Genomic DNA, 72,089 nt, shown 5'->3' with positions numbered 1-72,089 from the left:
TAGAGTGAATCAGTCTCTAGGAATCTCCCATCACAAGTTGGTGGACAGAAGATCCAGCCAGAATCTTAAAGAGAGCAGTGACTTCACTAAGCCGTCACATCACAACCTGCTTTGGCAAGGAATGCGCGTTGGATTCTTAGATCAGACATCATCAGTATTCAAATGTTTCTGATTGGAAGCTGCATAGAGGAGGCCAGAAGAGAAAGAGAATGTCATTTCAGAAACTGTCATCTGCCACCCAGCCAACCCTTAAACATCTTATCCTGCCCAGGCACACAAACTCCAGGGAGCCTGACAGTTGGAGTGCTAGTTAGCTAATTCAAAGGAAAGGCTTTCCTAGGTTCTGCTTAAATATCCAAAATCTTAACTTGCAATGATTTCCCCAGCATCCCACCTGAAAAACAGGTTATTTGCCACACACACAAAAAAAACAACAAAAAAACTGTAGCTATAAAATATGAAGATACTCAAAGAAATAATTGTCAGTGTTTTCACTGATTGTTTTGTTCTTACAACATCTTAAAAAGTTCCCAGATAATGTAAAGTTAACTATGACTTTTTTTTTTGAGCCCCAAATGAGTTTCTGAATGTCAGGCTAAATCAGGCTGACAAAGCAAGGGGGTGGAGAAGAGCATATTGTTATGGGCTCTATAACATTTTTTTTAATTTATTTATTTTAATTGGAGGCTAATTACAATATTGTAGTGGTTTTTGCCATACATTCACATGAGTCAGCCATGGGTGTACATGTGTTCCCCATCCTGAAACCCCCTCCCACCTCCCTCCCCATCCCATCCTTCAGGGTCATCCCAGTGCACCAGCCCTGAGCACCCAGTCTCATGCATCAAACCTGGACTGGCGATCTATTTCATATATGATAATATACATGTTTCAATGCTATTCTCTCAAATCATCCCACCCTTGCCCTCTCCCACAGAGTCCAAAAGTCTGTTCTATACATCTGTGTCTCTTTTGCTGTCTCGCATATAGGGTCATCATTACCATCTTTCTAAATTCCATACATATGCATTAATATACTGTATTGGTGTTTTTCTTTCTGACTTACTTCACTCTGTATAATAGGCTCCAGTTTCATCCAAAAATATGGAACACTTCATGAATTTCATGTCATCCTTGTGCAGGGGCCATACTAATCCTCTCTGTATCATTCCAATTTTAGTATATGTGCTGCCGAAGCGAGCACTCTACAGCATATTTTTGTAATACATCTTATTTTGGGTTGATCTTGATACCAACTGGAGTCTGAGGAATGGCAAATTTCTCCATAAGCCTGGTGGAAGATGTTTCTAATGGGTCCTAAAATATTTACTGTGAGTTTCAGCACTTGAATCAGCTTCTGGGATTAAAACCTAAACCCACTATTTCTTCCTAACTGTACAGTTTTGTACAAATCAGTGAACCTGCCAAAACTTCTATTTCCTCATCTGTGAACTGGTGATAATATCAGTACCTGGCTCATGGGCTTGTTACGAAAACTATATTTTTATAAACTGCTTTGTACCCAGCCTAGCACAGACTAAGGTCCTAATAATTTATTGATTAATATTGTTTCTGTTATTTCTATGAAATCAATGGAGGTTATGAGGAGGTGCCATTGGTACTTGAGGCGAGGGCCATTTAGTAGCTACTTGCCCAGAAATGAGACTTTGAATCTCCTTCTGACGGATGCAGCTTTATTTTATTTCTTTAGCAGAAGGGAACTTATTATTTTTTTTACATTTATTTTTATATATTTATTTGACTGTGCCAGGTCTTAGTTGCAATACATGAACCCTTAGTTGCAGCATGCAGGATGTAGTTCCCTAACCAGGGATGGGTTCTGGGCCCCCTGCATTGGGAGCATGGAATCTTAGCCATTGGACCACCAACAAGAAGTGCCCAGATTCAGCTTTAATGGCCTTGCCAGGCATCCACAGCTGGCCATTCTGGAGGGCACTCGACCTTCACCAAGGTCACCTGGCAACCTAATGCCACAGTGCCAAAGCCTGTGTTAGCAGGAGACACTGAGCAAGCTGGCTGCCACCTGGAACAGTGATGGGACTTAAAAGCCTCTCTCAGAGACGACTCTCACCCTGCCAATATAAGGGAAACAAATTGGTCCTTGGTGGCTGTGGCTCCCCCAGGTCCTTCCTCCTCAGGGGCTTCATGGTTGCAGAAACTGCGGAAAGCTCAGCCTCTTGATCCATTATCTGTCACCATTCTAATGATCTGGCAGGAAAAGATACCTGCCCTCAGTCCCCCTGGGACAGACTCACATTCATTTATGAGCCAGCAGAGCACCCCTTCCTCACAACTTAATATGTTTAACAGCTAATTGAATCTCTGTAGGGATTACACTTTACATTGTGCAGCTTTATGGAAACAAACCCCGGGCTTCCTCAGATTCCCCTAAACAGCTCCTTATCTTGGAGAGTGAGATCCTTATCAGGGCCATATGTTAGAGGGCCTGGGCTGCTTCCAAATGACCCCAAGAGAGTCTGGGGCCTCATCAGGCTGCAAGGGCCTGAATAGAGTCACAACCTGAACCAGCTCAGCGCCCCAAGCCAAAGGAGGCTCCTTCTTCCCTGCCTTCTGCCCTCCATAAACCTGTCGAAGGCCACTCAGGGCCGGGGTGGCCCACATCAGCTCCTCTCCCCAGGTGATTTCCTGTGCTGTCAAAGCCTGGGGGATTCCTGAGCACCTCATGCAAAATCACAGTGAAGCCTCTGCCTGTTCCTGGGGTGCTGTGGAAGCACTAACACATGGCTTTTTAACTCACTTAGGAGCTAATCCCTCTAACCTGTGAGGAAACCAGTTAACGCTAACGGCTTCCTTTTGCCAAGATGGCAAGGTGGGCTCCAGCCAGAGAACCAGCTTGTTTCACACACAGTTATCACAAGTCTCGGGAGATTCCTGGCCTTGGCAGACACTAAAAACACTCCTTCCCCTGGGTTATAACAGTTCAGTGAGAGACCTTGTCTTAAGGAACTCCTGGGGGAGGGAGGTCGGCAGAACGCAAAGAGCAGGAAATGTCTCCCAGTGAGAGGAGCCTGGAGCCAGAGGGGCCCTGCTGGAGTTTTCCAGCCTGTGACTCATGTGGCTACTTCCCTACTTGACCTGGCCTGGACTCCTGCTCCTCGGCCACTGTGTCTCAGCGCCTCTTCCTGTCTCCATTCCGCCCAGGCCCCTGAACAAAGCAGAAGTCTGGAATCCACAGCAAGGACTGAAGTGTTGTGTATATAGTTGGGCGTCAACTGTGGAAGCAGCTCTTTTGAAAACAGAAAATAACTTCCCTACCCTGAGAAGAACTTGGTGAGCTCTTAGAAGTGTCTACTTTAACAATTGGAGACTGAAACTTTGATTATCATCTCTTGAAAAAGGAAGAGCTAGTACATTCGTTTTCATGGATTCATAGTAATAAGTAAGGCACTTGTCGAGCACTTAGGTGCCAGGCACTGTACTAAACGCTTTACATCTATTACTTTATTTAATACACACCACAACCTTTTGAGGTCTGTACTGTTGTTATCTCCATTGCATGATTGAGGAAACGGAGGCTCAGAGAGCCTTGTTCATGTACCTTGTACATGATCACTTAGCTACTACATGGTGGAGCTGGGATTCAAACATGGGTCTGTCTTATTCAAGCACTCAACTTCTTTGTCTCTAATTTTCTGGGCAGAAAGGGAACTTGGAGACCAGCTGAGTCAATGGGTACTCTGATCCTCAACTCTTATAACTCCTTAACTCCTTTCCAACAACTTCACAGAACAGTCTCTGCTTACTACCAGGAAGGCAGACCCTGGGAGGCACAAAGGAAAGAGCATTAGGCATCAGATGACCCAGGGTCTGCCGTTCTCATGGTTTTTATCCATTGATCTAATCGCCATTTGGGAACACAGAAGAAAGTCAGAATACTCTCCATGGACACCTCTTCATATATGAAAAGAGAGTCCTTGCTTAGTCCCTTACATCTTCTCCAGTCCAACTAGTTCCAGTTTGCCAACCATTCTGTAAGTAAGGCCGACGCAGGCACCATCCTCTGGGTGTGAGGCAACCTGTTAACTTTTAAGTGTGGTTGCAAGAATGGAGAGTTAGAATTAAGTTGGTCTGATCAGCTTGGAGACAGTGGGAACCCTCCCTTCGTTATCTCCCCATACTCACTGAGTTATACAACTTAAAATTTCCTCACCTCTTTGGAAACCCCAACATACCCTGAAAATGCAGTCAACGAAAGTCCTTAAGGTGTTTTGGTCTTGCTGATGCCTAGGAAAGCAAGCTAAAATGCCAAAAATCAATTTGCAGAGAGCCAATTGGCTAAAGTTCTATCTACCAAATGATAGATTTTATCATTGCATTCCACAGATATTGAGTACCTACCACTCTCTGGACATCGTTCTAAACACTGGAGATGAAGCAATGAACAAAATAGACAGAAATTCTTGTCTTGATGAAGCTAATATTCTTAATATAATGGAATTGCTCCAGCCACTTTTAAGTTCTTCTGATTGCTTTGAATGTCACTTCACAATGCCTCAATGGGCATATGAGCATTCATCTAGTATTTCTAGCAGTCAGAAAGAAAAATTCAGCATTTCACATCAGTGTGATTAGTTTGGATCCCTTTATAGAATTTACATATAAATGGCAAATAAATATTATAATTTTATGCTAAAATTGATGAACTTGAATGAATCATTGAAAATGATTAAATGTATTCATGGGAAATGTAAGCCTATGTCCATCAATTTCTGAAAAATTGAAGTTTCCATAAAATTCTTTTATGAAGACAGAGTGAAAACCAATCCATTACAACTTCACAGAAATTGTCAGTACAAATGGATGTAAACTTTGTAGATAATTTTTTAAATTTTGGGGCTTATTGATAATTTCTTTTCACTTTTTCAAGATTTTATTTTTTAGAACAGCTTTAGATTTACAGGAACACTGCATAGAAAGAACAGAGTTCTTCTATACCCCATCCCCCAGTGCTGTTTCTTCCATTATTTTTTAATAATTTTTTAACTTTTTATTTTTTACTGTGGTATAGCTGGTTAACAAACAATGTTGTGATAGTTTCAAGTGAAGAGTGAAGGGACTCAGTCATACATATATCTAGTACCTGATGAGTTCACTATTAGGCAAACCAAGTATCTGACAAACTGATTCTTAGCAAATTGGTTACTGGCTAGCAGATTTGGGGCAAACTGATATTTGTAAACCAATGTAAAGTTATTGCTAAACTGTGGTGCCCCATCCCAAAATATGTGCAGAAAAATCAAATTAATTTATTTGAGTCTCTGACCAGTGAGTTTTTCCGAATCCTGACTCTGTCACACTTCCGTCTTCCCAGGCACTTGTCATCCAGCAATTTGTTCCTCATGCTGAGTCCTTATGCCAGTCTTCAAATCCAAGGGATCAGGGACGGCAGAAAATTCCACTGGAGGCTTCCATCCAGTTTGTCAATGGTAAGTTAGTTAGCAATCTTTGAATCATTCAACACGCTATAAACTTAACTTCCCTATCCCCAGCATCATCATAGGAAAATAATTACCTTTATTGAATACTTTCCACTTATCAGGCAGTATGGTAGATGTCTTATATACATACATCATTTAATCCTCATCAGGCTGAGGGAAGGAAGACTCAAAGCAGTTAAGTAATTTTCTTGAGACCATATAGCTAGTAACACACTTTCTTCCCTCTGGCAATCAGATGTTTATTGTTACACTAAGCTTTTACATTTAGTCAAAATGGTTTTAATTTATAGATAAAGGTGCCTGAAAGATGGGACTCCTGAAGGCAACCATATATTAACTAAGACAGTCTTCTCCTGGTGGCTCAGTGGTAACAAACCCGTCTGCCGATACGGCAGACACAGGTTCAATCCCTGGTCTAGGAAGATTCCACATGCTGCGGAGTAACTAAGCCTGTGAGCCAGAACCATTGAGCCGTGCTCTAGGGCTGGGAAGTGCAACTACTGAGCCCAGGTGCTGCAACTATTGGAGCCCACATGCCCAAGAGCCTGTGCTCCACAACAGAAGAAGCCACTACAACGAGAAGCCCAAGCACCTTAACTAGAGAAAAGCTCATGCAGCAACAAAGACCCAGCACAGCCAAAAATAAATAAAATTATATTAAAAAAACTAAGACACTTAAAGGTACCAGACTACCTTCACATGTATCTTTTCTTTGGTTTTGATTTATCAGAAGACAAGTCAGTGCATTGCCTTCCATTAGGATTCCATCCTGATTCCCATCCCAAATATGAGCATGTCCTCAAGATATAAGTAGACAAGATCTAATCCTGGCGTGACCTTGCCTCCTTAGACAAGATCTAATCCTGGCATGACCTTGCCTCCTGGGGCTTCAAATTTTAACTGCCAGTCTTCACTTGTAACCTGGTGATGATCGCACCTAACATAAGGGGTATGACAAGGATTTAATGAGATAGTATATGTGGAGTGAATAGTTCAATGCTTGGCATATGGTAGACAATCAACGGTCAAGGTTATTTCTGTCTTTCAGGCTACTCGGGTCTGAGTGACTGCAGAGCTAATTGAAATGTTTATCACCATGAAACAGAGAAACATAATGAATGTGCAATCCATAATATATGTTTATCTAAAAACACTATTAAACTTGCTCTAATATATATATCATCCGAAATTAAAACCTATTGGTACTTTCTTTTAAAGTGAACATTGCCAATTCTGTAAGTAAGTTCTGACTCAGGAATGGTTCCTGGCATGACATTTTCTTGTCTTGTTCATCAATCAGAGAAGCAATAAGCTCTCCTGCAGTTCAGAAGCCTACAAGAGTGAAAGCTGGGCAGAACACTGAAATTTACTGATAAATGAGGTGATAAGGGAAGAATGAGGATCTTTTTTTCTGTCTTCATGACAGGTCCTCAAGGCAATTTGCCAACCATATTAGACAGCAGAGATGGGGGGGGGGGAAGGTACAGAAATGTATCATGATCTATTCACAGTGACTGAACTAAAAGAAAATTCTATTTCTATTGACTTCAGGTATATGCTGCTTAAAAGATTCTCAAGTTGGTTTATACAGGAGCACACTTTGATTTGTAAAACAGATGTATTTATGAAATGTTGCACCTTACCTGATAGTATTTTGAAATACCCAAAGGGAAGTCATTGTATACAGCAATCCCTACTGAAGAATTCCTAGTAAAACTAATGGCAGTGATGGAATTTACTCTTTCTCTACTTCGAATGTTCACTAACTGGAAAAGTTTAAAATGTGGACGAGTACTATAAAGGTCAAACAATGTTACTTATGACAAAACAAAAGATTCCTTCTGTGTTGCCATACAATGCCTGCCAACATGGAATTCTTTCGAATGCATTATCAGAATCTCCTTTTGCTATATAAGTGAAATGCAAATTTTTCAACATGAGGTGAACCAGACCAAGAAAAGCCTCATTCCCCCAACCTGCTGTCAAAGAGCTTCTTACCTGATTTTTGCCATGAGCATTCTGACCCAGGTTAAGTTCCCCCTCGGTAGAATCTATGTATTGTAATACCTAGAAATGTCCTTGAACTCAGATCTTTGTTCAAAAATGACTGAAAGAAGAATGAGCCAATAATGAGAAATATGCTCAGTTGGTTAAAGGGATATCCCAAGAATATGTAGAGAATTCTGGGATAAGATTGAAATTCCTCCTTTCCAGGGTTCTGCTAACTTTTAACCCAAGCAGCTAAGAAGACAGTTCTGACCACTAACTGTTAAGGTGCCTGGCACATAGTAAGTGCTTAACAAACATTTGTAGAAACCATCAATGAGCTCCTTTAATGTCTCCTACATGGGCTTGCCGCCGGATCTACACTATGATGCCTCTATCTTGCTTTAGAGTCTCTATTAATTAAATGGGTTAATATTAATAAACTCTTTTCAAAAGAGTGTCTGGCACAATGTAGCATATTTAAAGTACAGTTAAATACAAACAAACCAATATTACTTGCTTATAATTGAGTATTAAAGGCTGAGTCTTTGGTCCTGATTTCTCCGGAAGGCCTGCTCTCCCACTACAGGCTGCCGGTTTCCTCGTTAGCTTAGGCAATGCATGTGGAATGCTGTCGCCCACTGTGCATCCAGCCTGAATTCTCAACATTGGGTCTGGGCTTTCATAAGTCCATTTCTGCTCTTTCTGTGGCAATGAACGGAATGTTTTCAATCCCCTTTGTCATGATAAGTCATTTTGGCTTAACGAGATTCCCTATGCAAAGCACCAGGCTCCCATGAAATCTCTCTCCCTAACAATGGCTCAGAGGGTTCTTGATGAGTCATTTCTTGCCCCACATCCTGTGAAAGGCACATGGGATCCAAGTCAGTCAGTGCCACTATCCTTCCCACTGAAGAACTCAACCCCCTTTCCTGGATTTATTCCCCCCAAATATTACTACTTGAAGAAGGGAGAGGACAAAGAATGGGACAAAACTGGAGCAGAGGTCAGCTTCTCATTCCCTGCCTTTTTCTTTTTGTAGCGCATCTAAAAGTCGAGACCTTCAAACAATTCAAGTATGGGGGTATGCTGTTGCCAGTTACTAGTAAGTATGCTGTCATAGGTTCTAAAGTATTTAGTATAAACAAAACATGAGACTAACATAAAAAAAAATCAAACCATGTGTTTTCATTCTTTTATTTTTAAACCGAAAACTATGAGTGAAACTGCTGAATGTAATGCTGTTCTACAGGAATCAAGACATTACAGAAAGGTCATATACTGTGTTGTGTAAAAAAAAAAACCTAAGATCCAATTTGATGCCTTCTCATTAACATTCACTCGTCACATATCTGTCACAGTTTACTGTAATCCTGCTCTTATCAATAGTCTTCCTTAGAATAAGTCTTCCCTAACTCAGAGCTCTTTCTTATCTCTGAGTCAGACCTCAGCTGAGTCTGTTATGTCCTACCACCTTAGCTCCAGAACTTCAAGCTAACTTGACTGTTATATTTCTCTCCAAGTTGCTACTTCAGATTTCCCTTCTTCTTTCCCTTCTGATCAAAACCAGAGTAAATGTCTTTAGTTTACCTTTTTAACCTCTATTACGTAGAAGCATTCTGTAACTTTACCCCCAAAACATCAGGCCTAAAATTCCTTTCACAAAGACTGCCCAGATTTTCACTTATGTCTAAACGCTTTTGTGGGAGAGACTCATATAGAAAACACAATTTTATAAAAACAGAGTGGAAGCCCCTTTAATCTGTGCTCACTCCTTACCTGAAAGCCTGGGCATGATATGCCTACTGCCCCTATGGGACAAGGGCACACAAATGTGAAAAGTTGTATATTAAGAGCTACTCTCTGATTATACGCCAATTAAAAAAAAATAGAGAAATTTGTTTTTAAAAAAGAGCTACTCTCTGAAAGGCATTCACTTTCTGGGTTTGCTACATTTTACAATCAGGGTGATAAATATCTGAGTGAGACTTCTAAGGCGTACTAGGGGAGACAGGAAAACTGGGCTAACTACAAAGTGGTGGGTTTTAGATTTTTACTTTTTTTCTTTCATTGAAACAAAGGAATATGCATTGATAAGAAAAGCTACTCTATGGGTAATGAACTTAAACCTCCCACCACTCTCCTCTCTCTTGTGGTGTGTGGGGGGAGAACGGCTGCTGGTGGAGGGGGAGGTGGGAGGCTGAGAGGAGAGGAAGTTTAACTGAAAGAGAGAAACAGGAGGTGAAAGGACAGGGGGTTTGAGAGGAGGGAGAAGAACAAAGCACATCAAGGGAGAAAAGGAGAGCGGCCAGGAGCCAAGGGGAGACAGCGTGGCCTCACCTAAAACACACCAAACGTCTCCAGTGAAAATTATGAAAATAAGGCCCTGCAGGAAGCACATTTAAAAGCTACAAGGTTCTTTTCAATACAGGGGCAAATGAGGAGAGAAAAGGAGCTAAGAACAAGGGGCATGGGAAACAGAAGAAGGAAGGGGAGGGCTAAACCTCCCCTCTGAATTATTCTGTCTGAGTTGCTGAAAGCATTTCTTTATGAAGTGCGAAGTTTCAACTGAATCCAAACCCCTGGCATTGGAAACAGTGCCAGGGGCCGCTTATGAGAAACAAAATCTCTTTTTCTTAAAATGAAGAAAATTCTGTTTTTCTGTGAGGTCTTCTCCATCTTGAATAGCCTAGACTCTCCTTCCATTCATTTACTGGACAACATTGTAACAATAGGAAAGACAAGACCAGGCCTGACCTACAGTTTCACATCTCTCAGAAGACCCTGCCTCACTAACTCCAGCCAATGGCTCAACCTGTAAGTGCAGTGCCCAGGAGCCACACAAACCTGGAACTGCCCTCTTTTCCATCATAAAGTTGTACAGAACGTCTAAGTGAAATGATAGGGTATGAAAAATGGTACAATGTGTATTTCCCCAACCACAGGGGAAAAGAGGTATATTTCATAAATGACGCTGCTACAACTGCTTGAAGAAAACAAAGCTAGATCCCTACCTCAGTCCATCGTTGTTGCTGTTCAGTAGCTAAGTCAGGTCCAACTCTTTGTGATCCCATGGATGGCAGCATGCTAGGCTCCCCTGTCCTTCATGTCTCCTGGAGCTTGCTCAAATTCATGTTCATTGAGTCCATGATGCTACCTAACCATCTCATCCTCACTCCCAAATCCCCAAAGGATTTCAATGTAATAAAAGAAAAAAGACAATTTAGAATTGTGCATTATTTTAGAATTGGGAAGATCTTCCTCAATATGATTTTAAAAACTTAGCAAACATTTAAAAATATACACAGGCATATTTTTTGACTATATAAACATTTAAAAATCTTTTATGAAAAAAATCCCACGAAGAATAGGACTACTCTTCAGTGCCAATAATCTTTAGATAACTCTACTCACTGAATTCAAGCAAAAGTAATCACTCGAATGGACGTGAGTCTCAGTGAACTCCGGGAGTTGGTGATGGACAGGGAGGCCCGGCGTGCTGTGATTCATGGGGTCGCAAAGAGTCGGACACGACTGAGAGACTGATCTGATCTGATCTGATCTGAATCACTCAAAATGGCAATGTTGGATCAGAGGTTCTGACACTGTAAGGATGGTGTGTGTTAGTCACTCTGTAGTGTCCGACTCTTTGTGACCCCATGGACTGTAGTCCACCAGTCTTCTCTGTCCATGGAATTTCCAGGCAAGAATACTGGAGAGGGTTGCCATTCCCTTCTCCAGGGGATCTTCCCGACCCAGGGATCAAACCCATGTCTCCTGCATTGCAGGCAGATTTTTACTGTCTAAGCCACCAGGGAAGCCCCATAAGGATAGAGTAAAGTGTTATTGAAAACTATAAATATGCTCCATGCTTCCCTGCACTGCTGGGTGTGGTCACCTTTCTCAGATATCTTGGTCCCTGATTTTCATGGTTGGCTGTTCTGAGAGGCATGGGGATTACTAGAGAGCCAGAAATACTGTTAGAGTACTTGTCACATATCTCTCAATCCATGTTTTAAGAATCTCAAAAGTGCTCGGAATTTAACAAGAGTATGTGTGTGTGTGAATTATTTGTGCTATGAAGAAGAGGGGGAGAAGCAATTATACCTCAAGCCAGAAATATTCACCCTCAAGACAGCTGTGATAGTATTATACCATTGTATTTTTTAAAACTAATAATACATTTGTTTATAAAGTATATAAGCATTTTATGAAAATATCCTTTATAAGAATAAGAGAACAAGCGAAAATAAAAAACAGCCACAGGAAACGCTGTCAGAATCTCCCTCCTCCATTTCAGAAGTGAGAGAAATGATGGGTATAGCGATGCAACCTTGCAAACGATTCCTTCAAGTTTTTCGCTTTTTTTTTTTTTAATAAAATGGCATCAATTGCTAAAAGCATTATGACCTTTGTTATGCTACATAATACTGATACAAAATGTGAATAGTACAAAGTTCATTATATATAATATAAGGTTTTAATATATTACATTTGTTTCTACATAAACAGACTATAAATATATGTGCCATAGCATGTTTTATAGTCATTGCTCCCAGCCTCTCATACTATGGCACCAAACAGAAAATACATCTTTTTTAAAAAGAAAAGAATAAGGGCAGAACCAGTAGAAAGAGCTTTACATGTTAAAAGTCTAAATAATACAATAGGTATTGTTATAACTTGAGCTACAAGGTAATTTCGAAATCTGGCTAAGAATTACTCAGAGAGTGAACAAACCAAATCATATTTTACTAGGGCGTACAGGTCAGATGACTAGAATACTGACTGGCTGGGAGTGGGGAGGTGGGGAAGGGACAGTCAGGAAAATACTGAAGGGAAGGGGGAAGACACGGAGAGGGGAGAAGGAATACGAGTAAAATCCTTCCTGAAGCTTTGACACCACAGCTCCACACCGAATCTACTGCGTTCAGGCTCAGACATATCACATCAGGACAGATAGGTAGGTGTCCATCCAGAAGAAACCAGAAGCTGGTTCACACAGTCAGAAATCCTCAACGTGACAGGGAGCCTCCGTCTGAGTGTCCTTTTCTGTGGCATCCTGAGCAAAGGATCAGTCTCGAGACAAGAAGCCAGAGCTGCATCATTTCCTTCCTGGGGCTTGGCCAGGAGACACGTAAGAGAACGGAAGGAACTCTCATTAGGAGTCGGAAACAGCACAAGGAACTCTCATTTAGCCCAAATGAGAAGAGCACGCAACCTTCTAAAACCAGTCACCTTGTCTGAAGCCTTTATATTTCCTCACAAACGCTACGGCCACCACCTCCATGCCAGAGCCAACACAACGCATGCGCAGGTTCCAGGGCGCTCCCAAAGCAAGTCAGCGTCTTCCTTTCCATCAATCCAAACCTCACAGGTAAGACGTGGCTCCAACAAGCAAAGCTTCCTAGATGGATTTAGCTCTAAAGGTCTTTCCCATCTTCAACACCTAAAGCACTTCCATTGCCTGGTTTATCTTCTAGTTTTACGAGGTGTCCGCTCCCCGGGCACTGCTACTTCTCTGAGGGTGAAGTCATTTCTTGAACTTCTTTTGCTGCAACCCTTGGGGCAACCCAGGGTAGGGTACATCCACCATGCTTTTTAAATGAATGAAAAAAAGAATAAGGTCAACACGGGGAGAAGACACAAACACATTCTTGGGTCACAAGCATCTCAGGAAATGCCTAGGGGACTGGCTCCCTGCAGTCTGAGGTCCTTTTTTTGAAATGAAAATCAAATGTGGCTACTTCCTGGTGGTGGAAAGAACAACACTTGAAAATCGGAGCAGCACCTCTCGTGTGATTTCCAGGACTGGGGGACGCAGGTGCCTCCTTTTAAATCGGAGGAGAGCTCAGTGTGGTCCCAGAGTCAGGCTGGAGAATCGGAGCTACACTGCCGACCTGCGGCCCAATCTCCATCAGCTTTAAAAGTTCAGCCTCCTCGCTGGAGTACACAGTGGTGTCCGTGTCGTCAGAATGGTATCCCGACTGGTAGCCGCTTGTCTGGTTTGAACCTTCGGATGCCACAGACTCCTTGCTTTTGCTGGGCATCAGTCCACTGCAGAAGAGATGGCAACCAAATAAGTTGGCAGAGAGAAGGCAGTTCTTGTGCATTTTATCCTAACCCCATCCCCTACCCCGTGTGGGCTGTCAGTTTCCTGGAGACACAGCCCATCCCTCCCACTTGTTAATCAACATAGCAGGTTTACTCAGACAATGTCTATTTTCAGGTACTAGGATGAAATCTGAGTTTCAGATAAGTCCTCTTATTCGGGTCCAAGTCTTTCAAGCCTGAGATGAGATGAAAGGCAGTTCTTTTGGATTATGCAAAGGCTCCAACCAATGGAACCTTTTTATGGCCTTGCAGACTGACAAGTTTGTGTACAAGAATAGGAGCCAAAGGGACTCTTTCATGACGTGGAAGGAAACTGGGATGTTCTGAAAGTCCAATGGTACTTGTCACACACTGCCAAGTAGGGGATCACAAGGCCCGTGTATGGTGTTAATAAAATTCTTGAGCAACTTTAAACTTTAGTAAGCTGAAGTGTGTGTGTACAATCAAGCTAGACATGTCAAAAACTGCTTTTTACTCATCAAAACCACATTCTTTGGAAGCATGGAGGACGGGATCACTCAGCAGCAACCAGAAAATGTTTTCAATGGCGTGAAACTATGACAGACGGTAATCATGTCAAAGCTTAGAAAAAAGCTTAAAAAGGCCTTTTGTAGCTGGGTGTAGGCTGTGTGGAGCTTAAGTCATTCTGAAGTACAGTGATTTCCCACCTTACTAGGTGTTTTACCAATCTATGCATGTTACAAACCAAAAAGAAAAAAGGATTTTATTAACTCTGAGTTCATATATGGTTTAAAAGTTATTTCAAATAACTAGAAATGCATCTTTTTTTTTCAATCTAACCTCAATACAATGGACTTAGTGTCTCAGACAATGGCATGGTACATAGTCATTGCTAAGCAAATAAAATACTTTGAATCGGTGAATAAAACATATAATTGGCTCTCACAATTTCTCATCACGGGCCTAGGGCAAATGATAAAATTGCACAATGGCACATTTTAATTTTTTTTTTCTTAACATGAGCATCACTCAATAATGCAAGGGGGCTCCCATTTTATCCAACAGTTAGATTATAGGTAGATCAAAATCTTCTCAATTCATACCTTGAGTGAAACTGCCAGCAAATAAATAACCATTCTACATCCCACTATTGTTATAAATACAGAGTTTCTTATTTATTAAGTTAAAAGCAGGTGGTGGTGGTTTAGTCGTTAAGTCATGTCCAGCTCTTGCAATCCCAAAGACTATAGCCTGCCAGGCTCTTCTGTCCATGAGATTTTCTAGGCAAGAATACTGGAGTGGATTGCCATTTCCTTCTCCAGGGTATCTTCCTGACCCAGGGATCAAACCCAGGTCTCCTGCACTGTAAGCAAATTCTTTACTGATTGAACTACCAGAGAAGCTACAGGAAGCCAACTGTAAAGGCAGGTACATCTATTCAAAACAACTACAAATTCCTATAGAACCATGTGGAAGATATTATATTCAAAACCAAATTCACTGTTTTCCCCACAATTAAATACTCAATAATTCAGCCAATAGTATTTAAAGCAAGTAGACAATGGTTTACTTAAAGACAGGTGCACCCATTTCTGTTCAGGTTTGAAAATTCTTCACTGTAGAGTCCACAAAGATTTTAACCATCTCAAGAGTTTTATTAAAGATCAAGCCAGTGACCTCTTTGTCACTTAGCCAATATCACACAAACCATTGACCAAAGCAAATATTCTCAGAAATTCCTTAGTATACATAAAATCTGGTAAAAACCAACCAAATCCTCTTATTTCAGATTCTTTTTAGACTTGCCAGGTAATGTGTTTGTTTCTGTTCTTTATTAGTTAGGTTGATGCAAATATGCCTAACTGATAAAGATACAAAAAAAAGAAAACTCTGCACTTATGCTCAAAGTCCTAAGTTCCTTCCAAAAATTCCCCTTGAAATTTGTCTTTTCTAGTTGGCTGAACCTTACCTAAAAGATGGGGCTAACTTGGTTCTGTCTTCCAGGGTTTTCAGCTCTTCAGATGCAAGAACCATACCACTGTCCGTCTGGCTGTCCTTTTTAAGAGACAATGAGATGGCACAGTTGATTGAGTGTATATACTGACCAATCACTTAATCAAACTGATTTCCTAACCCATCTCTGAGACAGCATTTTCATGTTCTGCAGAGAGAGGTAAAGGTATTATAGCCAGAAACTGTACTGGCTATGAGAGGAAGCAACTGCTTCCACAATAGACCCAGGCCTGGAAGAAGAGAGGAATTTAGGAAGAAGCTAAGGAGACCCATTTCTATCCCTCTTTCCACAATAATATTATTTACACTTCAATGGAATTGGGCATGAAGCTCAATTGTCTTGAACCTTAACTAGGGGCTTCACTTATGGAAAAAACAAGGCAGCCCAATAAGTTCCATCGCTATAATGACCCCAAGACACATACCCACAAGGGCAGCCTCATAATGAGGCTCCAAGACTCCAATGCTTAGGCTAATATTTATCTAGCTAATGTTTCATCTTTGGTATTATTTCTAAGACTATTTTTAAAAGATGTACTTACATCTGGGATGACTTTTACTTCTGGTTCTTCCAACGGGATATCTTCAAATGTTTTTACACTGACGGGCCGGCTCTTTCGCTTACTGTTCTGCAGATACTGACTGCAAAAGAACAAATATTTATATTTTAGTAGTGGTATATAGTTGACTGCAGATTCCACAAGTGATACCTAAGTTCATTATCTTTGAACCACAAGTTTAATAGCGACCTTCAAAACATCCTCTGGAAAAAGAAAAACAAAACAAAAATCTCTGCTAGCACACACCGAAGGCTTAATTTCCTGTGAAAGTCCATTTAAAAGTATAATATAACGGAGGGGCCTAGATGAGCCCCCTTTCCTTTGAATCTTACTTCTGCGGTCCAGGGCTGGACTGAAGACAATAACAGCAGACTCAGCGGTCTGCCTACTACTTGGCTTCCTGATAACCTGCGATTCCTCCACTAAGCTCTCAGCATATCGCCGAGTGTTTCACATCTTTCTGGCCATCTCCTAGGCAAGTTATCTAGACAACGTCCACAGAGCAACCATTCCACGAAAGATGGGCAGAGGAAACACTCCCAGATTTCACTGGGTTCAGTAAAAGATGCTGAACCCAGCAGACTCTGGAAAGCACCTTCTCCTGCTATATGTAATAGAGGCTTAACGGGTAGAGGTGGGCTGAACCTCACAATCTCCTATTTTTGGCCCACAGAGCTGGGGCTGTAGTTTGAGAATCATGAGATATTCCATCTATTTCCAAGTTTACCATGGATTAAACAGACTTGGGAAAGCCACGAATATATTTCTATGTCCCTGTTTCCCCATCTTTAAGATGTACAGGCCAAAGCTTTCCTTCCCTCACTCACAAAGATATCTGGAGGATGAATGAGGTGATCAGTGGTGGGTGGTAAAGGATCTTAGAAACAGTGATGATCCATCAACCAAAGCTCGTTTTCCTCCTTTGAATTCCAAAGACTACCAGTTTCTTTCAAGAGTCCAGAGGACAGGACATGTCAGATAGCACATCACCTGTTCCTTAGGGGTGCTTTTTCCCTGCCATGTGACTTTGGGTGAGTGGGAGTGGTTTTGTGAAAATCAGCCCAAGTGGAGAGAAGCAAAGTTGTTTTCATAGGAAGGGACAGCAAATTCACTCTTCACTTGAACCCCACTGTACTTCCCGCCCGAGGAGCCTTCCAGATATATTGCATATTCCTTGTGTTTTCTGTGACCAAGTGAAGAGAGGACTCATTTGGGCAAAGGAGGATAATGGAAACCAAGTCTTCCTCCTCTGCCCGAGGAGGCTGGTTTTTCCTCTATAAAGAGAGAATGAGGCTCACCAGTGACATCCTCACTCAGGAAACCCCACGGGAAAGAGGACACAATGTATTAAAAATAAGGAGATTGAAAACCCTACTTCTCCTAAATCCAGTCCCCAAAAGTGATAGTTCTACCAAATTACTGGTACCATAGTCAATCATTCATTCATTCACTCATTCAGGAACCCTCCCATGTGCCAGGCACTGTGTCAAATGATCCTCAACCACTGTCTCATGGCATCTCCATGGTACCTCTCTAGGTGGGTATCCTTAGCCCAACTACAGATGTGGAACTAAGACATAGAAAGGTTAAGGAACTTGTCCAAAATCACATAACTAGACTACCTGGATTATCATCCTGAGGGCAATGAGCAGCCACTGAAGAATTTTAAGCATGAGACTGACAAAGTCAGATACACCTTTTAGAAAGATGACTCTGGGTTCAGGAAGGTAAGACCAAAAATCATGAGATCAATTAGGGAGCTGTTCCACTTATCTAGGAGAAGGAAGGGCAGCTTGACCAAAAGGTGATGCCTCCAGGTCTGAAGAAGCAGACAGATTCCAGAGGTATTTGGGTTGTAGCCTCAAGTAGAGTTGGTGAGCTTCCTTAGAAAGGCCACTTTCTTGGTTTCTGAGCCCAATAATTCCAAACATTGTTCAGCCAGTCTCAGTTGGCAAGGCATTTTCATATACATTGTTGCATCTGTTCTTAAAAAATCTACACAGTAGGTTTTTCTTATTTCTTATTTGGAAAAGAGGAAGTGATGGCTTAGGGAGGAAATAACTAGAACTGGAGCTCAAACTTAGGTTTTTAGAGGCCATGCAGGGTTGTTTTTGTTTGTTTTTACCTCACTCCACATTGATGCCCTTGGAATAGCATTAGGAAGGAGAAGGGAGAAGAGGGCACTGGATATGATTGTTCAGTTCTTTATTAAGCACCTGATATGCATGCAGCCCTGCACGCTTCCATGTGTGCACTAAGCGTGCAGTGATATGGAGTGGAGGAGGGGGAATATGGGCTATGAGACAGACAAAAGGTGAAGAAAGAACAGGTTCATTTCAAGCAGTCTAATATCAGAGCCAAATTCAGGAGCATCTAGCCAGCAGGCTGTCCCTGGCATCAATGTACAAGGAGCATTTAAATCATCACTAGCAATTAACCAAAATGAGAAAAAAAAAAAAAAAAGTATGTGCCAGAACCTTTCTCTGGGAGAGAACTGAAAAGAAGTCTTTGATAAGCTGCTTGGAGTGGGGGGTGAAACTCCCAGGGGAAACAGTGGAGCAACCGCAGATGGTCCCCAAACTACCCTGTAAGGAAGATGAGCCCAATTAAGATGTGCTTTCTTGCAGGAAGCATGCAAACTGGGGACCGGAGCTCATCCATAGGGAAATTAGAGACAAAGCAGAGTCTAGACACTAGTGGTCCTTCCTCCTCACCCCTCCCCTACATACCTCTCAGCGTCTTCTCTAAATAAATGCTGAACAAATATTTTTTAAAATAGTTAATGGGGCAAAAAATCAGGAGGTTGGCTCCCACAGGGATGTCTCTGTCCTGCTCTATTTATAACACAATGAAACTGAAAATTATAAGCAGGAAGAAAGTGAGAAAGACACCTCGGCTCTCCTACTTGACTGGCAACATGAAGATAAAGGAACAAGTCCCCTGAAGGGACCCCAACCTCTCTTCTTGCTCCTCAGGGAAGCAGAACCACAGGAGAGCATCGAAATGAAGTGTGCTGTGTGGAGACGCCTGGACTCTGCCTCTCTTTTAACCTAAATGATTAAAATGTGACCGTGGTGTCTTATTTTTAGAAAAGGGAAAAAAGTGGAGGGGATTGAGTGGGGATGCAGACAAGAGATTCCAATTTCCATTTTATTTTTCAAATTATGGCTGGATAAAAGAGAAACTGGACTGCAAAGACCAATTCAAAAAGCACAGACAGCAAATAGCAGCCAGGCCTGCGCTGGGAGTGTGGTGTCACATTTGTCCACGCTTCTGGGGATAAATGTTAGCAGCCCTGCTTCAGATCCAGCATTGCATTTGGCACTTCCATCACATATACATGACTTCATCAACTCTCAGCACCATATGCAAAGCGCCCAAGTGAGCCAAGAGGCTGCCGGCTGGGTCCTCACCCCACCTGGTCACAGAAAACCCAAGGAACACAGCTCATGATCAAATGGCTTTCTGATCAAGCAGAAGGCAACAGTGTTGCAGGAATAATTACCACACCAGAAGGCCAGTTAAACTTGAACTAGGACTTTTTAAATATGAGGGTGGAACTATGGATTTTCAGATTTTCATTTCATTCCTCCTTCTATTTGAGGCCCCTTCTTTGGTATGGAAGAAAACAGTCCTGAGTTAGATATCAGAGGAACGAGATTCATCCCCAGGATGTATTTTAAGCAGCTCACAAAATAGCTGTTATTTATTGGGTATTCTCCAGGTACCAAGCAGTTAGAAACTCATTATGTCATGTAATTCTCAAAGTCATCATTTTTGTACACCAGTGTCCTGGCCTAGGTCACACTGAAAATTTGCCCCAGATCAGAGCTGCAAAGAGCAGACTTGGGAATCCAACCCAGTTACGAAGTCAAAGTGTTAGTCACTCAGTCGTGTCCGACTCTTTGCGACCCCCTGGACTGTAGCCCTCCAGACTCTTCTATCCATGGGGATTCTCCAGGCAAGAATATTGGAGTGGGTTGCCATGCCTTCCTCCAGGGAATCTTCCCAACCCAGGGATTGAACCCAGACCTCCTACACTGTAGGCAGATTCTTTATCATCTGAGCCACCAGGGAAACCCAATTCTATCTGACTTTAAAATCTGGATCTTTAACCACAATATCATATTCTTCCAGGTAATTGCTCTGAGTCTCATATTCAACACTTACATCAAAAGATAACAGTATCTACTTTGCCTAACTCTGGCAAAACCTGGTAAGAAAACGTTCTTTCAAAAATGCCAAAAGTTCTTGACACAGATGGAATGGAGAGCTTACTAGCTGGCTTCTACCCACTCTGAGCTTTCCTCCCTCCCATGGCAGCACTCCTGCTGCCCTCCCTGTGCAAGTCCACAGGGCACACTGACCAGGGTGACTCCCCACCTGCCATCTGGCACCCTGGCCACAGGCTAGAGCTCCTTCCCCCCCAACCCGGAGCTTCAAGGCGCCCCCTGCAGCCTGTGCACACTCAAGGGGGCAGGCTGGGCCTCTATGGTCAGGGGTGCAGTTACAGGAGGAAAACACCCGAAGGGGTGGGAGCGGGAACAAAGTGAAGTAAAGTAGTCCCAGGCTTATGAAAAGACAATTTTAATATCATATTGTAGAAACCATATCAACTCTTTCCTTATGCACAGGTGCTGGGAGAGAATAAAAAGAAAGCTGCCTTTAGAACCCTTCTACAAATCAGGAAAATACTGCAGTGCATGTGTTTTAAATAAGCCCAGAAGTCCCATTATGCAAATAAAATGCTGAAAATCAGACTTGGGAGGGGCTTCTGAAGATGTGCTGTCCGGTCTAATTCAGGACGCATCCCCACGGCAACTGTATCCCAGCCAGAGAGGCAAAAGTGTGCTTTCATAAACGCACAGAACTCTTCCTTCCTGAATCTTTCCTAAGCTGTTTAATTCACATTAATAAAAGAGTACATGGGGATAATTTAAATACAGATGTCTTTGTAAAATCGGTCTCTTTTTCTGGAGATTAACAAACTATGGCATTCCAGCTATTTGCAGCTGCAGGGCTTAGGATTCTGAAAGGAAGAGCTTCGGCCGCAATGTGGACCACAGATGGGAAGAGATTCACCTACCCAGGCACCCTCCAAGGAGGACCTCTCAGGGCCAAGGGTGAACGTGCAAGTGAAATGCAGCAACTTCATACAATGTCCTTCCTCCACCCGCCTCCCCAGGATGACCTTGAAGCCCCTTCCCCCAAGGGGATGTTGACCTTAGACTGTACCTGATTCCTGCTGTGTTGTCATAATGGAATTTGGGGTCACATACTTCCTCTTCCTCCATACAGGAAACAGGTGAGGTAGGCAGAGAGAGTCCCGAATCCTCTTCCATGCTCAAAGTCTCTGATATGGGAAGAACAATGTAGTCTTTGCCATCCTGAAACAATAAACACAGAATGCTATTGTTATGGCTTCAGTCCTTCAAGAGCCTTTACATGAAAAACAAAGCCCACGGGGGCTTCTTGTTTATGGGGAACGTGGCTTTCATATCTGAAGGTAAAACTTTAAGACAACTTTAAAAATGGCTTGTCAAAAACACAAGGGCACTTAAAAGGGATGTGTATACTTAAGGAACGAACAAACACGAGATGGGCAAAACACAGAGGAGTATGCAGGCTGTAGTTACAGCTGGAGCAACAGAACAGGCAGAGCTCCGCAGGGCTTAGAAATCATTTCTTCACAAAATCCTATCTACACCAGCCAGGTCCTTTAAAGGGCATGTCATCCAATTTTAGCCTCTACACTTCAAAGCAATGGAAAAACTGATGACAGTCTAAAGAAAAGCAATATATGTGCAGGAAAATGGGTCTTCTGAGAAAAGGTTATGCAACTTAACATTAGTTCATGGAGAGAAAGAAATAAAGGGCAATTTGATACTTCTCAATGTTTGGGAGGTTTATTGATAAAGACAGATTTGACACATTGTCCCCCAGCTGTTCAGAAGAAAACCAGGAGGAAATTGGCTTCCATTCACTCTGGTGAGAGGTGTTGACTGGAAAGTAAATAACTTTCTAAGGGTAAAGACTACAGTAAAATCCTCTGATGGAAGTTGTAGGGGCCTGGGATTTCATGGAGGGGGAAAAAAACAGAACATTTATTTTGCAGGATTCAGATATGTTTTTGCCTGAAGAATATATTTAAAATTCCTTGAAATTCTGTCCACTGTTGATATTCACCCACTGTTGATATTCACTTAATCAATGAGGTTTTGGTTTTTTTTCAATTTGGGGGTTTTATTTGTTGTTTTTGTTTGCTTTTTTTACTTCGTAAGAGCACCCGAAGACACCAAAATATACATCAGTAAAAATAAAAGTGATCAGCTGCCAGGTTATGAATTAGGATCTCATCTGTTTAAAGGGGCAACTAAGACTTTTAGAAAAGCATTACTGCTCAGATCGGGAATGTGGCTCCTTATTCAGTGGCTGAGAGGACAGTGTGGTGGCCATGAGAAGGCAGCAAGAGGGCCCTGGACAGCTAGGTACTCTCTGCAGAAGCTTCTTGCATGGAGGTCACAAACCTGTTGAGCGTTAGCTTGTAACAGATTTCCCAGATGCTCCACCAGCTCTGAAAACGTGGGTCTCTGATTGGGATCCCCATGCCAGCAGTCAAGCATGGTCTGGTACCTAGGGAAGCAAAACACTGATGTCATCAACTGCCTCTTTCCGCCTGATCTGATGCTGAAAATAAGCACTTGAATGAGTAAACATTTATAAAGAGTCCACCATGAGCCAAGATGCTAAATAGGGATATGAAACTATGTAAGACATAGAGCCCTACACTTGGAACATGAAGTGTGTACAGAAAAGGAAACATCATAAATCAACATCTAGTAAAAACTGACTGGTTCGTACAGATAAACTGCTTCATTTCAAGAAGGATGACTCTGTGGTTGAGATTATCAAGGAAGACTTCAAGGGAGAAGTAAGACACACACTGGGCCACAAAGCAGGTACACAGACTGGAAAGTCTTCTAGGCAGGGAGAATGTTTGTGAGTAAAGAAGGAGGATAGAGAAATATGTGTAAAATCTTACATTTCTGGTGTGGTATAATCAGGGGCTCTCATTCTAGTTCCTTCTTTCAGTCGCCTACAAAATTCCTCATCAATCTTGACTCCAGGATACGGAGAAGCACCTGAAAGAAAAGAGGAATGGGACACAATTGATTAGATTTTCTCTTACAGAAATCCCTGAGTCTAATTCACATATATATGAGCTTGACTCACACCTTCTTCACATGTATATCTTTTTCTCCCTTTCTTTCTCTCTCTCTTTTTCAGATTTTTATAACCCAAAGCTTCCAAGTAAGTTTCATCCAATGAAGGTGAGATACAGGAGTAACTGACTTTTATTATTTTCTTGGCAGCATGGATGGAGGAACAAGGAGAAGGGACTTACCTAAGGAAAATATTTCCCAGAGCAGGACACCAAAAGACCACACGTCACTCTGAATTGTGTAAACTCGGTCAAAAATCGTTTCTGGGGCCATCCACTTCAAAGGGAGGCGGGCCTGTAAGGGTAGAAGACAAAGAATGAAAACCCAACTTGGCAAAAACCTGAAGAAAAAACTTCCATTATCCCTGCACACAGCTTCCCAGGCTGGCCCAGGAGAGTTTGGATTCTGCAACTTAATAGATCGCAGGGTGCATCTTTGAAACTTACATCTCCTTTTCTGACATAATCTGGGTCTTTATAAATATCCCGGGCCAAGCCAAAGTCACAGATTTTAACCACGTTCTTTTCCGACAAGAGGATGTTTCGTGCTGCCAGGTCCCTGTGGATACACTGCAAAAAGAATTGTGTGCATTAGAGTTCAGCCTAGCTGATCTCTTCTACATCTGTTGTGACCTCATGCTTTAGGGAAAAAAAAAAAAAAAAACCCACATCAGAAAACCAACTGATTAACAAGCACTGGGTTAACATCTTTTATCAACACTTCGGGAAAAAAGAAGTCTGTGAGGTTCACTAAGACACACATCTGCTTATTTCATAAACAGCCTCGGACTCTGAAACTAAATAATTAAGTTGTAGCATGCTGATGGAGTCATAAATAGACTTCTCTTGGGCACAATTAAGAATGTGTTTCTGGTCACATCCACACATCCCTTTTGCCTGGCACCATATACGGTTAAAATGTGTTATTCTAAGGAGGCCCTAGAATGAATGAATGCACGGAAGTCAGAAACAAGGGGCTCTCCTTAGTTTGGTGCCCTTTGTTGGTTTCTCCACTTCATATGTAACTGAAGCTGGACCAGCTCTGAGAAACAATTCTGAGTGGGGCTTACCCTGTTTTCAAAGTGCTGGCTTATCACAGAGGCCAATGAAGGCACTCTCAGCCTCTCACCCATCAAAGAGATTCTCTGATGCACACAAAAGGAAAAGCCAGTTCTTGGCTTTCTCTCTACTCTGTTCTGTCCCTCAGTTTCTCTCTTCTCTGCATCTCCTAACTTCATCTAACTTCCTACACTAAGCAGTTCTATCTCCACTGGACAGATCTGTGACGGAACAAGAGCCTTGGGGAACACTTAGAAATGAATAAAAGGCTCAGATGAGAAACTCTTAGGTCCGTGGAACAGTGATGTGTGAGCCAAGCATGAGGGACCCCACACCTTGCAAGGCACAGGGATATATTGTATAACACGGGGAATATAGCCAGTATTTTGTAATAACTGTAAATGGAGAAAAAAATTCTATATAAATTTCAAAAAAGTTTTTTACAAAGCACATTGTATAGTATGATTAAGTAAGCCAGGAGACTCCAAAAAACACAGTCCTTCCTACTTCCTCCTCCACGCCCTACCAAAGAGCTTCCTTTTTTGAAGCAACCAGGTGTTATTCAAGAATCAGCTGGTAGATGCAGGGAAATGAAAGGATCCTCTCCTCCACCCCCCATTCCCTTCCCTGTGAAAGGAGCTCTAACTAAATGGCAGGCTCTGGCCTTTAAAACATAATAAAATAAAATCGTCAAGAAGGGCAGAAAGCCTTTCTCTTTGGGAAAATCCTCTAAGATCCCACTTCTCTCCCTTCTCCTTGGGAGCGAGAAGACAAGAGTTCCCAGGCAGAAACCTCTGGGATCCTGAGGCTCTGAAAGCTGTAACAAGCTTTAAACTCCAGAAAAAAAGACACGGCTGAGGGATTTCACTCTAATTTAGAAACAAACAACAAAATAAAAATGTTAAGTCCTTCTTCTCCAAGTAGGCTGCAGCAAATGCATTCTGTCAAATGATCCTTATTCCTGAAACTTGATTTGAATTTGTCTTGTTCCATGTAAAACCAGCCACTTCACTCTTGCCAGGGTGGTGACTTCAACCTCACTCCCTCCACAATGTTTACAACCTTTGGAATGTTTGTGACTTGTCACGTACCCACCTCAGCCTTTGTTCAGCCTATTTTTCTAATTTTAGCTCTTTCAATTGCTCTCTCTAAAGGTTGTCCTTCCTGGTTTCTAATTATACTACTAACAAATACTTTTTGATGGATGGTGATGAATGTAAAAGAAATGAAAAATAGGCTCTCTTACGCCAAGATATCTGCAAGGCTCGGCCCCTCACCTCTTCCAGGCCATTGCTCAAATTCCATGTTTCCCTCAAGCCATGGGAAACACTCAGTTTAAAATCAGTGTACAGAGAGAGGCAGTTGTGCATTCAAACATACGGCTCCTACAGACTATAACTCTTTCTTGCTTATTTTTCTACACAGTACCTGCTCCCATCTAAACCACTAGGTATTTCACTTGTTTTTATTGTTTGTTCCACCCGCTGGAACATAATCTCCATGCAGGTAGACTGTCTGCTTACTCGCCCACACGGTGTCCTTAGTGCTTAGAACAGTGGTCCTCAAACTTTTTGACACCAGGGATCACTTTCGGGGAAGACAATTTTTCCATGGACTGGGAGTGGGGGGATGGTTTGGGGATGATTCAAGAGCATTACACTTATTGTGCACTTTATTTCTATTATATCAGCTCCACCTCAGATCATTAGGTATTAGATCCCAGAGGGTGGGGACCCCTGGCCTAGAAGACTGCTGACACTTGGAAGCTATTTATCACATGAATTAATTTCATGAGCTCCTAATATCTCTTTAATGAGTAGAAATGGAACCCCCCCCAATAGACTCTCTTAACAGTCCCATGAGTGGTGAATGAACTACAGTTCCAGAAAAACACGAATGGCTGGCACTGGACATCTCATTTCCAAATTTGTAATGTAAAGAGATACTCTGTCTCACCTTCCGTGATGCCAAAAACTCCATGCCCTTAGCCACTTGGAAGCTGTAACAGATGAGATGCTCCAAGGTCAGGAAGTTCTTGTACAGATCTTCAGAAACTGTCAGAAGATACAGGAGCACAGAGATTGGTATTTCAGTCAGAAAGTATTTGTTTCTAAGCTTAATAGAGTAATCTTCATTTTAAAAATTGGGAGTTAAATTTCAGGAAATAGAAGCAAACAAAAAATGCTTCTCAATTCTGTAAGTATGCTGAATCATGGTATATTATTGGCCCTCATCAAACCTTTTAGCAAAATATTGTTTTTTTCCATTTTAGCCAAATTGGGTGAACAAATCCAGGAGGCAAAATGGAGGTGAAACTGGCATAGATAACAGGGAGGTAAAAGAGGGCTTTTACAAATTTGCTGTTTTAAACTTGTTTTTTTCATGTACCCAGAGGGATAAACAATAGTTTCATATCAAGAACTCTAAAAATAAAACAACAATCTCCAGGGTCATTGAATCTTTTCTCTACAAGCTTTGTCCTAGCATAAAGGCCAAAGGTCAAATTATAATCTACAACGGATAACTAAAAATACCAAAAATATATTTACTTCTCTCACTTTCAAGCTGAGAAAATGCTGTAAACACATTAAATCAGGCCTGTGAGGATACTTCTTTTCCTTCAAGGATATGAACCAGAGATGACAGGAACATTGAAAGAAAGATAAACTTATGTAAACTCATGGTATTTACTTCCGGGCAAGTGGTACAAATAAACACCAAGACATTACTGGGTGTTTCAACATGATCTCTTAACTTTGGTCAGATAAGATAAGACATGGCTTCTCTCTTGGAGACAAATACCAGAGTAAATGAAAACTCAGATGTAATACTAGCCTTGTAAGTAATAAAAACACTTGAATCTTTTTCTCAGTGACTTTCTATGCTTAGGGCTGGAGGCCTCTCCATGAAAAATTAGTGAAACTTCTTCCTTTTCTAAAAAAACGAAGTCAAAATTCCAGGCCAACACCCCCTCTACTCCAATGGTTCCCTCAAGCTCTTGGGTTTCCTGCTTACTGGCCACCATTTTGTGAGAGAGAAGATGGGGCAGAGACTGCTGCACTCAGTGTGCGCTGGGTTATATGAGCTCTAGACAACCTCACCATGCTTTTCTGGACCACGTTCTACCTCACACCGCCTGCTTGGCTTCTATGGGAAAGAGGTTAGTTTTATGTTCTGTGGCCTCATGTCAAAGGGAACAGAAGTGGGTTTCTTCCACTATTTCGTAACAGAACTCTTCTATGCTCATGCCTCAAGAAGAGCCAGATGTCAAGAAGCCCCACCTCTTCCTCCACGGGGCTGTCTCTGCTCCTTCTGAGGGAAGCAGATATACAGGGTATCCTGAAGCTGAAGAGGTTCTGGAAGTTAGGCTGGGAGCACAGCCCCACTCATAAAGAGCACCAAAATATCAGTGGAAGCATAAGTGGATAAAGAAACAGGTATTTTCCAAGACTCCTCTGAAGAAGTATGGAAGACTTGATAAGCCACTTGGGATAGGGTAGAGACAATAGATGCCTACACTGCCTTGGAAAAGGTTGGGTATGACTAACTGAAGGACTTCTGTTGTGCTGCTACAGCAAACAAGGTGGGGCTGAATCCCTGTGGACAATGGGGAGGCTGATCAACCACCAGGGAGTCTCCTTCGCACTGAGTTTCTCCTGCTGATACATGTTGAACCAACTCTTGAAGAGCAATGGTTTGAGTGTTGCCAATTGCTTAGCTCTCCCGGAAGACCAAGGTTTCTCAGGCTAGCCATGCTCCACTCACAACCTAGCCCACTGCTTCTTTAGACCTTCTGCCCTTCACCTTTGCAGAAACTGAATGGAAGCCTTCTAGAAATTTAGGTCTCTTCCAAATACTAGGTAAGGCTTTTCCAGGACAAAATTCTTTGTCACATCCCGTCACCTGGTCTGTTCCCACAGAGCATGTATTCGGCATGGAGGAAGCAATGGCAGGTACCTTCCTCCTCCTCCACGTCACTGAGGGACTTCTCCTCAACAAACCCAGAGCTGGCTGAGCTCTGGCTGCTGGTGATGCTGTCTAAGCGGCGTTTAGGATCCATGGTGATCTCCCCAACATATTCTTTCCCTTGCCGGAATTGTGCCCCTTTGGTCTATAAAGAAACAGATGAACAAACTCCTTGAATACCAGAAAATCTCTAAGATATAAACTATAGAAGCAATTGTAACTATTAGAAGAAGATGAGGGACATCAATTTCAGGATCATGAAATCTCTGGGCTGAAATTTTGGGCAGGTGTGCTAAATAATATATTTTCTTCCATAAAGCCTGGTTCCTTTTTAACTTAGAGATAAAGGCCTTGCTTCCAGTTTCCCTCAGACACGCTCCCAACATTAGGGCATTTTGACAGTGAGATTGATACTCGATAGGGCCAAATATGGCCAAGGAAGAGACAGAATAATCCTGAGCTGTTCTCCCCTTCTCATTCTTTTTCTTTAATCACCCACTTTCCCCTACTCAGCATCACCTGTAATGGGTCAGTAGATTACACTCCCAAAAACAAAACACGAGATGTGTCCTCCAGAAGGTAAAAGAGAAAAATACAACGGCCAAGAAAGTAACATGAAAAGATTCCTCACAAGTTCCTTGCAGAATTTTACCAAAACAAGTACCATTTTGAGTTTTCCTCTGCTTTACGATGTGGCCACAGGTGAGGTAGAAAATGACATACCTTGTAGGGGACAAATTCATTTCTCTTGCTTCTTAAGTAAGTTGACAGGTTTCCAAACTTGCAGAACTCCACAATCACCATGAGTGGCCCTGCAGACAGCACAGCATGCCAAGAAAGAAAAATGTATTTTCACTCATGTTTCTCACCAACTGTTTAATACATCAATGAGTCAGAAAACATCACAGACAAGGCTACAACCTTTCACTGGAAGCAGGATCATAGAAATCAGCTGCTTGCCATTCCCTTCCATTGTAATTTTTTTCTTTTTCTAACAGGCCTTTCCATAAAAGATTAGTCAAAATTTCAGAAGAAAATCCACCCACTTGCTTTTCCACACAACCATGTGAGCTGATTTCATTTTAGGGGGAACTACTCTTAAATTCCTTTGCTCTCAAATTTGGGAAGAAGTTTACTTTTCTCCTCTGAACATCTTTTACATAGGAAGCAAACTTTATTATAGCGATATGGCATTTTTTAATTCATAGGAAGTTCTAGAATAATCTATAGTTCCCATTAAATCTCCATGAAATACATTTATATCTAGGAATCTGCCAAAGTTTCCTAACTTAAGGAAACCAAGGCCATGGGAGTTGGGTGGTTCCCTCAAATACCAGCAGAAAAGTATATGCTGAAATCCCACAACCAGAGCTATCCACAGACACTCACCCCCTGGCTTGGTACAGGCACCAAGAAGATTGACCACGTTGAGATGGTGGCCAATATGAATAAGGATCTTGAGTTCGGACATGAGGGCTCGGTGTTCACTGTGTGTTGCTCCTTCTACAGATACAGAACGAAGAAGGCAATCAAACATAAGGGCATTACCTTAGGAGGATGAATGCCACACTGCATGCATCTGTGCAACTTTCCCTCCAGGGATAATATAACTATGAGCCAATTTACAGACTAGCTACATTAAAAGACAAATATAAGTTATATTTTATAATTCTAGATCAGATTCTTTAAATGCTTGATATTAGAAGGAAGCCATTGTGAGGTCTTCTTGTAAAGTGGAGAAATACATCTGCAAATGAAATCATGCCCAGATTTTCTTCTTTTACAAAAGTGGATTTTCACATATCAGGTTTACCATGCTTCTTAGGGCCTGATTATTTCAGTGCTTCCTCATAAGGAAGCAACATCATGTATTAAATATCCTCATGTGTTATGGGCTCTGCTGAAGTTCCCATCAATCTGTGCCGAGCAGGAAACTTAACAAGGGCCAGCTGGCAAAGCCAGTTGGTACATGAGGCTGATGAGGCCAAGACTGTGAGTTTGATCCTGTCCAGACAGGGACACTTCACTGTGATTCACAGACATGGTCCACACCTCAGACCCTGATGAGCCACCTCAAAACTACACACCCCCTTGTCCACAAGGGAGAAGAGGCAAAAGGAGAGAGATGGCTTCAAGATGCACAAGACCTATTGGCAAAGGATCCGCAGCACTGTCTCCATCAGTGAAAGCACATCACAATTCTAGCACAGAGCTTTATAGGCATGACCTCCCCCAATTAAAATGGGAAGACCAGAATACCATTACTATTAGGCTTAACAGTTGTTTGCTCTTATTGTTTAGTTGCTAAGTCATGTCCAACTCTTTTGTGATCCCATGGACTGTAGCCCGCCAGGCTCCTCTGTCCATGGGATTTCCCAGGCAAGAATACTGGATTGGATTCCCATTTCCTTCTCCAGGGGATCTTCCTGACCCAGGAATCAAACCCGTGTCTCCTGCATTAGCAGGTGGATCCTTTACCTCTAAGCTACCAGGGAAGCCCCTAACAACTGTTTATTAAACTTTTAATTCTTAAAATGTCACCCACCCATAATCCTTTTTACCCCAGCACAACCATTCTTTTGTATATTATCGTTTATATACTCCAATTCTAGGGAACATGGCTACTATTTTTACTTCTTATATCAAATTTCTTTTTCTGCTTCTTGATTGTCTGTAGTTATCTTGCTAATGCACCTCAGTACACTAAGAAACAATTTTGAAGTAACCAAGCTTTTATTTTTCTATGGCCCAGCAACTAAATATATATATATAGTTGTAAAAGCTGTTTCTTGTACGAGGGCTCTCAGGCAAGGTGGGGTGGTAGGGTAGCTGAAATCTATCCCAACTTTGCTTGCCAGGCCATGGACCCTGGCATGAGAGGAACTTTTTATCCAGTTTTCCCAAAGGCATTATACAGTCTGGCTGCAAGTTTGGCTAGTGGGGCCATCTAGCCACAAAGCCACTGATACAAGGCTTTCATCATGTTTAAAGGATGGGACGAAACAGATGGAGGGACATATCACCATATAGTTTTGCTTTTACCTTTCAACATCTTGACAGCCACTGTCTTGCAGGTTGCTGTCTTGTCAATTCCAAAGGCATCGGCTTCAATCACTTGTCCAAAGGCACCACGACCAAGAGGCTTACCTAGAGTCAACAACAAAACAGATGTCGACTTTATCACTACCGAAACCATAGGCAGAGATTCTGACTTGATGGGATGACCATACATCCTAGTTTCATGGACGGTCCTGTTGACCCCCTCGTCCTGGCTTAGTAATTTAATACCTCGCTCTTCCCTGGTGGCTCTGATGGTAAAGAATCTGCCTGCAATGTGGGAGACCTGGGTTCGATCCCTGGGTTGAGAAGTTCCCCTGGAGAAGCGAATGGATACCCACTCCAGTATTCTGGCCTGGAGAATTCCATGGACAGAGTTGCCTAGCAGGCTACAGTCCATGTGGGGGGCAAAGAGTCAGACACAACTGAGAGACTTTCACTTCACTGGGCTTCTCCCAGTTCCTCATTATCTTCACTCTCCAAATGTCCTGCTCTGAGCAATTATACAAGGAGCATACTTCTCAGTGACTAAATGGATGATTACTCGAATTCAAGAGATGAAATGAATTTTCTAAACCAGAATTGAACATGTGAATAGACTAGATCTGTCATCAGCCTAAACGAGGATGAGACGGCCTGGTAAACCCAATAGCAAATCAATATCGATTGAAAACATACCTAGTTTCAGCCGGTCTCTGGGGAATTCCCATTTGCTGGCATCGTAAGGCAGGCGTTCACAGTGCTCATCCAGGGGGAGCTCGTCTGGATCCATGACGATGGATAAGTAGCCCGTCTTCAGTTCCCCTCCATTGGCCTGGAAAGCATTACTCTTCCCGGTCACACACACTCTGTTGTTTGGCTGTTGTTTTGTGTGCTTGTTATTGTTGTTTTATAGAAGCCCCATTCTTGGTGTCTCATTTTCTAAATGGCTCATGGAGTGTGAGGGCTGTCCTAGTATAATTCTGTTCCCAGTGTCCCCTCAACCCGCAAATGAGCTCAGAGTTTAATTCTCAAATCTTAATTACACTAGACAGTCCAAGCCCATTTCTTCTCTAGTAGCTTCTATCAATTAAAGCCCAATGGTCCAGCCAAAAGTAAGTGGGTAGGAACGTTATTGTATAGAAATAAAATTGTGCCTATTGAGCCAATAACAATGGAAAGAATCAACTCAAAGAACTCCAGTCAGCTTTCATTAATCATGAAAACCAACGTGAATGGGACAGAAGGAAAATTATTCTGTTACCCGCTTAACGGTCCGTAGAACGATGACAAGAAGTAGCCAGAAGAACATGGCAATCACTGCAGTGCCTACTAGAATAATGACTTCCAAGTTTGTCTTTTCCTGGGCACCTGGCAATACACAAATGAATGAACATCAACAACTGGAAACTCATACCTTTTGACATAAAACAACAAAGTTCAATCACTAAAGCAAAACTTCAATCTTATGAACTCAGAAAAATCCTAGGCATTAATAGTCACAATCTCTAACTTGGATGGAGCTTATAATATTCTTAATGGATAATTTAAAGTTTGCAAAACATTGCTCATGAAAACTTCCAACATTAAAATTCTAAAGTAATTAAGGAAAGAAATATTAATATCTTAAAAGGCAAACAAAGTGTTTGTAAAAGAGCAGACTTTGATGGAAAGAAAACAGATCATGTTCTATAGAAAAGAAAAGTATCATATTTGGAGAAAATAAATATATGATTTTCTGCTGATAGTCTATATTTTGATCTGTATGGAGTTTGAGGAGGACTGTTTAAGAAAACAAGCAGGGAAATAAATGTATTCCTTTGGCCAGAGAACCATTGGTGACCACACACCTACTAACTAGGTGTACATCACTTTAAATATGTCATGCCACTTAAGTCTTCTCAATAACCCTCAGTTTTGAGATGGAGAAGACGCTCAGAGAGAATTAAGCTATTTCATCAAGGGCACACAACAAGTTGCTGGAATGGTTAAGAGCTGAATAAGGTCTGTTCAACACCAGCTAACATTACATTACCCCATCCTCATGTGGTAGTAGCCTCAGTGAGGAAAGAGAGAGAGCTGAAGTGAGTGCATGAGTGCACAATCACTCATGAAAGGACAGAGAAGAGAACAAGCTGAAGGTCAGCATGGAAGCTGCAGATGCTCAGGACTCCAGAGGACAGCTCTGAGGGGGGAAAATTAAGCCCAGAGGAGGCTTTCAACTAAGAGTGATTAGCAAAGTGGTGATAAGGAAGCAATTATCACTTAGGGTCACTTGCCTGTTGGAGGAGTGCAATGTGAATCAAACTGGGCCACAAGCTGTGAGCGTGGCTCAGGCAGCCTCAAGAAGACAGGAAGACAAGTAATTAATTAGTTAGCAAAATAAGAGTTACAGTTGAGAGACAAGCATCAAGTCTGCTTGGAAGCAAGCAGACTTTGTTTTTCTGGTGGTCTTACTGAAGGATTTCTCCGTTTATACATAGAGATTGAAACATCTGTTTGTTCAGAGTAGGAGGTGCAAAGATGCAACTGTCTATATAAGTTGGAGCATTAATACTCCCATATGAACATTTGGGAAACTAGCAGGAGCATTAAATACATACCTCATCCTTTCTTAATATTCTCTCCTGGTGAAAAGTAAACATAATCTCAGTGCCAATGTTACCTAGTTAGGCCTCCTTGAAACCAGCTGCAGAAAGCTAACAGAGCTGAGGCAGGGCATGGGAGAGAACTGGAAATCTCCCTTAGGATTTGCCCTAAAGCATAAAGCAGTTTGAATGTGACCAACCGCCATGCCACTCAAAATCTTTATTTGCAAGTGCAGGTTATAAAATGGCAATAAGCCTACAGATTCAAAAAGAAGTCAAAGTATTGAGATGTAACACTTGGCATCATAGATTAGACAGATTAAAGGGACTAAAATCTAGACCTTGAAAGACAAATTAGGATGAGTTCAGAGAAATCTGTCAACTCCTCCACCTATCAACACTCCTCTCCTTTCCCCCTGCATACCATTCCTTCACCCACATAATACAGTTTCATTGTCCTGCTCATGGGTTATTTTTTTTTTAAAGATAGGGACACACTTTTGAAGATAAAATATTCTGTCACAAATTACCTTTCCCATCTGAGAAAAATGCTAGATTTCACATCATTCCTGCATATTCATTTAGATAAGAACCCCAAATTTTCCATTTCAGAGAAGCAATGGTCCATTGTTCACAATTGAATCTTAATTATCTCCAGTCCAATAAAAACTATGAACCTCTGTGACTCTCTAGATAGCACTGATTTTCATGACTAGGCAGTAATTCTACCCAATAAATATAGGGGCTTAATTTTCATAACTAGTTAATTAAGCCAGACATATGAAGAAAGAATCAAGGAAAGAAAGACATTCTACCTGCTGGGCTAAGAATTTTTTCTACAATGAGAACTGCAGAGATAGAAATGTGATGCAAGCAGAATTAAAATAACATTAATTATGTTTTCTGGTTAAAATAAATATATATTTATAGTAGAAAACTTACAAAGTACAAAGAATATTAAAAACCAGCTATAATCCTCCCACCCAAAGTACTTGAGTACAGATACAAGCTAATTTTTAAAAGCAATCTGATTGTCTGTGAATTCCCACTGACCTTCTACTATGAAAAATGCCTCCACTTTTGCACACCCAAGAACACTGCATGCCTGGCAGGTGTACAGGCCTTCATCCTCCTTCCTCACCCTGCGGATAGTTAGGTTTCGGTTCCCATCTTTTAGCACAATGCCTGAGAAAGGGAGAAAATGCAGTTTTTGTTTTATTCTTAAATTTTTATTTGAATATAGTTGCTTTATAATGTTGTGTTCGTTTCTACTGTACAGCAAAGTGAATCAGCTATATGCATACATATATCTGCTCTTTTTTTGGATTTCCTTCACATATAAGTCACCACAGAGTTCCCTGTGTAGAGTTCCCTGTGCTGTACAGCTGTTGTTTAGATGCTAGAGTGTGCCTGATTCTTTGCAGCCCCATGGACTGTAGCCAGCCAGGCTCCTCTGTCCATGGGGTTTCCCAGGCAAGAATTACTGGAGAGTATTGCCATTTCCTTCTCCAGGGGATCTTTCCAACTCAGGGTTTGAACCCATGTCTCCTAAATTGACAGACGGATTCTTTACCACTGAGTCATCTGGGAAGCCATGCTATACAGGAGGGTTTTTATTTTATGATGTGGTCTGGTGGAGCTTTCCAGGAAAAAAAATTAATATACATATTTCCCTTTATCTTGGGCTAGTGTCTGACTCCAAGGAGTCAGGGTCAACTGCTATCTCAGCACCCATGGCTTCCATGAGAATTCAGCAGGCTCTGGATACTTGGGCTCTGAGTCTACAAAATGAGTCAGACCATGGACACTAATACTGCTTTTTGTTCTGCCTAAAACAAATCAATTAACAGCATAGATGTTATACTATATGACCCTTCTATGTGGAATCTAAAAAATAAAACAAGCTAGTGAATATAACAAATAAGAAGCAGAATCACAGAGAACAAACCAGTGATGACCAGTGGGAAGAGGGGAGCGGGTGGGGGAAGATACCATAGGGTAGGGGATTAAGAGGAACAAGCTGCTATGTATAAAATAAATAAGCTACGAGGATATATTGCATAGTGCAGGGAATATAGCCCATATTATGCAATAATGATAAACAGAGTAATAATTTTGAAAAGTTGAGAATCACTATGTTGTCCGCCTGAAACTTAAATAATATTGTACATCAACTATACCTTAATAAAAATAAATAAGTAAATAATTTTTTTAAAAAGATAATATGGACTTTAGGCAATATCTCTAGGAAAATTATGCAGCCAAAGTGAGATAGACATGCTCTGTTCACCTGAGTCCTCCACAAGCGTCTCATTATCTTTAAACCATGTAATCTGTGGAGAGGGATTCCCAGATGCTGTGCAGGAAACTTCGATGGTTTCACCAATACTTGTCGTCTGATTCTCCAGGTTTCCTGTGATCATGGGTGCCATGCGCTCTATGTAGACACACAACACACACACACACACACACACATACACACACAAATCACAGGACATTTAGTTATGACTTTTGAAGTGGTTTTCATATTAGTAAACTATTAAACCATTTAGTAAACTATTAATTTACTAAGCTGAAAATACACAGAGGTGGACAGCAGGAGTGTTGTTCACTGAGCAAAGTTAAATCAAACAAGTCAGTTCAGACAGATTACTGCATCTCTGAACATTCATACTAGTGATTTGACCTGGTAGTCAACACAAAATTAAAGTTGTCATTCTTATGGACTTCCCTCCTATCAAACAGATAGATAGATAGATAAATTCTGGCCACTGATACCCAAGAATTCTGCCATGTTTCTCTTGGAAAGTATATAACTTCAGTGCAATTCAACAAAGAACACCTTATATTTATTTGGTATTTTTTACAAAACTCATTTGTCCTACTTCTGTTGCTCACTGTCAACTCTGTGATGGGAGTAATAGTCTTATTTTGAAGATGAAATGGGTTAAACAACTTGTCCAAGTCCCTGTAACTAAGTTAACAGCTGAATTCAGAATCTAGCTGGCCAAAAGGTTAGTTCAATACTATTTCCACTAAAACATAGACAAAATAATAATACTCTAACAAAAGTCCAAGATTTTTGTTTTTAAATGAAGCCCACGGGTACTTGTTTAAATGTACAGGACAACTTTAGATTTAACCTTTCCTACAAATCAGCAAAATGCTATGGAAATAATTTGTCCAAACTAACTGAATATCAAAAGGAATTTTGTTGAAAGAATCCACTTCAACATTTGGCAAAACGACAGTACCTCAACAGTGAACTGCACTAGGGCTTAAGCAAATAGACTCTAGTCTATTTCCAAGAATAATTTTTGGAAAGCAACCTGGGAGTCCTTAGGGAAGCAAACCAGCCCACCGTGAGCAAGTGTTTCCTGGGCATGGCAAGCCGGGAGCCTCCTTTACATCTCTTCCTGAAGTTTTTCATTAGCTTGAAACAAGACCAGTCACCAAGATGAACAGAAAAACCATGTTCATATATGGGCTGTGATCTGAAGAGCCTTGGGATGACTACACTCAAAAAATCTCTTCTTTTGACACCAGAGTCTTAACACTAGCAAAATCGATCCTAGTTCCCGCCTGAAAATATGCCAAGGCCTTTGAAATGTTATTTGTCTGAAACTGCAGTCTAAATTAGCTTATCTGGGCAGTTCTCCTTAAAAAAACAGAACATATGCATCCTAGGAACTAGGAAGGGACACTAAGGAGATGAGAAAATGAGAAGAGAGGGCACAAAGAGAAACTCTCTAAATTTGCCTGATTTCCCCAGAGACAGAGGAGACAGAGGCTGCACAGATTTTGTGCAAGGTGAAATGTTAGACAAGGTGTAGAGAGTGGCTTCGTGTGGAACTTACAAAGCCTTTTGCTCATTAGAATGATCAACTCATGACTTTGAGCTGTACCACAGAGGCACACACACTGAGTGCACCCTCCCAGGGGCTCTCACAGGTCTTAAACAACCCCATCACCACACTCTCCAGGCAGCAAATGTCTTATCAAGCAGTATGTGCCACTATGTTCTATGTTTGGAGCTCAGCAAGGAGTAAAGCAGAAAACAATCCCAGTCTTCATGGACACAGAGCATTCACTGGACTATGACGGGCTGTCTGTGTTCTCATCCTACCCACCGAGTCACCACTGTGACCTTCCAGAACCCTCCAAGCTCATGGTGGGCATTCACACATACACGTCTATTTAAAACAATGAATGCCCAAGAATGAGGCAGAAATGTCCCTGGTTTAGGGTAATCCCCTGAAGACAGCGGTGAGTGATTCCACCATCAGGGTTGGAAAGAATAGGATTATTTTCTCTTTTCAATACATCACTTCAGCATGATTAGCTTCCTTCTGCCTTGAGTTTTGGTGAGTCAGATATGAGCTCATCTGTCTAATATATAAGCACATAGAAGACAATCTTCTCATGGGCCCTGAAAGCATTACATTGAAGGCAACCCAACTGCCTCTGGATGGTCCAGAGTGACTGCCCTACCTAGGACTGTGAGCTGCCTGGCCACACAATGTCTTTTCTTAGTCTTCCTGTCCTGAGCAAAGCAGACATAGTCTCCTTGGTCCTGCAAGGATGCATTCTGCAGCTCCAAGATCAAGATGTCATTTGTGTTGTTAGAGATCATGGTGGCATTCATTTTCCAAAGAGCATCCAAGTTCTTGCAGACAGGTGTGGGTAAATCGCCCATGTGGATGGGCAGGGCCTGTGGGCCGAGTTTGTACCACGTGAGGTTCTCAAACATAGTTCTGTCCGCGGAGCACCACAGAGACACATTCTCCTGCTCGGTGGGCTGGATGCCAGGATTCAACGTGATTTCAGGACCCCCTGAAATGTAAAACCCATGGTTAGCAGATAGTGATTTGCCTTGGGCTTTTTGCTACTGCTTTCGTGTTGCCTTCAGTCTGCAATGAAGCACCAAGAAAAGTGAAGCCCTGGCATTCCCAGACAACAGAATGTAAGGAGACAACCAAACTGGACAATGTGGTTTCAAAACGTAGTGTTTTGCTAAAACACATTATTTGGAAATGTAAATGAATTCCTCAGGTATTTCTAAAATCTCCACTTGGAGTCTAAGTATGGTTTTAAGATTAAAAAATGCAAATTGAAAGAGGATAATTATAATATGAGATTTACAAACTTAATTCCTCATTGATATGTAACACTCATTGACAGGAAAGCTATGTTTATTACCATGAATTGGCCCAGACCGAAATATTTTATCCCAGTCAGCTAAAGCCAAACCGTAAATTAAGATGAACAGACAAAATCGGCAGCATTGGGATGGCACTGCTCCAATGTCATTACAACTGTCTCCCCAAGACCCAACTTGTCAAATGTTCAACAGCAAGCCCATAAATATTGATTGAATCTCGCTAAGCCAAACACTGTGCTAAGACTCTGATGACAGACACAAAAAACATGGCGCAGGACTTGAGGGTCAAAATCAGCTGTTCTCTCTCCTGTAAGGTCAAATGCACTGACTTCCCATGAGTCCAGGAGCTACCTGAGGAGTTCTCATCTATGAACAAAAGCATCGATGATCCACCCACATTCCCTACCTAAACCCACTGCCCCTCATGGGAGCAGTCAGGACAACAGAGTATCTATCAGTCAGCCCAGCCCCTGGAGAGCACTTACTGGTCACATGGAAGGAGATAACCCTCTCTCCTCTTCCAGCTTTGTTCACTGCTTCACATTTATACAAAGCAGACACATTGGCCGCTTGGATAACAAGAGTACTTACAGTCTGTGAAAAAAATAAATCCCAGGCCATAAACAATGGAGCCTATGTTTATGCACATGCACTCAGACTAAAACTCAGTACCCTCCCCCCCACTGCTGCAACCTGCCTACTCCATTCATACTCCAGTACTGACTGCGCTCAAATCTGTGCAATTATAATTATGCTGATGCCACTCACACATCCTACAAAATGAGCTTTGGAACCATAAAATTTTAAATGTTTTAACACAACATTACATACCTTTTCTCACTTTCATGTTTATAAAATCAGAATTACCATACAGCTGATGTACAGTTAATGGCATATGTATTTTACGTTTCTCTGATACAGTAATAGCAAGTCAATAGTGCTTCTAAAAGTCAATGGTGTTTTCAAACTGGCTTAATATGCTAGTATTTTATCATTCCACTTATCTGACAGTCAATCTCCAATATTCCTCACCTATTATTTTACCGTGCTTCCAGTCCATCCGTCCTTAAAAGACAGACAGATTTTCAAATTTAAAAACTTAAAACTCACTTTGTTTCTTCCTTCAATTAGGGCAATCTGATTTTTGTTGACTTCGATTTTGTTTCCCCCCTGGAAGTCCTCCACGTTTCTCCATTCCTTACAAGTGTATGGGTTTGTCGTTAAGGCAGTGAGGCTGTAAGACAGAGGTAACAGGTGATGTCATGACTTAATTTTCCTTTAATTCAAATCAATATCAAGGAAAGGAGTCAGACTTTGGTTATTACATTCTTAGAAATAACTTCGAATGCACTCCGCCGAGTTACAAGACTTGGCGCCAATTAAAAATAGGCCTCGGCAATGGAGGAAAAGGTTCTAGGTAGATTCATTCAGGATACAGGAGGGAAACAGCTATTCTGGGAACAAACCTCCATTCATAAATCGGATCGACAAGACAATTCAAGTTAATTTAGTTCAAAGGAAGGCAAGGAAACTAAGAAGCCATTGGGCTTCTTAAAGTAATTTCCCTGGGACTGTAGCCTGTGTAGGAAACGGTCAGCATCTGAGGAAGAAACTAGAGAGGCCATCTCGAAAACAACAACAGGAAGTGCACTGCTTAGGGTGGTGGTGGGCGACTTGTTGTTGCTGTTTTTCCTAAGGATGTCTGGACTTGTGTGTTAGGACCTGATAAGCCAGGCCTGAGACTCTGAGGTCTATCACTCCCTTGCAAGCATCAGCACTTCCTCTGAGATGGACCTTCTCACAGATAAGGAGATTGGGGTATTCACTGGCTGACTGGCATAGGAAGAAAAACCAAGGCCTGGCAATTAACAAAGTGGCAAAGAAACTGCATTCAGAGAGGTAGATATAAGGGCTAATTAGAGAGAGCTAATCTCAAAGCAGGATACCCCAAGGAATGACATCTCCTAAGGACATAGCACAGAGAAAGATGGAAGGAGATGAAGAGTACTGCTTAAGGAATAACCTTAGAGATAGCCTCCTTGGCTTAGAATAGAATCATAGCATAGCATGGCTATGTCCACCAACAGAGGAGTGGATAAAGAAGCCGTGGTACATATTTGCAACAGAGTACTACTCTGCCATATAAAAGAATGAAATGATGCCATTTGCAGCAACACGGATGGACCCAGAGATTATCATAGTAAGTGAGGTAAGCCAGACAAAAACAAATACTGTCTGTTATCACTTACACATGGAATCTAAAGAATAAAACAAATAAATAATTTTTTTTTAAGTGCAAAACAGCAGGGGCAAAGGGCATGGTCCTACTCACGTGGGCTGGTAGGTGCACTCCGTCTCCAGCTGCCAGTACCAGCGAATGTGACTTGGGGGAGGAACGGCGTAGACCGTGCACGTCAGCGTTTGGGAAGTGCCGTACTGGTAAGAGTCCACAGGAGACAGCAGAGATTTCTCACCAATCTGAGGAGGGGCTGGAGGTGAGAAAGACAACTTTTGAACTGTCAATCAGCTTGGAGGAGTGGAAAGTTGCAGTTTTCAGCACCCAAAGCCTATGTTTTGCCAAGCATAGGATTTTTGCCCCCATTTGCTTTGTCAAAGAACATTTAGACTTGGAAACAGGACACCTGACTTCTAGTGATACTCATGGTAATAATAATAAACTAGTAAGTTGGGTGACTTTGTGCCAGTTTCACTGCCCTATGACTCGCTTTTCTCATCTGCATCAGCGGGAGAGCTCTCCTCGCCCTTCCAATTTCACAAGACTGGGCAAGCCTCCAGAAAGAAAATACTGTAGTTGTGAACAATACTGTAAGCAGATGTATTATGTGCTGAGCATTGTTCTAAGTGCTTTACATCAATTTATTCATTTAATTCTCACAGCCACTATTATTGTTCTCCACTTTACACATGAGAAAAATTTAAAAGTGAAATGACTTGACAAGGGCACCTACCCTGCCTCCCTCTCCATCTCTCCCTCCTTCTTCACCTTCCTGCCTTCCTTCCTCTCTCCTGTCCTTTCTTATCTTCTTGCCTTTCTCCCTCCATTCCTTCCCTGCCTGACCTCCTTCTTTCCCTTTTTTCTGTTTTTGGCTCCAAAGTCATTAATGTGAAACTATCTTCTCATCACTTCCAACTTAAGGCCCAAGATTATACTTTCAAAACTTGACTTCTTTTTAATGCTTGTTTTAGAGAAGAGGGTAAATGCTAGGGTGAATCAAATGTGGAATGACTTCCTGGATGAATGAGATGGTTATTCACTCTCCATTCTTTCATCTTTATTTCTTATTCATTTCCTTCTTCCCACCCTTCCTACCAGCTTCTCAGCTTCTCTCCCCTCCCAAACCGCTATATCCAACTGGCTCCTAAATGACATTTCTGGAACCTGTTTTCTTTAAAATACTCCTTGAAGCTGATGTCCCAGAAAAGAAATGAAGCCAAGCTCAGTAGACATAGAGAGCACAGCAGGACATATAAGGAAGCACTTTAATATCACATGAGAAGGTTCTGAAGTTTTAATCTGCTATGCCAGTAGAAAGCATAAAGAATTACAACAGACAGGTATTTCCCAACCTGTGTCTGGAGCAAGATATTAATGGATGTATGGGGGAGGGGTGCGCCAGTCAAATGTTTGTTAAACCTCGGCTACTCTGTCTTCCTGCCCTCTCCCACTGGAAGATGGCAATACACAGTGTCCATCAACTTAGCATCTCTTGCATTTGCTTAACCATGATGACCTTCTTCTCCCACCCAGAAGACTTATTATAAATAAGCATCTTTCAGGTTAGAAAAATAAAGTTCAAATTATTCTTAAATCCAAAATTTAATATCTCCCCTTTACAGCCTCAGAGTCAGGTCCCAGACTTCTGTTGAAAAAAAGATTAAAACACGTCCAAGCAATGTCGACCTAGAAAAGCTTTCTGCATTGGAGCTACCTGTGCATCACTGATACATCAACCCCGAATCAAACTAGAAATTTCCCACAAAATTCAAAAAGAATCTTAAACATTTGCATGCCAGAAGCGCAATTCAAAGGTACTGCAATTGAGCCTGATGACTGTCCTTGCTAGCACTTTTATTCCACAGTATTTAGCCACGGGCTAAACCATCTACTTTAGTCTCACATTTGTCCAAGGTTCAATCATCTAGCCTCATAAGCAAACGTGTCCAAAGCACACTGCCGCCACCTCGTTTCAAGCCACACTGTTCTGGATCATTTTTATACACAGGAGCCTACTCATGATGCCAGTGAGGCAGAGGTGCCCAGCTGCTCAGGAGGACATCATCAAATTATTTGTAATAGAACGGGGGCAGAGAAGGAAAACTGAACGGACTTACCATTCACCACCAGAGATACCATGTGGCTCTGTTTCTCCTTTGAAATGGGATTGGTAAGAATGACAGTGTAATTTCCTGTATCTTTCTCACTCACTTCCATAATAGTCAGCACATGCCCCACTTTAACTGTGTGATTGGACTCAATGGGTCTTCCATTTTTATACCTATGGGGAAAAAATTCCAGGAATTAGTCCAATCTGAGGATTTGCTTTCATGTGGCACAAGGCTCTGCATTTATTTCCAGTCGTTACCATTTTATTTCTGGAGGAGGGTAACCAAGGTACTTGACAGGGACTTTCACACGTTCCCCCACGGTGGCTTCCACCAAGGATTCCATGCCACTACCGAAAGCAACAAAAGGCTTTTCTGGAAGAAAATAAAGACAATTTTTTCTCATAGATAGCAACTTCTTAGAAATGGCCATTTCTAAGAAGAGTTTCCAGTGAAGAGTCAAAAACTACGGCTCTGAGTCGCTGCGGTTCCCACACTCCTACAGGTCCCATTCCAGCTTCTCTCTCACCCCTGGTCTCTAGCTTTTGTCTCTCCCCCAGTCTGCTCTGCAAGCCTATTGAGCACTCCAATTTCACTCAGTCCAAGCATTTGCTTCTCTGTGAAGCTTTCTCTACGTACCCCAGGAGCCCTTGGGTGCTCCTTCTCCTCTGGTCCCCTCACACCCTATACATAACCCCATGTGCACCAGGACTCAGGCCTCAGACCTCTTCTCTCTATCGACACCCCCTCTTGTCAATTACATTCCTCCTAAATTTGCATCTCCTGCCCCAGCTTCTCTGGGATCTAGGCTAATATATTAAAGTTTTCACTTGGATGTTTAATGAAGCCACCAAATGAAGCCACCAAACCCTGGGTACCCAAATCTTACTCCCCTCCTTATCTTCTTTATCTCGGTTAAGAAAACTATCATTCACTCAGTTGCTCACACTAAAAACTCAGAGGTCATCTTCTAATTCTTTTCTCTACATTCCACAGGCAGGGAATCAACAGGCAGATGCTATTGGCTCTATCTTCAAAGTTATATCCAGAATCAATTCACTTCTCACCACCTCCACTTCCACCAACCTTGTCCAGGCCACCCATCCATCTCTCACCTGGATGACTGCAATTAGCCTTCTAACTAGCCTCTCTACTTCTGCCCTTACTTCTCTAAAGTATTTCACATTAGGAAAAAAAAACTTACATAGTAATCCTATAAAAAACCTAAACCAGAGCGTGTCTCTCTCTGCTCAAAATCCATCTTGCATTCCCATACTATAAAATCCAAACCCTTATGAAGGCCTGTAAGTTAGATGCCATACAAATTATCATCTAAACTGAGACATTTATGTGAGTGAAAGAGAATAAATGGGAAATTAAGTTATTTTCTCAAAGCCCACAGAAACTAACTAAATATAGCTTTCACCAACTGCAAGGCTTATGCTTGCAATTCAAGGAAGCCTCTCAGGCTTGTAATTGAACAAAACTTGTAAAATGATCTTAGATTAAAACCCTCTGCTTATTACAGTGATAATAAGAATAGCAGCAACAACAAGTAATATTTAGTGAGAACTAACTACATCAGCTCATTTCAGCTCTAAAGCTGGGCTCTGAACCTAAGCTATGTTCTTGACCCTGAGGTCCTACCTAGCAAGAGCTCAAAAACATCTTCTGAATGAACAAAATAGGATTCACTAGCTGACCTAAACGTATTTGAATTATCTCACTTTTCAAGGCAGAGCATAATTCCGAAGGCAATCTTCGCTTACCATGTACCCGGACGAACGTGCTGTTCTTCTTGGTCATCAGCCCACTGGAAGCTGCACAGATATACCATCCCTGGTCACTCCGGGTTACACCATCTATAGTCAAGGTGCTCAAAAACTTCTTCATTTCAGTCCCAGACTGGGTTTTTAGGTCCCGGTTTATAAGTTTTTTATGCTGATGCTGAAAAAGAGGTTACTGAACTTTCAAAGGCCAGCATAACATTCCCTAATAGCTTCTAGATAGGGACAAAAGTCTTGGCCCTTGGTGAACGCTATTTAATGCTAATAATAGAGACTTCTGAACTTTTAACATTATGCAGATGACAATTACATTTGGTTTTAGGAGAAATAAATAGAATCAACTGAATTAGGAATTTTAAAACCTCACATAACAGGAATGAGAGAAATATAAACTGCAGAAACACAAGGAAATATGAGCACAGTCTAAGGAGAAGAATGTCTCATGCCACTTCTTGCAAAAAATTTCCTTAAAGGGTAAATAGATCAAGGACTTTGGAGAACGGAGGAATAATGCAAACCGGAAAGACGTAATCATCAAAAGAAAACTAGTCTTCACAGCTTGGACAGAGTTCTTGATTTTGCCTCTTTCTTTCTATGGGTGCTGTATGTCCTGTAGTTCTTTAAAATGTATGCGTGTGTGTGTTAGTGTGAGCTAAGGCCCTTCAACTTTATCTGGCTAAAGAGGTCCCTGTCTCTCTCAATCAAACTTCGGTGGAGCTTATTATCAAAGTATTTGGAGGTCTGGCTTTGAGTTGTTAGTGTTACCTTCAAAGAAGGGTATTCCCAGTGGAAGTCGATTCCCACATTTAGCTCAGTTCTTGCCGTACAGTTTAAGATGAGCTTCTCTCCAACAGACAGCTCGACTCCATGAGGGGGGCTCAGAACCACATCATAAATCTTGTACCCTGGAGCAAGTAAATTGGAAAAAGAGAAAGTGAGAGGGAAACCAAATCTATAACTTGGCTCATATTTTTTCAGAAATGAAGCAACTTCAAAATGTATCACATCATTTTCCCCTGAGGGCCTCCCCAAACCTTGGGAACTCCCGGGAAAAATGGCCTACAGAGATTCACAAAGCAGCTCTAAAGGGATTTCCAATGTGTTGTAGCCCAGTGGATAGAAAAGCAGTAAACTATGAGAAGTCAATAGTCACTGGGGCCAGCTTTAGAAAGTTACTGAACTTTCCATAAAATAGGTATACTTAAAAGAACTGATGCCAAGCAGTGCTTGGAACATTGAATTTTTCATAAAATATACTCCTATAATAGAACTCTTATTCATCCTCGCTCCTGATAAGAAAGGAGAAGAACCTCAATTGCACATAGGTTTGGAGAAGGAAATGGCAACCCACTCCAGCGTTCTTGCCTGGAGAATCCCAGGGGCCGGGGAGCCTGGTGGGCTGCCGTCTATGGGGTCGCACAGAGTCGAACACGACTGAAGCAACTTAGCAGCAGCAGCACATAGGTTTATTGGATAGAGAAAGAGGGGATGTAATGAACTGCTTAACACTAAATCTTGAATTAATATATTTCTCAATATCTTTTGTCTTCCAGGATCTTAATATAAGAAGCTAATTTTTATTATCTAATATTAAAGATTAAAAAAGAATTGTCCTCTTACCTATAACCACAATTATGTACATAATAGACTGGTAACTTTCATCATTGATTTTTGCTTCGCAGAAGACCACGCCAGCATAACTAATCATATAGCTGGGAATACTGAAGCCTTTCTTGCTGTCCCAGGAAATTCTGTTACCATCAGGAACAAATCTTTTTTCTGGATACCTCTGGGTAGAAAAAGAAATATCAAATATTTAATTGCGTTACCCAAAAGTGAAAACCATGAACACTAAAGAATTCATCTTAAGATTACAAATTGGTTTTATTTATTGTCATATTGACCCTTTCTAAAGTTTCCTTTAAAATTCATTGTTGATTTAATTACAATATTAACAGGCTAACCATCTTAATATTAGCTAAAAATTAAAGGTAAGAGATGATGGAAGCAGATGTAACTTACTGCACAGAGTGACACATTGAGGTCTGAAACAGTCCCCAAACATGGAATCACCACAGTTTTGTTTTTGTTCTCAGTGATGTACACAACTTCATGCTGGTCGCTAACAGAAGCAATAAACGGAGACCTATAATCTAGATGAGAATGTAATGTCATTCATTAATGGCATTTACTAGAAAAGCTGGTCATCTTTCAGGTTCATAAACCCTAACCAGAGAAGTGAATGACTGGGAAAGATACCTCTCACTAGGCAAGGGAATCTGGAGGTAGGTCATCTGGTAGAAATCTGGCAGATTGATCACTACAGTTTTCTCAAAGTGAAAGAGCGCATGTCTTTATTTTCATAAACATTTTCATATACATTATACATCTCTCATATACATACATTTTAAAGTAAATTTAAAGTTAAATCTGTATAGTTTGCCTATCGAGTTTTATTAATATTTTTAAAAATTCACATTCTTTCTCTTTAAGCAAATAGTGTGTCGTGAAAGCAGATTAATGGCTTGCAAAGGATCTTTAAAATAAAGAAATAACTGACCATTTTTAATTCAATTCAAGAGAAAGCTTATGTATTTTAAAATTGTGAAGAATAAATATAAGATTCTGTATAAGGTAATGTTTAATAGTTACTGCATTTAGCTTAAGATTCAGTAGTCATTAATATTTTCAGTGACCAAAACATGAAAAACCATCATGGCAAAGACTGAGAAAAAAATAAAAGAGACTTTAATGCTGTTCAAACATTGATCATATGATGTTAATATGCTGCTGGGAAACCACTCCTTTCTGCAGAGACAGAGTTGGGGTAAAATCATGCTTGAAATCTCTGAGAGATAATGGGTCATACCAATACCCCCAACACACCTGACCAAGCATTTTCACAGCTCTTCAAGGTCACTGGTCCAAGTGAAGAAAGAGTTAATTAAACCAAAGGGGGGAAAGCAGCTAATTCCCTGCCACAGCAGAAGTTTGATTTCCTTCCCAGCTGGAAAACACAGAAAGGCAGCCAATCCCGGCCACCACATGCCACAGCCATTATCTTACGAGGCCAAGACCCACTTCCTGGCTCCATCATTGCTGGAGGGAATGGGGTCAGAAGACTAAGGAAGTAAGGTGGGGACCAGAGGGGATATTAAAGGCCTATCCACAGGGAATACTTCAATGTTTTCTTTTCCATTGTTAAACTTCATGACCAAAATCTTGGACAACTCACCTCCTAGAACACTAGGCTTAGACAGGAAGTAGAATTTGATGGTATTCTCAAAGACAGGCAGTGTACAAATAAACAGTGCAGGAGATGGCTACTTCTTAGTATTACCTATCTTTCAGCTACATGCTATGAAATATTACATAGCTTGCTTATAGAGCAAGTCTTTGGAAGCTAAATTAACCCCTTGACGTAAGACTAAAGCTATTCAGTAAATCAATTCTATTTCAGTACCCCCAAAAAGGAAACAAACAAAAGAAACCCAAACAACCACCCATCCTCTCAAAATAAAATATTTACTGGAACTCATGAAATGAATTTTCGCATGTCTCCAGGTTTCCTGACTTGGGAAGAAGGAAATAACGAGATATTATGGGAGAGGTTCATCCCAGTAGTATTTCCAGACAGCCCGAAAGCAGGAAATCCTTGCAATCTTCTGAGAAAGCCTGATCTCCCAAGACTGCCAGATCAAAAGGAGCCAGAAATTCTCAAAGATCTGAGCCTTGTCTCTTTCAACTTCTGCAGAAGGGAGGACACAGAATCTATCCTGGATTGTGCTTACCCTGCACAAAAGTAATTCTCAAATACTGTGCAATCCAGGAGTGACATACATTATTTGACGGTCCTCCGCTGCACTGACCATATTGCACTACTGAAATGTAAATGGCGATATGCAAGTGTGCTTCCCAAAGCCGATGAAATCCCTGATCTGTAAAAGATGCTTCTGGAAAAAAGTCTAAGCCATCCTCACCTGCCTCAGATTCTCTGGGATGTATAGAGGTATACAAATGTATAAATAAAATTCAGCTCATCTTTACTGAAAAGAAAAATATTTAGTATATCTAAGCAAAATACTATACTATCCAGTTAACACCCACCAAAGTTACATGATTGGTATCTCACTAGTTAAGTCAGTTTTCCCAGGAAAATTAAGTTAATATAAGATTTTTGAAACACAAAGGAAAGAATAATTCAGATTATAAATACTAAATACTTGTGTATACCTGTGGCGGATTTGTGTTGATGTATGGCAAAACAAATACAATATTGTAAAGTAAATAACCTCCAATTAAATAAATTTATATTAAAAGAAATAATAAATACTAAATACACGTGACATGTATTGTACCCTATGTGGATGGTAAGCTGGCCTCCACAGTGTAAATTCCAAATTGCAAGCTCTAAGATAACAGGGCACGTCATCCAAGATCTCAAACCACACAAGCAAAGGAAAGAAATCCTGTCTTCAAAAGGCTCTTTGAGTCAGTGTCTTCATTTGCGTGAGTGTACGGAAACTTGTTTTTCATAAAGTGTAAGAGGGGGAAAAAAAAGTTCTTATGAACAAAAAAGCTCCAGAGCCCTTGGCTGATTCCCTGTGCATTCTTGGGGAAATCTCTGAATCTGCTGTAGATAACCTATCTCTCCACAGAAACTGCTCCATAATTCATTCCTGAATCTTCCTTTTCAAGGATTTCAGGGTTTTTTCCCTCAAACATCAGAAGGCTTCTTATAAATCTCCATTGCCAGTTGCAAACACAGACTTTGCTTAGAAACAAAGATCAGAACCGAACTAATTGGGTAAAAGAGGTGTAACAGGGCCCAAGCTGCAGAACAAATCACTGAATCTTTTCCTCAGAGGAGGCCTTAGGAGAGAGGAATTCTGTGGATTCCTGTTGGCCGACAGCCTTCAGAGCGAGCTTTTGTTTTCCTCAATTCTTCTGTGCATCTATTGTGTTTTGTAACTGGTAAATCAACTTGAGAAGTGAACTGCATTTAACCACTTACCTTGAACATACACATAAACAACGGAGCCCATGTCAGTGTCCTGGTAGAAGCACTTGTAGGCTCCAGTATCATTTCCAATCACTTCGGAAATTGTGAGCATCTTACAGAAGAAGCCATCACTGCAATCTGTGACCTCCACTCTTTTCTCAGAGCTGCTCTGATTGTTGGGCCAGAGCCAGTGCAAGTCCCTCTGACCCCTGAAAAATTCATCCCAAGCAAGTATTTAAGTGAAATGCCTATGAGGCTGTTTCTAGGAAAATAGAAGGTTTAGTTCTCCAAATTATACAAACTCCTCAACAGACAGATTCACAGCCTTTTACCTGTGATTACAGGATATTATGGACAATATGACAAAAAGGCCGAGTCTTAATTTCAGAAATTAACTCATTCATTCATTCAACAAATATTTATTAAGCATGTGCTATGTGCCAAACATTGGTCAAGACTGAGAACACAGCAGTGAACAAACCAAACTAAAATCAATGCCTTTATGGAACCTCAGTCTAACTGGAAGACACAGGCAAAAAAAAAAAAGAAAGTAAATAAACTTCAATGAAGGTAAAGCGTTCAAAAAGTGAATAAAATATATTGTATAAAAGGTAGTGATAAGTACTATGAAGAAAATTTAGAAGATGCAAAGAAACAAGTGAAGAGCTAGTTCTGGAGGGAGGCAACTTGGTGAAGTGGGCCATATGTATATTGAGGGGGACAGAGCTTCAGGCAAAGGGAACAGCGATATTAAGGCCCTGGGGTGGATTCCTATCTGGAGTGTTAGGAGAATGGCAAGGAATCCAGAGTAGCTTCAGAAGAATGGGCAGTCGGGAGAGTAAGAGGTGAGGTTAGGGTGGAAGGGAATGCAACTGTCTAAGGGCCTCACAGGACATTGGAAGGAGAGCATTAAAACACAGACTGCTTTCACTGCAGAATTTCTCTGCAAAGCCCCAAAGAAGACGGTCAACGTGAAGACAAATGTAACATTACTGACCCTTCTTTAGCGAACTTGACATCAAGTTGCAGCAACATTAATGAAGTTACTTTTAACATACTCTATCATTTTTTTCACGACATACAGGGAGTACAGAATCTCAGGGGGTTTAAATAACCTTTCTTGTCAAGGGTAGTTAAGAGGAAAATCTATGGAGAAATGCATCTTGAAATAGCAAAGCTAGGCCAACAGCACCTCTTCCTATGTTTTTTCCCCAAGGGCTGGGTATTGGTGACCTACCCTTGATAAGGGGACTAGAGTATCCTTTACACTCAGCAAGCTAAAATAGATCGGTCTCACTGTGCTGAACACTTCGCATTCATCACGCAGAAACAATGGCAACAAGCGCCCCAAGGTTCTTTGTGGACCCTCAGCATTCTTCTTAGAGGGCAAGGTCGCTTCCACCCATCATTTCTGCCAAAGCCACACTGGTCCCAAGAAGCCTCTGGGACTGACAAGCATAATCACTACATTAAACCCTAAGGTCTCTTATTTTTCTTCCTGCAGTAGGGGCTGGAAGGCAAAATTTAAAAGCCTCTTTTTCTTGTTAAGACGACCTATTTCCCCAGTGAACAAGAATCAAGAGCATGACTTCTTGCTAGCTGGTGAGTGACAGACATGTCAGAACCTCAAGCCAGAGCATGAGATTCACTCAGTAATATTAATGACTGAATATTAAATTGCTACTACAGTCAGAATTTTATCATAAAATAAAGTTCTTGAAAAGTGTTAAACAGATGTCCAAGAGCCATGCTGAGAATAACAAATATGTCCCAAAGCTTCTTTAACTCTATGGGTACATCCTTGATTTCATTTATTCAACATTGATTGAGTATATATAACATACCACATGCTAGGTGCTATCAGTAATGGTTAGTAGGGTGTGTGTGTGTTGGTAAAGGATTGTAGGGGGAAAAAAAATCAGTAAAATTGCACAGAATTTCGGGGAGAAGACCTTTCTCATGTTTTTATTATTACCTTAGTTCTTAGAAACCTCACTACTTATAAACTATTACAATGACTCTATTACAATTCTGCTGTATGAAAATCATTTTTTCTATAATAAACAATGAGATATTTGACACAGGAAATCTGAATCTAAAAGGAATCCTTACCTGCAAGTAATCTGAAGCGTTGTGTTAGCCATAACTGTAAGTATGTCTTTTTGGATGCTGAGCCTGGGTGGATCAAGGGAAACACTAGAAAAACCTAGAAACAAATGAAATAAATGAATGCAATTGCCACTGAGTCAGGGCCAATAGGAAACACCTTCCATAAACAATGCACACTCTATACTTTAAAAGGCCTCTTCAGCAGTTCATTGTGTAAAACTTGTGAATTTACTTTTCACCATTCCCAGTAAAAGTTCACAAGCTGTGTCATAACAGGAAGAATGGGCAGATGGTCATAAACCAACACAACAGTTCTGCAATTCATGGAGCGAGGGTGGAGTTCCTGTTTTCCTGCACTGCCAACTTCAAGGTCTTACAAAAGGATATGGGACATTGAAACCAAATGAACCTTCATCTGATGACCTCACTCCTTTGGGAAAGGACCCGCTGACATTTTTTATAAAACATAGGACACACATATTTGACCAAACTGCTGATTACTGAGTACTACATAGAGCAACTTCTACATAGTTCATCGATGTACTTTGGTGGGAAATGTCCATGACCTTACTTTCCTTTATCAATTTTCTAATGCACTTACTCTGGTAACTGAACTGCCAAGGTTGAACGATCGTACATTAAAACTAGGTGAGAGGAACTGAGAAAAGAAACATTTTCCAATGTCATTTAATATGCATGTACTTTTCCTCAGAGAACAGGACTTTAAAAAGGATAATGCTAATGAATTGCAAGTGGGGAATCTCAACTTATTGATCAAAGTGTTGAGCTTGTTCTGACACCAAGCGTGGAACACAGGAAAAGTGTCTACCTAAATATACCACACAGTTTCCTTGTCATGGGTCACTCCACAGCAAGAAAACTGAGATCTCTGCCAACTAAATGCAAAGAGCTACCAGGTGTTAAAAAAGCATCAAGAAAGAAAAACTGTCCACCATGCTAGGGTCTTAACTGATATCCAGATTTTCAAAACACCACCTTAAAAAGTGATTGATGCTAGGTAAGCACCTAAGTTTCATATGACCCTTAACTCACATCCACTAAGAACAAATGACTCTATAGGCCTAAACTGGGATTCACATTGTTGAGCAAATAAAAGAGTATTAGCAAATATGAAAATGTATGAATAAACAAGTATGAGCAAATATTTAGTGTAAATGTGCAGAGCACTGACTGTGGACCCCAGTGTGAACATCTGCAGGCAAAACAAACAACTGATCACACGTGTTCTCATACACTCATTCAGATGTGCAAAATACGTTGTTAGTAGATTTGTTGCTTAATATCAAATTTTATTTTAAAAACTGGAAATTGTTCTATCAATAAATCTCAGAAGCTAATAGGCATTGGACCTGACATGTTTCAGGGGCAGCAGTCTTAAACCTTAGCATGTATCACAATATGACTAGGCCTACAAATCTGCCTTTTAACAAGCATTTCAGGTGAGGCAGGCATACATGGTCGATGGGCCACTCTTGGGTAGCTGTGGTCTGGGGGGTCATGTTCAGTTAATCAGCAGAGCACTTTTCAACATGAAGGAAATAACCACCCCCAAAGTAGACAAACAGTAAAGCAAAATGTTTAAAAGCTAAAGAAAGTCTTCCAATAATCAAGCCCTCCTGCATCTAAGGAAAAGAAAATGAAAACAATTCATTTGGATGAGCACAGATATCAAGTGTGACTGAGAAATGCTCAGTTGAGAAACGTGTCAAAAACAGTAACTTAATACAATTCACATGATGATCCAAATGAGAAACAATCCATTATTTGTGCATATTCACAAGAGAAAAAAATGGTAGTAAAGACTAAGCTCTAAATAAGCTATGCTCCCACCATCACCAAAATAAAACATTCCTGAAAATCTCTGGTAAATCACCTCCACAGATTATCACACACTCTGGACACTCTTTCCTATGTTAAAAAAAAAAAAGTTATCCATTCATAGGGAACCAAAACAACATCATAGTATTCTCCAACAAAAAACTATTCTACAAGGCTATCAATAATGATAACTTCAAATTCATACATGTAGACCAACGCTCAATTTCTTTTTGCTCCAATAAGCTTCATTCATTTTCATTGGCAAGTTTGAGTTCTGCTTTTCAGAAAGTTCTAAAGAAATAACTCTAAGAAGTACATACACTGCTACTCAATAAAAAGCTCTTCTATGTTCAAATCCCATAACCAAAATTAATTCATTTGTGCACTATTACCCTTCCAGCTCAAAGACAGGAAGGAAAAACAACAGTGCCTCTGTCTCTAAAATCTGATGGCATCAATTATAGCCCAATCCAATTAAGCATGTCACACACTCCAAAAGGGCAACCTCATCATTATATTCAGGGCAACCAGATTACAGTTCCTACTGCTGTGCTATGGAACACCCTGGGCTTAAAAGCAACTCACATCTTTGGGAAATACAGAACAAACCGCAAGTTCCAGAACTTCACTCTCTACCCCTAAAGGGAGACAGAGAGAGATCTTGTCAGGGAAAAATGAGTGTCCCTGGTAGAGCTGGCATGGATGAACCAAGTCATTATTAAGAAAATTCAGTAACTACAGACAGATGACCCTGTTACTGTATATGCATGTGAGTGTCCTAAAAAAAAAAAAAAAAAGGTGATTCTTTAATTTATAAGGAATTTTACTTTTATAAGAAGTTTCCCCTGAATTATGCTTTTTTTTTTTTTTTTTTTTTCTTTTTCACCCTCTTCCTTCCTTCTGGCCCTCGGAAGAGTGGAAATCTGGAAACCAGCAAACTGGCTACAGAGAGATGAGAGAGAAGGCGGGGTAGAGGGAAAGGGGGAGAAGGGAGAGAGAGAAAGGAAATTTATTGCAACAAGGGCATGTGTGTTCCTAATCTTGAAGGATAGAAATTTTAGACGGCAAGGAGAGTGACGAGTGGTACCCAATCTATGTACCAAATCGCTCAGAGTTTTCAGAACGTGAACTTCTGACCATGTGCTTACCCAAAAGACCAAAGCGTTCTGAAAGATGTTAAACTGTTTTACAATAAGAAGGTGTCTATTACTTGGAGAGCCCCGGGTCCAAGGCCCCATTCCCCTTTCTCTCCGCGAAGAGAGGGCTGTTCTGCACCAGGAAGAAGAAAAAGTTTCGCTCTCCTCTGGACCCCACTTCATACAGTGGGTGTATAGATGAGCTCGATCCAAAAAGGAACATCCGACCATCAGACCGGGGTCCCGCTTCGACTACTACAGAGGCAGAGCTGAGCGCACGGTGCCCTCCGGCCAAGCTGGCTCCCGGCTCCCAGAGGGCTTCCTTCCCCGCGCTCGGGCAAGGATGGTGAGCGCAACCGGACAAGGTTTCACCGCCTGTTCCCGCCTGCGGGGGCACCTCCTGCCTGCCAGCCCGGGGCGCCTTTCCACTCCCGCCTCCCAAGAGCCGGAGGGTGTATCGGCTTCTGCAGAACACTCTCCAGCCCAGGTCCCTGTCGGAAAACAGAGTCGTGGAAATGGAACTAGGCTCAAGAGACTACCAACTTTCTGGGTAAACTTGGGTCAGTCACTGAGCTTCAGTTCCCTCTTTGGTAAAAGAAAGAACACAAAGTGTCAAGTCACTTTCACCTCTCCAGCTCTATCAGTCCCGATTAGGTCCAGCTTCCAGGTCCTCTCCTCATCCCTATCTCCCCGCCCGCACCCGATCTCTCCGTTTTCTCTCTAGGGAGTGGGCTCCTTACCCACAGAGGCAGCCCGGGTCTCCACGCAGAGCCACAGAGCAAGGGCCAGTAGCGCCTTGCTCTCCATCCCGCACCTCGCGCCGGGCGCAATGCCCAGAAATCAGGCGCCCGTTCTCTTTCTGGTCCTGCTCCGCCAAAAAGGCGCGGAGATGGACCGTGCGCAGCCGCGCAGGGCTTCGGGGCGCTCAGGGCGAGGGTGCCCCAGCTCCGGCCGCGGCTGCAGGAGCGCCTGCGGTGCCAGTCGGAAAGGATGATCCCGGCTGCCGGACAGCTCCTGGCTTTCCGTGGCGCGCAAGTGATGCCTCGCGCGGGCAGAGGAAACGCAACCATACACCTCCGGCTTTCTCGGAGTCCTGGGACTCAGTGCTGGGTAGGAGCCAGAGCCGAAACTCTAGAGCGCGGGGGCGGGGCTATGCAGGGCGGGGCTTCCCTTCGAGACCAGCCCCGCCTCTCAGTCGGGTTCGGTGCGTGGATCCGGTGCTTTCCCACGCCCACTGCATCTCTGCATCTCCCCCACTTGCCCACAACTGCGTCTGGCCCAGAGTGGCCCAAGGGAGAACGTCCCGGGTGCAACAACCCCATATCTGGCAGAAAGAAAATGTAGCCCGCAACGGGTTCTGAGGTACTCCAAGATTTAGTTGGTCACTGCCTCCCCCAAACCCCCGAAATATTGGGGAGCAACACCGGGAGACCGGCGAGGGACACTGCGCCGTCAGGAGGCGCGCCAAAGTTTGGGACAGTCTTGGCTCCGCGCGCGCCCGAAGTGGCTGGGGGACGGGCCGAGGCTCAGCGGCAGGTTGAAGCAACCCGGGAGAATCGGATACTGAGCCGAAGCGAACGCAGGATCGCAACCTGGTGGTGACTCCAGCCAGACTAGAGTGTTTTGCTTGGCCAGCACAGTTGTAGTTTAAAAACCTGAATCTGAATGCCTTTAGTCCGAATATTCACTTGCCCAGTTCTCCAAAGTTCCCACTATTTCCTCTTACACCTGATGGCTTCGAACGTTCTCAAGTTACCTGTCTCGCCCCCTAAAGCATTTAAATCTGAGACCCTCCCCCCGTACCTACCTTTCACCAAAAACCTATCTCGGGCCTCCGGGGAGCTGGAGGTACCCAGGGCTCTGGCGTACCTTGTTCGTGTGTGAGTGTCTCCTTGAAAAGGAGCTTTTGTCCACCGTGTGACCTGACCAGGAGTCCCTAGCGTGACGCTTCCTGGGCCTTCTCAAGAGCATAGCTTCCAGACAGGATCCCCTTAGGCGGAGGGGAAGGAGGCCTGCAGCGGCGGGCTTCACTGGAGGGGCAATGAAGCAAAGCTCCCGACCCTGGGCACCCGGAACGGTCTGTGCCAAACCTCTCGACTTTCTCGGCAGGTTGTAGACCCTTCGTGGCTCTGTTAGAGGAGAACTCGGATTCCTTTCTAACCACATGTATTCTTTTCTCTCCATTTCTCCCCAGACCTGGGAAGTGACAGCACATGTCCTCTAACTTCATTAAATAGGATCTTCTAGATCCATCTCTTACTTTCCAGGAGCTTTTTTCTTTTTCCTATTTTTTCTATTAAAAATTTTTTTTTTACAATATTGTGTTGGTTTCTGCCATACAACAGTGCAAATCAGTGGTGATTATACATACATTGCCTCCCTCCCTAGCCTCCCTCCCCTCCCCCCATCACATCCCTCCAGGTCATCACAGAGAGCTAGACTGGGCTCCCAGTGCTACACAGCAACTTCACTTCCCTGGTGCTTTTAAATGACAACTTAAAGGACCATCTTTCAGGAAGATGGAGAGCTAGAAATATTTCATTTCTACATCTAATCCAAACTCCTCCTTCTTGAAATACACAATCAATGTAAAGTCTTCCTTTTCTTCTTTTTTTTTTTTTTTTTTATGCTTACTATATCTGTGCTGTGTTGTGCTTAGTTGCTCAGTCATGTCCCACTCTTTGCGACACCAGGGACTGTAGCCCGCCAGGCTCCTCAGTCCATGGGATTCTCCAGGCAAGAATACTGGAGTGGGTTGCCATGCCCTCCTCCATGGGATCTTCCAACCCAGGGATCCAACTGTCTGAGCCACCAGGGAAGCCCTTACTGTATCTACTCTTCTACGTTGCCAGGTTGACAATTGAAATACTTTAACTTTGAAATGTAATGCATGTATATGGTTAAAATTATTTTTCGTATGGAAAGTTTTAGAATGAAAAGTCTTTCCTCCAGCAGAGGCAAGCATATTTTTAAAGTATTTATTTATTTATTTTTGGCAGCACTGGATCTTGGCTGCTGAGTGTGGGCTTCCTCTAGTTGTGGGGAGGCTAGAAAGACTGCTCTCTAGTTGCAGTGTGCAGGTTCCTCATTGCAGTGGCTTCCCTTGTTGCAGAACACAGGGTCTAGGACACAAAGGTTGCAGTAGATGTGGCATGCAGGCTCAGTAGCTGTGGCTCCCTGGCTCTAGAACACAGGACCAGAAGTTGTGGCACACAGGCTTAGTTGCCCCAGGCATGTGGGATCTTCTTGGCCCAAGGATTGAACCCTTGTCTCCTGCATTGGTAGGCAGATTCTTTACCACAGAGCCACCAGGGAAGTCCCAGAGGCAAGCATTTTTACCTTTCCTATTTTTCCAAGCAAATAAAGGTATATCATGATCCTCCTTCCAAAGGGTAGCCTTGGTATAAATATCATTTGAGTGATGGCTTTTTTCACTTAAAAAAAAAAAAAAAAAACTTGGAGATCATTCTACATCAAGCCTTAGGGCTCCATCTTGTTCTTTTTCATAGTGGCATGGTGTTGCACTATATAAATACACTAATATTTAATCTAGGAGCTATTTGTCAGGGCCAGGGGTATACTTAAAAGAAACTCTTCTCTTCCTGCAAGTAAACTTAGCAAGGAAAACAGGATGCGCTCTGGCAAAGTTGGATAAGGGGGAGGGAGATGGAACCTGGTTTGGAGCAGGCAATTTTTCTCCATCTCCAAACAATTCTTCTCTCTCAACTTTATTTACAATTCGTGACACTTCCTTTTCCACGTCTCACTTAAGAAGATAGTGTCTCCTCTGAATGCAAACCAGAACCTGCAGGCCCGTGGTAATAGCCCCCTTAGAAGTCTTAGAGGAAATGATGCGTCTTTGATGGCCACAAGACCAGAATTTGGCAGGATCTCAATGAAATCAGTCTACCACATTCCCTCCCACACAGCACAAAGAAGTGCCTTGTGTTCATGAAAAATGACAAAGTGTGTTTTTTTTCTTTTTTAAGTCTGTTCCACGTGCAATACCCTCCCATTATCTGGCACTGCTGCAAAGGAGTGATTTGTGAGTTAATCAGGCAGTACAGGTAAGATCACTACCTTTCGAAGTATGCAAGTGTGTTCAGCTTCCCATAAATGGTATTCAGACATCTTTAGGAACCAAGAGTGGTGCTAAGTACACACAGGCTACTGGCTGGACTCACCTCCCAGGTCTACCTCTTACTATCCACATGATCTTGACCAACTTACTGGTTGCATATCTAAGAAACTAAAAGATGATAATAGTATCTTTTGCCAAGGGTTTTTGCAGGAATTGAATGAGTTACTGTACATAAAGCATGACTTAACAACTGGTAAGTACAAGCACCTGGCACATAATAAGCACCCAATGCCCATTAGAAAGCATTCTGCAAAGATTAATTACACTACAATGCCCAGTCGCTTTCATGTTGCTAAAATCTGAATGGCAAATCAGGCTCATTTCTTCAACAACAATTTCTCATTCCCTACTATGTGCCAGATACTACATGAGGAACTAGGGTACAGAAGGTAAAAATATAGACAACATGAACAGAAATGAGCAGTCTTCACACTAGCTCCACCCAAATTTAACTTAATCACAGCATGCTCTGCATGTCCAGCTGTTTCACTGGGCTTTGTGCACAAAGAATATAAATGGTTCATATCACCAAAGCATAATGCATCAATTACATTCCATGGTGCCAACTTTGGTTCCATCACCACCAGTATTTTGGACTTTATGTCTTAAAAAGTATGAAGTCTAGCAAAAGATTAATAACTGTGGAAGCTGGATGATGAGTAAAAAAGGTTCATTTTACTATTCTCTCTACATTTACACATTTTAAATTTTCCACAATTTAAAAAAAATGTTTTAATTAACTATAATCAAAGTGCTGCCTGGCCTTGTATAATACCACTGACTCTTCCACAGTCAGTTATCTTGACATTACCTCTGGGAAAAGGTTGGAGCAGAGAAGCAGATGGATGGGAACTTGCACTTTTTAATTCATCTATTTCTACAACATTTTGTCAAAATGAGAACGTGTGACTTGTACAAATAAAATATATAAATCAAGATCAGCTCTCTTTTCTAGCAGCTGTTATATTTTTCAGCTATCACCATTTGTTGATTACATATTTGCATGTCACTTTCCCCTGTTTACTTCACTTAATTTGTTTCCAATATTTGTTTTTGCTCTAACCTACCAGAGCCCTGACTACCTTGCCAGATGTTGGCTGCACTTCACAGCCCATTGTACTCATGACACTCATGCACTGGGAGATCACGAGCACCCTTTATCTCTCCTTATCCATCTTCCTTACACACCCGTGTGTATTTTACTCTCTGTGTGACTTATTTTTAACTTAAATTTAAAACATATTTGTATGTTCAAGAAAAAGAAGATTTCCACCACAAAGCCAGGCTTGCCTTGGATATTTCTATCAGTGTTTGGTTTCATTCATAAAGTCCCCCATCCTTTTGGGGAGTTTGCAATATATTTATGAAACAGACTTCACTACTTGCCACCTGCATAGGAAAAATCTCAATTACTATAAATATGCATGCCTATGTGCCTTCCCCAAGCTCACCCATATAAGTTTCTTGTTATATCACACAAGGATCAATGTAACAATTTTAAAAAGTGGAAAGCATGCAGAGAATTTAAATAATCAACTGAAAATCCACATGGCACCGGAGGATGTTAGAAAATAATAATAGCAGCCAACATTCACTGAGTACACTCTGTGAGCAGGCACGGTTGTGAATGCGTCACTGCATCTCTCACTTCATTGCTGCAACATCCCATGAAGGCAGCAGGCACTGTTAGCAATTCTCAGTGAAGAAGAGTGACAAGAAATCACCATCCTTAAATAAATGTTCCTTTGCCTTCCTCAAAAGTCTTCCAAAACAGAAAAGAAGTTGTTTCATCTCTCTGCAAACAATCCATGCATAGTTTTCTTACAATTAGTTAATGATTGGCTAAAAGCCAAGAGACTCATTGCTTTTTAAAAATAAAAATAATAACAGTAAGTCAATTTTTGGAGCACTTTATATGTGCTAGGTATTTTCCTTGAATTATCTTATTGTAATGTTTACAATAACTCAGTGGAGAAGATACGATAATTATTTTCATATGGGAGTGGGGGCAAGAGATTTGCATGTTTAAGAAATTTTCCAAAGTCCCACAACTATAAGTGGTAGAATCAGGACTTCAAAGCAGAGAGGCAGTAAATATACAAGAAGCACTCTTCCAAATACATACAGTTTCTTGAAGGACTGGTCTCCTTCAGGGGATGAGGCTGAGTCAGTAGGTGTCATTGGCTTCCTCAGCCTCTCCATGCTGATGGCTTCCGTTTTGCTGGGTGGATGGAAGGCCAAGGGTGACTAGGAGAATCACTCTGGGTGAACAGTCAAGGCAGAATTAAGGACACATCACTAGATCTCTCCCTCTCCCATTCCAGAAACCCCATCCCAACTGGATCTTCACTTTACCCTTCAGGTAAAAGCAGGTACTCCTGTATACATAATTACTTGTGCATTTGGAGCATTTGTTCTCTACCATGGTTTTGGAGGGGTTCTTTAGTCTCCAGGACTTCTATTTGTCCTTCAATACCCAGTTCAAATGACCTTCCCAAGTAATGGTTTAGTTCTTTATTCAACTGCCTTCTTCAACTGAGATCTTCCCCAAAGAAATAGGCGGAGGTTAAATCTTACCTGAGCAGGTAGCTGAGTTTAGCAGGATGGTTATTAAGGTATAATAAGAATGATGAAATGCATGATGTTGATGCTTATTTAATAAAATGTACCCTGTACATTACATACTTATCATGTTATGTCCAATTAAATAGAGCTATTGTCAAAAATACTGTGGGGCTCAAATTATATGTGCTAGCTATATAAAATGTACCTTACAAATCATTCTTAAATTCACATTTATAAAATAGTCATATAAAAATATAAATATTTCCAAAGCTATACTGAATTTATACTTTACCCTAGAACAAGTCAGTATGGACTATTTTGTTATGCACAGAGCTAAGAAATTACTTTCTTTTTCTTATATACACATAGCCCTTACACAATGTATGATAATATGACTATGTTCATGTGAATGTTTCTTCCTCAAAAGCAGGAATCAAGTCAAATCTATTTTGCATTTTCGATGCCTAGCACAATCTCTGTGTATCCTTCCTTAATACACTGACGAAGCTCAAACTATTTTTATTATTTTGTTTTCTGCTCTTCTTTGTTTCTTCACTTTTTTTCCTACTCAGAATCATGTGTCTCTTGGGTATCCATCACAATTACCTTTACAGAAAGCAACTTACTGGAATAAATAGAACTAAACAACATCAACAGACACAGAGTGAAAAAGTTCTCAATTTATTAATCAGTGAATATTGGAGTTTTGTTTTTTGAGTAACAAAAAAAGCATTATAAGATTTGCATGTGCTATACAAAAAATGTGTGACCCAAATTTCATGTCTGTGCCCTTTGTAACCATTTTCCAGTGAATTAATGCCATCTCCCCTTAAAAGCTTATCAAGCTTTCAAAGAACTAAATAGTGCAAAAACAATTGCTTTGTCTCCTAGAGAATAATTATAAGTCACTCATCCCTCACAGGAAGAATATACCCACTTCCAGGTTAGTTGTATTAGTTTTCAGTGCTTTTCACATTTCTACAGAATAAAGACAGCGTTTCCCAGTAATGTTGCTTCACCAGCAATGAGAGCTAATCAATGAAAGCAGAAAAGTTTTACGTTCTTTGTATATAAATTTAGTCCCCAGAGTTTCCAAAACACTGGTGAGGAATCCCTTGAGGCACAAATAAAAATTTTCTTTCCGTGTGTTTCTGAACATTCATTTCTCACATGTCACTGTTTGGTGTACGTAATAAAACCAAGTGGAACAACTCAGCAAGGAACACCTCACACAGAGGGAAAGTTTTAAATAAAATAAAAAGTATAACTTCAGATCTAACTGATAATCATCCCCAAATTGGTCAGGCTGGTTATAGGCAGATGAAAGGCCATAAGGGAGTCATTTCACGCATCTGACCACATAATATAAATAGAAGTTCCAGATGTGGAGAAAATGAGTCTAGTAACAAAGCAACACATCGAAAATATTAGACAAAATGATCTTTGGATTGTATACAAAAACACTTACATTTCCTTATCCTAAGGAATAAGGACTGTGACCTTGAGTCTCCCTAAGGCTACTTGGTTGTTGGTTACTTTTACCTTTCCTCATCTAAAAGTTCTGGAAAGAGAAAGGCCATCCCTCATCTTCTCTTCTCAAACACAGTAGCTTCTTCTCAGACTTGACTCTGCCCAGCTGCCTGGTAGGCTACAGTCCATGGGGTCGCGAAGAGTTGGACACAACTGAGCGACTTCACTTTCACTTTTCACTATCATGCATTGGAGAAGGAAATGGTGACCCACTCCAATATTCTTGCCTGGAGATTCCCAGGGATGAGGGAGCCTGATGGGCTGCCATCTCTGGGGTTGCACAGAGTCGGACATGACTGAAGCAACTTAGCAGCAGCAGCAGCACCTCGACCACATCTATTCATTGTCAAGCCCATCTTGAAGCTCTGTGTTTGCTTGAGCCTCATTACACTGTATGTGCCTACCTCTCCAGCCCATGCCTTTCATCAGCTTAAGCTCCTTTGCTCAACTCTGAAGTGAAGTGTTAGTCGCTCAGTCATGCCTGACTCTTTGCGACCCCATGGACTGCAGCCCAGCTGGCTCCTTTGTCCATGGGATTTTTCAGGCAAGGTTACTGGGGTGGGTTGCCATTTCCTTCTTCAGGGAATCTTCCCAAACGAGGGATTGAACCCGGGTCTCCTGCACTGCTGGCAGATTCTTTACCGACTGAGATACGAGGGAAGCCCTTGCTCAACTCTAGACATACTGCTACTGCTGCTGCTGCTAAGTCGCTTCAGTCGTGTCCGACTCTGTGCGACCCCATAGACGGCAGCCCACCAGGCTCCCCCGTCCCTGGGATTCCCCAGGCAAGAACACTGGAGTGGGTTGCCATTTCCTTCTCCAATGCAGGAAAGTGAAAAGTGAAAATGAAGTTGCTCAGTTGTGTCCGACTCTTAGTGATCCCATGGACTGCAGCCCACCAGGCTCCTCTGTCCATGGGATTTTCCAGGCAAGAGTACTGGAGTGGGGTGCCATTGCCTTCTCCGACTCTAGACATAGGGAATCCCCAAATCATTCTTGGCCATCATCCCTTTTCCTCTCCCATGAATTTCTCAGGAATCTCATTTTCCCTTGAGCCTTCAACTCTCTTCTTTATGGGGATAACATGCAAAGTTGTGCTTTCCAGCTCTGACATCTACTGTAGCTCCAGACTCTAATTCCAATCTGTCCTGGCTATATCCACGTGTATGTCCCACCAGTCTTTTAAATTCAAAGTGTACAAAACTGAACACTTGGCTCTGCACTCCTGCACTGCCTCGTGCAGGCTTCTCAAGTGCAGAGTCCATCTAAATGCTTGTACTCCATACCTTGCAGCCTTGCTACCCCCCTGCCTTTTTTCTTCCACCTAAACCAATCTTGTCTACTTTCTTTATATCTCTCATATCTAACCCCTATTTTGCTTCACAAACTGCCTTGATTCATGACCATTTGCCTTTGTTCTGGAATTTTCCAATCCATCCATCACTCTGCTGTCAAAGTTATCTTCCTAAAACAGCAGGTTCATCTGTCCTTTATCTTTGACTGTTGGCACTTGCATTCAACATAAAGTCCCAAATACTAAGCCTGGTGCTCAAAGCTTCATTCTTTGTCTGCTTCCTGTTTTTCCAGCTTATCTTCTAGTATACCATAGACATACTCTATATCCAGCAATACAGAGTTCACTGATCACTTACAAAGAAAAGCAATATACTCTCTGGTCTACAGGCTTTTGCCCAATGTTAGTTCTCTTTGCTTAGAATATACTTCCTTTCAAAGTCTGCCTATAGGAGGCTGGCCTCCCTTCAAAACCAGGTACTAAGAAGTCTCCTCAACTCCTACTGCTGCACCCCCATCCAACTAAATTATTCGATCCCTACCTGCAATAGTCAGAAGTCCTTGGATTGTATGTACATTGTTGTTTAGTCGCTAAGTCGTGTCCAACTCTTTCCAACCCCGTGGATGTAGCCTACCAGGTCCCTCTGTCCATGAGATTTCCCAGGCAATGATACTAGAGTCAGTTGCCTTTTCCTCCTCCAGGGGATCTTCTTGACCCAGGGATCGAACCCATGTCTCCTCTATTAGCAGGCGGATTCTTTATGGCTGAGCCACCAGGGAAGCCCCCTTGAATTGTGAGCAATAGAAATAAACCAACTCAATCTGGATTAAATGTATCGGATCATGTTGCTATAAGTTATGGGCTGACTTCAGATAATTTTATCTAGAATCTCAGTGTGTCATCCTGCTATTTTTCTGTATAATTCGCTCAATTCTGTCATCAGGCTCTCCTTACTGTTAAAAAAAAATAGCTGTACATCTCCATACCACAGTATACACAAAAAATTCTTTGCCAGGATCTCTTGAGAAAAAAAAAATGAGAAAGACTCTTTGTCTTCAGCAAAAATCTTGCATCTCCTTTGCTCATCCCTATAGCAGTTACACGTAGGCAGTATCTTAGTCCATTTGGATTTCTATAACAAGACACCAAAGGCTGGGTAGCATTCCAACAACAGAAACTTGTTTCTTACAACTCTGGAGGCTAGAAGTCTGAGATAAGGGTGAGGACCCTTTTGGGGGTTGCAGGTTTCTCACTGTATCCTCACAGGGCAGAAAAGGCTGGGGAGTTCTGTGAGGTTTCTTTTAAAAGAGCACTAGATCTGCCTGGTGGCTCAGACAGTAAAGCGTTTGCCTACAGTGTGAGAGACCCAGGTTCAATCCTTGGGTTGGGAAGATCTCCTGGAAAAGGAAATGGCAACCCACCAGTACTCTTGCCTGGAAAATCCCATGGACGGAGGAGCCTGGTAGGCTACAGTCTATGGGGTCGCAAAGAGTCGGACACGACTGAACGACTTCACTTTCACTTTCAATCCCATTCATGAGGGCTCTACTCTCATGACCTAATCACCTATCAAAGGCTCCATCCACTCATACATCATCTTTGGGGGTTATGATTTCAAAATATTAATCATTTAATATTAATCCCTTTGGGGAGGTCACAAACATTCAGACCAGGAAGGATGCCAATAGGGTGAGGTTAATCAGAGTCTGGTAGTGGTAGTGTGTTAGTCACTCGGTCATGTCTGATTCTTTGCAACCCCAAGGACTGTAGCCCACCAAGCTCCTCTGTCTATTAAATTTTCCAGACAAGAATACTGGATTGGGTAACCATTCCCTTCTCCAGGGGATCTTCCCAATCCAGGAATCAAACCTGGGTCTCCTGCATTGCAGGCAGATTCTTTACCATCTGAGACACCAGGGAAGCCCATGCAATTAAGAGTAGGGTTGATAACATCAAAACCACAACTCTGAAATGGGGTAGGGACTCTTTCTCAAAGAAAAATCTAAAGGTTTTTGTAGAAAGTAAGGGGATATGAATGTTAAGGGGACAACCAACTAAGGACTACTATATTCTCCATACTCCAATTACTATTTATAATAATATATTATTATTATATTTTCCATACTCCATTATTCTATATCTGTTGTAGCACATATGATACTCTGCTCTATATCATATTTATTGGGTCTGTATTTGTTTTCATTTAATTGTGAGACCGAGGACAAGTTTAATGTAGTTTTCATAGCTATTTTCTCTAACCTTCCAATTAATTGAAGACAAGCTTTTTTAGTCCTCCTCTGAAATATTCCACCGTCTTCCAATGTTATCATCAAAATGCATCATAAATATAACTAATTAAAATTTATTAAATCAGGTCTTCTTGTGTACACTTTATATGTGTTGACTCCCTCAATCGTCACTAGTGTCTTACAAAGTAGGTACTATTATTATCTTCACTTCATAGATGCGGAAACTAAGACTCAGAGAGGTTAAGTAATTTGCCCATTGCCACATAGTTTGTATGTGGTGGAGCCAGGATATGAGCCAAGGCAGGATGAATCTAAAGCTGTACTCTAAAGCAGATTCATGGGATGGTCCAGTGGTTAAGAATCTACTTTGCAATGCAGTGGAATTGAGTTCGATCACTGTTTGGAGAACTGAGAACTAAGAACATGGAGAACTAAACTATGGAGCAACTAAGCTGGAGCAGGCTGTAACTACCAAGGCCGCAAGCCACAACTAGAAAGCCCGTGCGCTGCAAGGAAAGACTGCACAAGACGCAACTCAGACCTGACGCCGCCAAATTAATAAATAAATATTTTTTCAAAAGTTAATAAAGCAGATTTGTGCTAGTTCATCTCTCAGTAAAATACAGCTCTTGATAAAACAGTCACTAAAAAGCTACTTCTTGTCTTTCAGCCCTCCCATTCCAAGCATCACTCAATATTGCCAATTCTTCTTTCCTAACATACTGGTTCTTTGTAACTTACTCTTATATTAAGCTGACCATCAAGTTCTAACCATATCTTGCCTCAACTTTTAGAATAATATATTTGAAAATCAATCTCGTATGTTGACCCCAAACTATCCTCCTAGTCTCTACACTCTTCTTTCTGACTTGATCTCCAATATCAAATAGCTAATGTTTTTCTCATTATCATGTAGCATGTAGCATGTAGGTAGCATGCTACCTCATAATCATGTAGCATGAGGAACTGATGTTGGGTTATATTTGGAGTTGCTTATGACAATAATTCTTATGAGACTGCCTGTCAACTAACTCCTTGATGCTGTCCCTCCCATGAAATGGAACTCAGAATTATAGGGGCCCTTATTAGATTACTTAACTCAGTCTCCTGTCTTCAGTCAACAGCCATTAGCCACTCAAGACAGGTCTTGATTAGTTCCCTCTTGAAGAAGTATTGAAAAGATTCTCTATAACCACACTCAGCAGCACAGAACCTTTTCTATCGTGTGGCAGTGACAGAGTCTTCCCAAGAGGTCAACACCATAAGGTCTCACCTCACACTGTGTACCCAGAAACCCACTTTAGTACCAGAGGTCTGCTCCTTGAGTACAGATGGCAGACTTCTGGGCAATCCCTATTCATTCAGCAAATTATTCATTTCCTTTTTCATAGCAAGGGAATTATGATATATATAGGCAAACACCAGAATTTTAGACTTTTTAAAAGTAATTGAACTACATATACCGTTCATGTTTTTTATTAGAGGCTTTATTGTATAGTTCTTACTTTAGTTTTGTTTTTAAATTAAATTATTTAAATTACATTTTTATTTATTAGAAAATTCATTTATTAACAACAAAACAGTGGTTCTCAATCCTGACTACACATTAGAATATCCTGGGTCTGCGGAGCTTTGAAAAACTACCAGTACCTAGAATCATCTTACATCAGTTCAGTCAGAATCTCTGGGAATAAAACCTGACCAACCGATTTTGTGTGTGTTTTAATGTGATTCTGATATGTAACCAGAGTAGAGAAACATCATGTTAAACTCTTGTTCATGAGAACAGAAAAGATCCCCAAAACTTTGAAATTAACACATGATAGCTCCAGGGCTATTTCATGCACTGGGTACTACAGTCAAGTGAGCTTTCCAAAGAGTACAAAAATTTGTGAGAAATTTTAAAAGTATAACTCATAAGAATGAAATTATTCTTAGCACACTCAAAATTATTAAGACTTTTAAATATTTTTCAACCAAAAAAATCTAATGTGAGATGGCAGTACCTTTGAATGTATTTGCCATGATTCCAGATTTGGTGCATCTTCCAAAAGTAAGAGCGTTTACAACATAAAGAGACCTTAAATCCTCCTTAATAGAGTATTTCAAATTAGAACTCAGTATTTAGAGCTTGAAATGTTCTTATCTACTGCTGAAGAAAATATCAAGGAAGTAAAAGAGTCTGAAGTCAACAGCACGGTAACAAGCATTCATTTTGATACAAAGAATTATAGCTTTAAACAGAAGATAAGATTTTTATGTTTATTGAGGCAATTCTTCCATTCTTTCTGAGTTGTTTTTTGATAAATGGTATTCTGAGACAAAGAACTGCTTGGGGGAGGTTGTAAAGGAGGAAGACACCAAAATGGAGTTTCAAGAAAGATGAATTATCTAAATCACTTTCTCTGATCTAGAAACACTGTTGAACACAATGCAGTTTTTGACGTCATTTTTCACTCTTCTTTAACTCCTAAAATCAAAAGTTAGATTCCAATGAACTGGAGTACTATGGAGCACTAGCTCTGATAACCAGTTACAAGAATTCTTCAGGGTCTAAAATGAGGACACTGGACTACAAACATCTCTAAAATTCTTCAGGAGCTTTCAGTTCAGTTCACTCACTCAGTTGTGTCCGACTCTTTGCGACCCCATGGACTGCAGCACACCAGGGTTCCCTGTCCATCACCAACTCCCAGAGCTTGCTCAAACTCATGTCCATCAAGTCAGTGATGCCATCCAACCATCTCATCCTCTGTCATCCCCTTCTCCTCCTGCCTTCAATCTTTCCCAGCATCAGGGTCTTTTCCAATGAGTCAGCTCTTCGCATCAGGTGGCCAAAGTATTGGAGTTTCAGCTGCAACATCAATCCTTCCAATGAATATTCAGGACTGATCTCCTTTAGGATGGACTGGTTGGATCTCCTTGCAGTCTAAGGGATTCTCAAGAGTCTTCTCCAACACCACAGTTCAAAAGCATCAATTCTTCGGCACTCAACTTTCTTTATAGTCCAACTCTCATATCCATACATGACTACTGGAAAAATCATAGCTTTGACTAGATGGACCTTTGTTGGCAAAGTAATGTCTCTGCTTTTTAATATGCTATCTAGGTTGGTCATGGCTTTTCTTCCAAGGAGCAAGCATCTTTTAATTTCATAGCTGCAGTCACCATCTGCAGTGATTTTGGAGCCCCCAAAAATAAAGTCAGCCACTGTTTCCATTGTTTCCCCATCTATTTGTCATGAAATGATGGGACCAGATGCCATGATCTTAGGTTTTTGAATGTTGAGTTTTAAGCCAGCTTTTTCACTCACCTCTTTCACTTTAATCAAGAGCCTCTTTAGTTCCTCTTCCCTTTCTGCCATAAGAGTGTTGTTATCTCCATATCTGAGGTTATTGATAATTTTCCTGCAATCTTGATTCCAGCTTGTGCTTTAGGAGAACAAAATTATTCTTAACAAACTCAAAAAGTTGGAAAATGTATGTGTGTGTTTGCATACAGAAAACAGACTGAAAACTTGAATAACCTCTGAGTTTAACAGAGGTTATTCAAGAAAAAATATGGGGAACTTAAATGATCTTCAAGAATCACAGAGTACTTGTTACTCACATATGCAGAAAAGAAAACTGATGACAGACACATATGAAACTTAAAAATAATTACTCCTGAGGACAAGGATGGGAATGGTAGATAGAAGCAGTTACATGTATTACTCTATCCTCTCTTGTGTTTTTTAGTATTTTCATTGATAATTTAGAATCATAACTTAAATAATAATAAACACAACAAGTGTTGGGTTCTCAGAAAGCTCTTAAAGGCAATCCTCATCCTCTGTAATTTGGAAGTGTCTTTGTTAGCATCTCATTTGCCCAGGTGGATAAGAGGATGTGAACAGAAGTGCTTGCACTTCTCTCTCCTGCTTAGAGAGCATGGAGCAATTCTCCTGGAATACTCCCTGTTTCCTCGTGGGTTTCATGGAGGTGCCAAAGCAGGAGCTTTATCTCAGAAAAGCCCTAACTTATCAATAATAATTCTTAAGAGCTCAAATGTATTAAGTACCTGCTGTACAAAATGTTTCTTATACATTATCTCATTTTCTCTTCAAAACAATCCTATGAGACTCAGGAATTTTAGGTATCTTTGACAGCCCACACCAATAGTAAATGAAAGAGCCAGGATTTAAATCTCTATCTTTCTGGGCCTTCCTGGTAGCTCAGTGGTAAAGAATCTGCCTGCCAATGCAAGAGACATGAGTTTGATCCCTGGTCTGGGAAGATCCCACGTGCTGTGGAGCAACTAAGCCCATGCACCACAACTATTAAACCTGTGTTCTAGAGCCTGAGAACCACAACTGCTAAAGCCCACACACCCTAGAGTCCATGCTCCCCAACAAGAGAAGCCACCACAATGAGAAACCCATGCACGGCAACTAGAGAGTAGCCCCTGCTGTTCACAACTACAGAAAAGCCTGTGCAGCAACAGAGGCCCAGTGCAGCCAAAAAAAATAATAATAAAGTGAATAAATAAAAAGTATACATCTACATCTTTCTGGCTTCACAAACCAGTGTCCTAAAATAGAAAGAAATTAGAATTGTGAGACAATGAGGAAATTTGAACAGTAAGTGGATATCCGCCTAAGTTGGTAACATTTCTGTTACTATAACCCTCCTTAAAACTTTGTAGTTCTCCTACAACTCTTCTTGACTCCATGAGTCAAAGACCACAACCATAAATCTCTTTGAGGCAAGTGTCTCTCTACCTTGGGCTTCTGCTGACATGGCTGGGGGACAACGGCCCCAAGTTTCTTAGAAACGCAACTGTTTGACTGAATAATCCCGAATACCTTCGGTCTTTCTGCTAAACTTGCTGCCTCCAGTGTTCAGTGATATTTTCCTTCTAGCCCTCACCAGCAGGCTTCTCAAATGTCATCATGCTTTTGCTAGCAAC

At 41.5% G+C, this 72,089-nt stretch overlaps 1 protein-coding gene and 1 non-coding gene across 3 annotated transcripts; both read right to left on the bottom strand.

Moving 5' to 3' along the window:
* Nucleotides 1-1,098: 1,098 nt before the first annotated feature.
* LOC112586324 lies at nt 1,099-1,204 on the bottom strand. The gene has a single exon (XR_003110785.2). It is a non-coding gene; the product is annotated as a U6 spliceosomal RNA (small nuclear RNA).
* Nucleotides 1,205-11,607: 10,403 nt separating this feature from the next.
* Nucleotides 11,608-56,475, bottom strand: KDR (kinase insert domain receptor). 2 transcript variants are annotated; one of them, XM_006058316.4, is made up of 30 exons: nt 56,104-56,475; nt 52,392-52,485; nt 50,292-50,488; nt 47,300-47,430; nt 46,898-47,066; nt 46,043-46,182; nt 45,260-45,437; nt 43,751-43,865; nt 43,500-43,663; nt 41,479-41,635; nt 40,257-40,380; nt 39,632-39,740; nt 38,477-38,818; nt 36,276-36,422; nt 35,039-35,170; nt 32,662-32,768; nt 32,097-32,232; nt 31,404-31,508; nt 29,751-29,864; nt 29,085-29,173; nt 28,353-28,506; nt 26,352-26,449; nt 23,784-23,906; nt 23,520-23,631; nt 23,157-23,256; nt 22,642-22,747; nt 21,350-21,501; nt 16,097-16,196; nt 15,511-15,596; nt 11,608-13,523 (listed from the first exon to the last, which is right to left on the bottom strand). In XM_006058316.4, exons 1-30 carry the CDS (start codon nt 56,168-56,170, stop codon nt 13,301-13,303), a joined length of 4,071 nt encoding a protein of 1,356 aa, XP_006058378.2. In that variant the 5' UTR covers nt 56,171-56,475; the 3' UTR covers nt 11,608-13,300. The 2 variants fall into 2 exon arrangements, with proteins under 2 accessions (XP_006058378.2, XP_006058379.1); XM_006058317.4 differs by lacking the exon at nt 15,511-15,596 and having other exon boundaries at nt 13,294-13,523.
* Between the last annotated feature and the right edge of the window lie 15,614 nt (nt 56,476-72,089).

Source organism: Bubalus bubalis, chromosome 7, assembly GCF_019923935.1.
Source record: "Bubalus bubalis isolate 160015118507 breed Murrah chromosome 7, NDDB_SH_1, whole genome shotgun sequence".
Lineage (NCBI taxonomy): Eukaryota > Metazoa > Chordata > Mammalia > Artiodactyla > Bovidae > Bubalus > Bubalus bubalis.
The sequence above is the reverse complement of the archived record's forward strand: the minus strand, read 5'-3'. Positions and strand labels throughout refer to the sequence as shown.

What these genes read in the sequence shown, in the direction of transcription:
- KDR (XM_006058316.4), bottom strand. Translation starts at nt 56,170, where the DNA reads ATGGAGAGCAAGGCGCTACTGGCCCTTGCTCTGTGGCTCTGCGTGGAG. An exon ending in TATCTCCTTCCATGTGACCA is followed by an intron (nt 38,819 to 39,631) that starts GTAAGTGCTCTC and finishes TTTACATTTCAG; the next exon opens with GGGGTCCTGAAATCACGTTG. An exon ending in GATTATACCACACCAGAAAT is followed by an intron (nt 22,748 to 23,156) that starts GTAAGATTTTAC and finishes TTGCTTCCCTAG; the next exon opens with GTACCAGACCATGCTTGACT.